At 39.9% G+C, this 72,089-nt stretch overlaps 1 protein-coding gene across 1 annotated transcript; it reads right to left on the reverse strand.

Moving 5' to 3' along the window:
• Nucleotides 1-21,846: 21,846 nt before the first annotated feature.
• LOC114663227 (tyrosine-protein phosphatase non-receptor type substrate 1-like) lies at nt 21,847-54,256 on the reverse strand. The gene is made up of 7 exons (XM_051934639.1): nt 54,114-54,256; nt 44,213-44,554; nt 40,114-40,410; nt 33,956-34,237; nt 29,055-29,153; nt 26,182-26,295; nt 21,847-22,993 (listed from the first exon to the last, which is right to left on the reverse strand). Exons 1-6 carry the CDS (start codon nt 54,166-54,168, stop codon nt 26,219-26,221), a joined length of 1,152 nt encoding a protein of 383 aa, XP_051790599.1. The 5' UTR covers nt 54,169-54,256; the 3' UTR covers nt 21,847-22,993; nt 26,182-26,218.
• Nucleotides 54,257-72,089: the final 17,833 nt, after the last annotated feature.

Genomic DNA, 72,089 nt, shown 5'->3' on the forward strand with positions numbered 1-72,089 from the left:
ATCCCATGAGTCAGCACATCCATAGCCAGATCAAAGAGGTAAGGACTTAAAGAAGCCCCTTGGTGCAGACCTCCTCAGACTGGGACCTTGTCTGTTACCCTGACTTCTAAACCCAAGTCCTCACTCTCTTATGCATATCCTGGACAATCCTCACATACTTCTCTGGTCCTCCTTTCTCTCTCATGCACCTCTAAACCTGTTGACATGGCACTCTGTCATAAACCTTGTCCAAGTCAATAAACACCACATCCAACATTAAGTGTTTTGAATATGGATGGAAACTGGATTACCAAAGTAAATGAGGCAATTTTAGGGACAAAATGTACAAAACCCACCTAAATAGTGATAATGCTAGAATTAACTTGAGGAAAAGCAGCAACATCAACTGCCATTTGATCTCCTCACTTACATAGAAAACATAAGTGATTTGTGGCTGCAGCTGCATCAATCGTGGGAAATTCTACTTTGGAAGGCGGTATGCTGAACGATGAAGTCATTCAAACCACAAAAGGTAAACAGTGAGGCTAACCATCTCTCAAATGCTCTGTGTTAACTCACTTGAGCCTGCCTGTAATAAATAGCTTGTCTCCAACTTAAAATACTGTATGTAGTAAAAAACGTTTGGTGACAGTTTTTTAATTTTCTCAGTCTGAGTATTTTTATTGTCTTTAAATGTAGCACATGTATGGAATTTCCTCGTGGTTAATCAGAAGTGTCATCAAGTAGGATCAGTGAGTCTTTTTCACATAGTCTGACAATATTAAACAGTTTTTGTTAATTTCTTGTTTTTGTCACATCCAAACTGTTTTATATTTCTTGGTTTTGTTATTCACACCACAACTTGTAATGCTATCATGTTATAATATCTAACATTACCTCTAAATGCTCACAAAGTATAACACTTTATTCTTTGTCAAGAAAGTTAATCAGCTCATGTCTTATTAATAGCACAGTCAAACAGTAGTACATAAATTCTACTTTGGGTTAACATTTCATGCCTGAAATGCCATTTGAAGATCTTCTTAATCATGCTCATCCAACCACTTGATGGGCACATACAGTATCTTTTGTGGATAAATCATTAGCATCTTGAAAGACACTCATCCAGGGACCAGGAATGTAAAAAGTGGTAATCACTATCTGTCACGATGACCCCAGGACTGTGTGAGCAACACTGGAGCACCACGAGGAACTGGCCAGTTTGCTTTTCTCTTCCCCCTGTACAACTCAGACTAGAAATATAACAGCAGGTCAGGTCATCTGCAGAAATTCTCTGATGATTCTGCACACATGTGGTGGATTGATAAAGGGGGTAAAACAGATGAGAGGAGTCAGGTGGAGAACTTTGTTTTTTGGTACAATGAGAATTGTCTGAATTTTAACATCAGCAAAACCAAGGAACTGGGAATTGACTTTCACCAAACCAAAGAAACCTCCATGTCTGGTCAATATTCAGGGAGTGGATGTAGAGGTGGTCCATTCCTAAAAGTACTTGGGGGTCCCCATCAATGACAGGTTGGACTGGTCTCAGAACACAGAGGAACTATAGAAGAAAGAGCAGAGCAGGCTCTTTTGTCTTAGGAGACTGCATTCCTTTAATGTGGGTAGTGACATCCTCCACATCTTCTAAAACTCTGTGAGAGCCAGTGTGGTTTGCTGGGCTAACATCAATGCAAGAGAAGCCCACGGACTCAACAGACTAATTGAAAGGGCAGGCTCAGTTATGACATGCACTCTGGAGGTCATAGCAAAGGAGAGAATTAAATCTATCTACTATATAGTGCCTTTCACATCTATCTATCTATCTATCTATCTATCTATCTATCTATCTATCTATCTATCTATCTATCTATCTATCTATCTATCTATCTATCTATCTATCGTCTTTAATGTTGTTTGCATGTCAGCCTGTCATGATTTTGTCCACTTGCTGTGAAGAACATTTAGAATGATTCATATGACTCATCTATGAGTCTGCACCACCACAGAAAACTGGAAAAAGAGTCACATGAATAATCCAAAATGTTCTTCAAAGAATGTAGACAAGATCATGACAGGCTGACAGGTGGTGGTCTGCACCACCACCACCTGATCTGTGCAGTCCCTACATTGATGGATTGAAGGCCAGAGGTTCATATGACCATCATTGTCTAATTCTTCCATGTGAAGGCTGAAAACCTGAGGACGGATTGAGATCATTTATGTGAGGTAGAATGCCTAGAGGGGGCTGGCCAGGTGGCTCGTGGCCTCAGTACCCCTGCAGATTTTTTTTTTTTTCTCCAGCTGTCTGGAGTTTTTTTGTTGTTTTTTCTGTCCTCCCTGGCCATCGGACCATACTTTTATTCTTTGTTAATTAGTATTGCCTAATTTTATTTTTATATTTTTTCTTTTTTTCTTTCTTCATCTTGTAAAGCACTTTGAGCTCCATTATTTGTATGAAAACATGCTGTAGAAATAAATGTTGTTGTGGTTGTTGTTGACCACGTCACATCGCTCTATTAAATCCTAAGATAACATCCAGTGTTCTTTGCACTGGTGTGCTTAGTGTAATTATGAAACATCAAAGAAGTATTTTTTATGTGTTAACATGTTGCTTTTTGGTGTAGGAATGAATAATCATAATTTTTGCAATGCAATTTCTCTGTCCTCTGAATTCTAAAGTCTTTCACAAAGAAAAGCTACTAGAGATAATGGGTATGACCAGAAGAGGAAGCGTGAAATGAGCTATAGAAACAAAACTCTCAGTCAGTCCTGTCATTCATTGAATCAAAATTGAAAACCAAATATCATAGTAAGCAGATTAGAAGCAAAAAGCATGAACTCAGAAGAGTAATAACTAACATACATATGAAGCAAGTTTTCTTAGTTTATCTTCAAAGAGAGGACAATCTTCAAACAGTTGACGGCTGAAAATAAGTGACTTCCAGGCCGGTCTTTGCAGAGACCACTGTTGTGTCTTGATAACAGTGACTCAAAATGTCGGCACCCAGTGATAAAGAAAATGGCGATGGAAATAATTAATAATTTGTCCATCCATCCATTATCCAACCCGCTATATCCTAACTACAGGGTCACGGGGGTCTGCTGGAGCCAATCTCAGCCAACACAGGGCGCAAGGCAGGAAACAAACCCCAGGCAGGGTGCCAGACCACCGCAGTGATAATTTGTAATATCTGAAAATAATTCTAAAATAAAAACATATGCAGAAATCAAGTTCAGCATATCAAAAAATGCTATTGAGAATGAATTATTATGAGGAAGGGCTTAAACATGCATTCAGAAAATGCAAAACACACAGAATATTAACAAGTAATGTACACTGTAGATGCCAAGATGGTGGACTGGCATCCTGACCAGGAAAGAGAGTCTTTCCTTATCTGAACAGGAGGCCATAAAGGAAGGATTTAGATGGACAGGCGTCCCAGCTGAGTTAGTTGCAGGGACCTTTCCTAGCCAGGAAGCTATATTGGAAGGACGGGGAAAGACTATTGGGTCCATGTAATCCCCCAGTATGCCAGTTGGCAGTATTCCTTGGGTAGAGCTCCCATTTGTACACCCACAGGGCACCTTGGGAATTGTAGTCTTGATGGATGGCCCAGTCAGGGTGCATGGGTGCTGCCGGAGGGAGAGCTTTGGAGAAAGGACTCACACATTTTAAGTAGGTTGAACCTGACCCAGAAGTGTTTCCAGGGTGTAATCATGTGGCACCTGAAGTACTCTCGGGTCTGTCATGAAAGATGCCACTCAACCTCATCCAAGTGAGTTGGACACAGAATGTAGATCACAAGGCTTGCCTGGAGGAGAGCACAGGAGAATTAATATGGGTGTTGTGATTATGACTACTTTTATTTTGAAGAAAGGACCTGAAAAAGGTATTTGTGTGTAATAACATTCACTTTATTTGAACCGTTGGCTGTTTATATGTCTGGATTCCAGGTCTCCGAAGTGCCCCCTATTGGTCAAAACTGGCGTAGTCAGCAGGATTTCCTGGCCATGAGTTTGGCAGGGACCTGTACCAAAGAATTGTTATGTCTAGTGTTTGGGGCTTAGTGGTGCCCCCTGGATGTCACAACAGAAACTAGGTGAATGGGATTGGTGGCCTGCTCTTGCCAAAAAATTTCCAATGTTCTGAATGTTCAACAGAGAGGCCCGGTCCCTCTTCTTGAGTCTTCATGTAAGTGATGGCTAGTTTTGACAGTCTCTGAAGACTTATTGTATCCTTACCTATAACATGGGCCACCACCAAATATAATGCACCCTGCGCAGCCACCTCTGTAGCTTATTGATTGCATCAATTTTGGGTCTTAAGTTTCCATATACTGTATTTCATGCACAGATGATAGAATATATTTGATGTAATAATATTTAATTTTTCAGTTCCATGAAGTATACTATTATAAGGTACATTTTCTTATAAGAAATTCTGAGCCCAATGTTTACAAGATGGCACTGGTGAAATCATTATTCGGTTATTTTCCTTAAGCATTTCATTTTCTTAACACCTATTCTATCCATATAAAGTAGTTCCTATCTGTATAAGGTGCTAGGTGTGATGGGTGTTATACAAATGTGTTATGAAAAGGTGTGGCATAGTGGTTAGGGCTTGAGGCGGTGGGTTCCAATCCTGCTACTGCCACTCAGTGACCATGAGCAAGTCACATCATCTACCTGTGCTGTGCTTCAATTGGAAAAACAAAAGAAATGGAGGCAGTTGTATCTCATATGTTGTAAGTCAAACAAAAAAGTGAATTATATTAATAAAGGATGTCCATGGAACCATTGCAGTGGTGATCTCTGTTGTGATTTAAAAGGAAATTCCCTAACAGTAATTGTTATTCAGCAACAACACCATTTACACTCCTGTTTGGTCTTGGTAGACCCTTTTGTATTATTAATGTGTAGCCTTTATCAGAATGCCTCAGATCTCACAGAGTTACCACTGTTTATAAGGTATTGTACCATATAACGTCTCCCCACCTTCCTTCTACATTTATAACCTCAGGCAATTAGGTTTAGTAAAAGACAAGCAGGAGTTAAGTTACAATTTAAACAATGTATTATTGATAATATTCACACATAATAACACTATGCAAAGTACAAGTGAATACTGGCAACCATACAACCTGATAAATGCTGGTATGTAGTTTCAGGTTTGCACACAGACTTGTTAGTTACATAGAATGTGTCTAGTTAAGGCATCATTTGTGGTCAGCTTTCTTCAGAACAGGCCACATCCCTGTCTCAATATGGCTGCCAAACTGTGCTCTTCATTGTGGTCTTGGTGTGTGAGATGCTCCTTCATCAGTTGGAAAGAGAGAGAAAGAAGGGTAAAGCAAGCAAATTTATAGATTTTCTGTCCAAACCCTACAGCCAATAGGGCGTTATGGTACTCAAAGGCTTCTAATACAAGCCTTTCCTGTGGAGAGAGTCCTGCAGAGAATCACTTGCGAAACTGATCTGGGGGATTCCCAACAACCCTGTCATAAAAATTCACTATCCTGACTTGGTCCTAGGGGGTAAACATGAATGCTTCTCACTAAAGTAGTACTAATATTACATTGCTTTGCCTAAATTACAAAAGACATACACAATATTTACCAACTTACAGTATATGCAAAATTTCACACCACAATAACTCCTTAACGTCACCACTAGAGATTATATCTGAGCACATCTTAGAATAAAACAGAAAGTCACAGATTTACAGGTTGCCATATGTAGGCTACAGGTATGGTGAACCCCCCACACACATTGACATCACATCTTATTGTCCTTGTTTTACTGGTGATGTTCTTGTTCCAGTCTCCATGCTGACACTGAAACATCACAAGCTGAGTGCTCATCACCGTTTCTTCCAAACACTTTACCATTCATCTTTTAAAGTTGCTGATGTCTTATTTTTTAGCCATGTTTGCCATGAACATAAACATGCCCGGCCACAGTGTTTTTCTTCTCAAACTGAGATGTGGTTTTCTTAATGAACTCCACCTTCTTTCAAAAAACTTCCAGTTCCTCATTTGCCCTGTGACTTTCAGCCCTGTTAGTTTTATTATTTATTATTATTTTTTTTAATTTAGCTTTTATCCTGCTTACAATTCACATGTGAATTGTTTGAAATAGCAGAAATCCAACAACGTGCAAGCAGTTTCCATAGTTTGGGCTGACGGACAAAATCAAAGTGACTGTTAAATTTTGGATGGTAAAATAGTGGTGAGAAAAAGAGGATCAATGCAATCCTTTACCACTCACTTCTTCCTAAAATTCATATTTTTGTGCCATGCAATATGCATACATTACTGGTCAAAAGTTTGAAATTACTCAGACATTTTTGTGTTTTTGAAAGATTTTGATTCATTTTTTTTAATCGAAGTACCATTAAATTGATTTAAATTGATTTAATTGAATACAGCCAAGGCATTACTAGTGTTTCTAATGGCTATTACTGCCTGAAATGGTTGATTTTTTTAATATATTATTCACATATGACTACAAAGCCCCTTTTTTATGTGTCATTCCTTCAGTGTCCTGATGGTCAACTTCCTTAGCTAATCCTTAGCTAGTTACGGGAGAAGAACGCAAACTGGATCTTACCAGGATAGAACAAGAGTGAGAAAGTCCAGATGAATAACTGCGTAGGAGGAGAAGGGCAACAGAATGTGCTGTAGGGAAAACAAATCCTCCAAGAGGTCCTCAGTTGGATTCTTTCTTAAAAAATATAAATTAACAAAGAACATTCTTGAGCCTGGGATAAGATCCTAGCTATCCTATAACATCTTACTGCACGTGTACAGTTTTGTTTGGTTTCCTTCTTCTGGTTTAAAAAGTGACTTTGTTAAGTCATTTTCAGCTCTTGTTCTTCAATGTCATCCATCATGACTAAGTATCTGTTATGCTTAAACCAGGTTTATATTTAAATGTCTCTTTTATGTCTTTTTTGTATATCAATGATTAATTTACCATAATTGTTTCTGTTATTATTGTTATTTATATGTATTAGCTATCTAATTATGTTTTCCCTGAGAATTTAATTTTAGTTATACAGGGTGGCCCACGAAAAAGTGGCCCGCCTCCACCGAGACAAGTGCATTATGTGGTGAAGAGAGAAACGATCAAATCTGGTACTCACATATACAGAAGACGCTAAAAGTGATCTCCATGTGCGTCAGTAAATCTCTGTGCCCATTTTCGGCGGAAGACTAGACGGGAGTCATCTCTGTGGAGGCGGGGCACTTTTCGTGGGTCACCCTATCATATTCTACTAATGTTCTTTATATTTTTTGTATTTTTTGGTTTTATTGATTTTTGCTTCTGTTTTTGGATTCTTCCCCTTGGAATGTGATTTAGGAATTGCTTGCTGTGGTGATCTGGGGAGTTCCATCAAACAAAATCCCAAAATGAGGCATTCAAAGTAGCTGGGGAGCATGCCTTGAAAATGGGAAACCGGCCAATATACTTTAAAGTCCCAAAAACTGTTGCAAAAAGCCCCACAAGAGAAAGGGTCACTGTCACTCTTCGGTTTGTACCAACAGAGAAGGCAAACAAGGAATCCTAATAAAATTAAAGATTTATTTTACTCACTACAGAGTAGTGGCTTTCATCCTCCCCAGATATGCATCTTATGATCATGGTGTTATCAGCATACTTGATAATGGAGCAGTGCTCATTGTTTTGTCTCACGTCACTTGTGTACAGAGTAAACAGTAATGGTGATAAGACACACACCTGTGGACTTCCTGTGTTTGAATGAATGGCTATTGAAAAAGTGTCCTGAACTTTAACTGTCTGTGAACAGTTTAAAAGAAAGTTCTGAATCCATAGTGTAATAAATGGGTTTACATTCATACTGTTCAATTTCCGAATCAGTATATGAGGCTGTATGGTGTTGAACGCTGAAGAAAAATCCAAAAATAATGCTCTGACATATGAACCAGGCTGATCAAGAAAGGTGTACGATAACAAGCAGAGCATCGTCCACACTTCTGTTTGCTCAATAAGCAAATTGATTATTATCTACATACATACATACGTGGGGGACCCAAAAATAACTGGAATTTTGTTGTTGTTAGGTTGGTACTTGTAGTACGTGGTGCAAGCGTCTTACTTCAGACGAATTTAAAAAATGTTTTGATCAATGGAACAAATGGTTAGATAAGTGTATTTCTGCCAATGGAGAGTACTTTGAAGGAGACTAATTGTAGTTTGTACAGAAAATTAAACATGTTTTAAAAATATTTCTGGTTATTTTTGGGTCCCCCCTCGTACATACATAAATAGACAGTGGGCTGAGCTCACAAGGAGATTACCGTATATACTTGCGTTTAAGATAAGTCGGGGCTTGTTTTTACTGTATAATTTCTGGTATTTTATAATGTTGTCATATAAGTCGAATATGGAAAACTCACACTATTGGTCCAAGAGATTACGATATGCTGACGCCCACCTGAGAGAGTAACCATGCAGCACACAGCCTTGTCATTTCTATGTATTGTGCCTACGTGACCACACGGTAATACCGAAACTATTCCGAAGTGATGTTTGCACTGATTTGTGTTTTTTGTATCACACACCCTCATACACCCTTTATCGTAAGAGCATCCCTTATCTACGATGGAGTGTTCGATCAGAAGAAAATATGAAGCTGGTTTTAAATTAATAGTCGTTGAAGTAACGAAAGAAATTGGTAACTGTGCTGCCACAACAAAATTCGATGAGTCTGAGAAACTGATGTGAGATCGGAGGAAGCAAGAAGATGTAAAAAAATAAATAAATAAAGTGTATTTTTGAACAGGCATATAAGTTGGGGTCTGATTTTATGAACAATTTTTCAGGTTTCAAGACACGACTTATACGTGAGTATATAAAGTAGCTCAAAAACCTAATAGTAAGGGCCTATCTCATATCAGTGTATATTAGGCCCATCATGAAAGGGGAGCTTATTTCCTTTACATGCCTTTACAGCACAATCTAGAAATAATCTGATGGAGGTGAAAACAACCCGCTTGTTGCTTAGGCAGGTGGAAGCATTTAGTATCATGTTAGGAACAAATTAGATGTGTTACAAGTTTTAAAAACTTAAACGCTTATTATCTTTGCTGACAGCTGACAGAACAATAAGTGCAGAGTGCTAACAAGTAAGCAGGGAATGTAAATCTGACAGAAGCCATACACCCTCCTGGTGTAAAGATCAAAAGCACACTACGCTCAAGGCTTTGGTGGCAGACATAATGAATAGTTCCTAAAATTTATTATAGTAATATGTGAGCCAGCCTTCTGCGAGAGATCAAAACTTCTTTGGGATGTCAAGATCAGTAAATAATATTTGGTAACATTTTGATGGGATAAGAAGTGGGGCATTTCGGCCTTCTCGCTTTTATTTGTTTTATCCTCTGTATTTCCCTTTAAAAGAACTACATATTGGCAGTCATGTGATGAATACACGGCCATTTAAACCATTTTCAAAGAGTTCTGATAGTGAAGATGGATACGTATGTTTTTATATTGTATCAACAGATGTACAAGTTGAGAATATGTTCAAGAAAAAAAAAAGTTGTAATTAGGCACTCAAGTAATAACTATAAACCAAGAACCTGAACAAAGAGCCTATTGGCAAAACTAAAGACAGTAGTAAGGCCTGAAATAGATAGTCAAATATAAAATGACTGAGTTTTGGACAAAAGTGAATATAAAAATAAAGAACAATTAGGTCCAATATCTAAGAGGAAAATAGTAAAAAGTCACTTTTAAACACATTAAAGGTTTTATTCATTATAAGTTATGCCTTTTGGACCTTAGGGAACACCAGCAACATTTCTGCAACTGAATGAAGCATTTTGTGATCACTGAAAAAATTATGACTTGAGATTTCGTGATGGATGTGTTAACATTCTTGGTGTTAACCCCAAGCATCAGTTGGGCTTAGAATTCTACACAATTATAGTTAACTACGAGTCACACTCAGGATGGCATGTAATGATTAGCTTTACATTTCTAAGCCTGAATAAGTCTCAGGACAGTATCCTGCTGCAATCTAGTGGATGAAATAACAACATGCTGCAAAACAATCATTAAAATTTCTGTCACTTTACAGTAACTAATCAATATTCATGAGCAGGGCGGAGCCTCCAAGTAGAAACACGATGGTAAACAAAAAGTTTTAGAACCAACAGAAATTGAACTTATGCTCGAATCAATTGATAGTGATGATGATGTGACCTTGATGTAGAAAGTGTAACTGATGCATGATATGACATGTATGTGATCTTCACAATAAATTTAATCACGTGAAACATCAGCATGGCGAACTGCAAAAATCGAGTGACAGGACAAGCAAGATGTTAGCCCCCTAAGCAGTTTTCACAATGCAGCAACCCTCGATGTTTGTGTCCGGGGAAATGTGGAAGTCACTAAGCCTTGTGCTGTGGTAGCCTACAATAACACAAGGGGTACGTTGATTGTGCTGATCTGGCATTGACATTCTACTCTTTCAAGGCTCAAGCAACAGAAAAAATATTAGAAAAGTGCACAAAGAAAGACACTTCTACTGTCCTGTTTGCAACACTGGGCTTTTGCCTTAGTGACTGTCTCAAAACAAATCACACAAAGGAGACTCAGGTAGTAAATCTGCATCAGTACAACAGAGGACACTCGACATACCTTTACTGCTATCTTTATATTAACGTTTTTGTATTTACACTTTTAGGTGGCACAAAGAGTAATGACAGTTTTTTTCTGGTTGAAAAATGAATCAACATTTTTGGCTTGTTTTTGTATGGGTAAACATAATGCTAATCTTTATTTTTTCATATGATTTCCTTATCTTTAAACCGATAAATAAAAGAAATTATGTCACTGAACTAGAAGCAAGCAAAATTGATGTTTCTCTTCATCTTCTAACTTGATAAAATTCACTCCCTCTACATGAAGTGCCAAGTAAACAATACCTTATGTGGTGATAACAGTTTGCTCCTGGTTTATCATTCCCACCCACAACAGACAACAGGCACCATTACAAGGTGCATTAATGGCTTGCCAGGTGTTTAACAAAGAGTATCAAAGTATGTTGGAAGGTGCTATGCATGTACAGATAAGGAAGGGTTTCTCTCACAATGTCCCTCTTTTAATTCTTTTAGAGCAACCAATTATGATTTTGTTCTTGGTAGATTATAAAAGGTTTACAGGGTTAGTGGGTATAGGAAGGAAGGAAGGAAGAATTCAGGAGATATTTTTGTAAATTGTGATACTTTTAGAAAGTATTGTGGTATATTCAGGTTTGCAGGCAGGATGGAAGAGAGAGTGTCCTACTCCCAATCACATGAATGTAGTCTGAAACATAAGCCTAGTAATAATCATATTCTTAACCACAGTTTCCTTACAAGCTGCCAAAATACACTGACATGTTATGAAAAAAAAACCATTTCTTAAAACAAAAAGTCTTATTAAACTGACCTGTAGGTGGAAGAAGATGGTCTGTTTCAGGAATGTAAGTGTAGCATTGAGATCCCACCATAGTACACATTCTTCCATAGTTTGGAAGTTCTGAATAGTATGGCATGCAGTTAGCTTAGCATTGATCTGATTAATAACAATGGATGCTCAATCAACCACAGTTTGGATGGCCTAGTCAAGTCCATTATGTCTGCCATGGGCGAATGAGGTGGCTTGAGAGAAGACAACCCCGATACCTCTAACCCAGTGGTCCCCAACCTTTTTGACAGCAAGGACCACTTTATTAGATGCAAATTTTTTGGGGACCACTTTTTTGGGGGTTTGCAGTTTTCTACACAATTTACATAACATTTCTATTAATATTAAGTTATTAAGCAGTTCGCATACGTTTACAACCCGAGATTTTTCTTCTTTTTTTGCATAATACAAAGACAAATGCTTTGCATTTGCCAATCCAACAGATTACACATCACAAACATTAACACTGCTATCTTTTTCTCACGTCTGCCATTTCTGTAGGAGGGTGACAAAGAGTTAAATTCCAATGGATGTTTTTCATATGTTGACGATAAGCAAAAGATATCACAGAAAACCACAGAAAACAAAAACAGCAAAAAAAAAAAAAAAAAAACTACGTGGAAAGTTCGAAGAAAGATTTTTTTTTTACAGTGTTTCTGTTTGGGGATCTTTTTGCAAACGTGCACATCTGAGCTGTGACCACAGATCTAACTGCTCTGTGGATGATTAGTTCAAGCATTTCAAAGTCACTTCGTCGTAATGAAAGTATCTGCTGAATGTACTTCATAGTAACGCGATTTCTATAGATTTGTGTCATATGGGGAAACTGTCAGGACCATAAAAATACTTTGCTGTAATACTCTCTCACCTCGGACTCTCTCCTCTCTCTGCACCACTGCAAAGCCCGCGCCCGCCAAGCGTTCTGAAAAGTCTAAATGTGAGTCTCCATTGCCGGCAGTTCTCTCGCGGCCCGGCTGTCAGACAGCTGCGGCCCGGTAGTGGGCCGCGGACCGGGGGTTGGGGACCCCTGCTCTAACCCACTGAAATGTTGGTTAGATAATGGGAAAAGTCAAGCTTATTTGCCGTTTTCTTCTATAATGGAGTGGATACAGCAGAGTTTGGAGAGCACTCACATGGGTTTGGAAAAAAAACAGATGCTGTATCACACATCAGGCAACCAGGCATAAGCGTGCAGTCCACAGACACAATAAGTATTATTCAGAGCCACCACAGTCAGGTCACAGGAATATGACTTATGCTCCTTTCAATTCATTTGTCTCATGGAACAGCTGATAAAAGTATTGAAGGTACTGAAGGTTGAGGCTGAAAGACTTGGAGAAAAGGAGAAAAACAGATATGTTTTGGTTCCTGTCTGGGGTTAACTTGGAGAGGAAGGTTGGTTGTGTGGTTGTGAGGAACCAATGTATTGGAGAGAATGTGTGAGAGAACTTGGACAAGCAGGCATGGGCAGAAGGATAAATATTGTGCACAGAAAGTACTAGTAGTGGTGGAGTCTTTTGGGGCCTTAAGAAGCATTGTATGTGTGGACAAAACGCTAAGCGATTGTGGGGGATGTGGAGATTGTACTGGTTCTGTTAAAAGGTGCAGAAAGTGGAGCAAGAAATGACCACTGGTGCAATATGGAACAAAAGAACGAGGGAAGGCCATGCAGACCTAGCAGGAGGAGTTAATCATGTTTGATAACCAAGAGTCAAGTAAGCATTAATCCCATGTAACCCATAATGGTGATCAAGTTAGGAAGGGTAGTCAAAAGTGGAGTGAGGCATCTATAGTAGCTCTGTGCATGCCTGGTATGGTATGACCTTGTTGTTCAAAACACCAAGTAAAAAGGATATAAATTAGCAACATCTGGAGCTCCAGTTACACAGCGGATGGGTACCTTCTATGATTATGGACCCATGTCTGTTGAAGTTGTTGTCTCCAGCAGTGGGAGAGCCTTGTTCGGCTGTCCGTCTAGAACAGGGGTTCTCAAAGTCAGTCCTGGGGACGCACTGTGGCTTCAGGTTTTTCTTCCAACCAAATTCATAATCAGTGACAACACCTGATAACACTGATCACAACTAATTAGCTGGTAGTTTTTTTCCTCTTCTCTTATTCTACATTAAGAAAGCACCACAGCATGATTTTTACATTTATAAGACATTTAGGAATATTTCCATTTTTGCCAGAGATTTAAATGCTTAACCATCTTTTTTTTGATTGTATTATATTTTGCCCCTTCTCTGTGCAGTTTGCTCCCTTCATTGTATCTTAATAATGACAACCAGCAGAGCAGACAGCCAGGCAAACAACACTGAATAATCAAAGGCTGCAACTACTTTAGCGTCAGACCCACTAATTAGAAAATAATTAATGAATTAAACAATTAGAACACCTGGCAAAAAATAGAATGAAAATCAAGATGAAAATATTGTTAAAAGGAAAAAAAAAAGACATTATTCCCATATAACTGCTTGGTAATTTTATATATATATATATATATATATATATATATATATATATATATATATATATATATATATATATATATATATATATATATATATATATATATATACACCAAACTTAGTTTTCTAATTTCTACATTTTTCCCAAAACACAGAATATGGCACATAACATTTCACTTAATTAGCCCAGGAGTCCGAATAAAAATAGAAACTGGTTGGAACAAAAACCTGCAGCCACAGTAGGCCCCCAGGACCGACGTTGAGAACCCCTGTTCTAGAACCTTGCCTTGGACAGGTGGAGCAGGGGGATTTTGAAATTTATTAGGCTTGGCTCATTGGGAGGCTTGGGCCCAATTAGAGGAACTTTGGAGTCTGAGGACAGACACTGCAGAACCTGACATCTTAGGCACTTAAAAACTTTGACTAAATAAAAAAGGGGTGAACTGGAGTTCAGTAAGGGCCTCCAGGAAGTAGGAAGAAATGTGTAGATGCCAAAAAAAAGGAATTGTCTCTCTTAGCAAGAATCTCCCTTCAGTCATGGCATCAGCGTTTTACTGCTGGTTTACCCTCAGCCCACTTCGAGAACATATCCACTACTATGAACAGATAATCCGTGTTGAGGCTTTTTGATCATTTTGCATAATCAATCTTTAAGTGTACAAAGGGACCTAGAGGTCTAAGATCAGAATCTGAATTTGAATCAGAATCACATTTATTGGTCAGGTATGCAGCATACAAGGAATTAGTCTCTAGTTTTGATGACTCTTTAAGTATAAGTTACATAATCGACATACACACAACTGTTAACCACACACCTGAGATACAAAAGAGACAAAGAATGTAAATATGCAGTATATACTTGCACATGAAATGCAACACAGTGCAAGAAATGCTGAAATAAATACTTAAAAAACATGACATATTATCAATATGTAAATAATATTGCCAGAAACTGGGAGACCTGAGGGTGTGGTGCACAGCTTGATAAAGCTAAATTAACCATTTGTTAGCTTGATGGCCTGTGGGAAACAACTGTTCTCATATCTACTTGTTTTGGAGTGAATTAATCTGTGACACCTGGCCAAAGGAAGAAGTTCAAAAAGGTTGTGGCCTAGATGTGAGGGGTCGATGATGATTTTCCCTGCTCGTTTCATGACTCTAGAATAGTACAGGTCCTGTAAGGTGGGCAAACTGGCACCAATGATATTTTCAGCCCACAGTATTAAGTATGTGGTCAGGGTGATATTTGGTGATATCATGGGACCTCATCTCCGCAGTTTTGAAAGTGTTTAGCTCAAGATTGTTCTGACTACACCAAAGGGGCCAGCATTAGGGAACTCCATACAGAACTAAAGTTGATCTAATATTTAACACTGAGTACTTCTCTATATATTGTGGTACATAAAAATAGCACATATTGAGCAATAAATCTGTCTGTGGGTGTAGCTAGAAGACAGCCAAGGGCATTAGTTATATGAGAAAATAACGAGTAAGAAGTCAGGAAGTAATAATACACGTTTCAAAGGGTCAGACAGCTTAAACGCAGAGTCCAAAATACAACCAAAACTAAAAAAAAAACCAATTCAGGTAAACATCTCAAAAATCCATACAGCAGAATCTAAGAGCTATCACATGTAAAGTAATTTTGTATTCTATATATTTTCAGAGTCTGTCCAGTTTACATAATTAAAAAAAAAACAACTGCAAAGAAATTTCAGATATTGTGCACATTTTGAAATCACTCACGCTCTCACAGATTTACACATTCTGTTATCTAAAACCCTTATCATTGGCACGCTTTCCTTATCAGGGCCTCTTGTGTAGCTGTTTTGACATTTTGCCAAGATGACTTAGAAAGTACAGTCTGTATTGACGCAGAGACAGTTGAGGTTTTTTTTAATTGAATAAGAACAGGACATGAGCTGTGGTTGGAAAACAAAGCAAAGGTCACAACTGGAAAGACAGACAATCAAATATTAAGTTTTAAACACAAATCAAAATGAAAATCTTGAGAACTAAAAATACATTTGCTCATAACCAGGAATAGAGAGATCAGAAAAAAGTCATGCACACCACATAGAAATCCTAATATCAGATGTGACACGTAAGAATGTGCCAACCTTTATGTAAGCGCTTTGGAGGAGGTCACGAATCATTGAAGTCAATGACTAAGAGAAGGATCACTGTGGCAACACCAGACACGATTGTTAAAAAGTAGTGACACTCAATTTATAAACAAAATGGTGTCGCCATAAGGCAATAGTAATATTAAACCTCTTAAATATTGCATAAGACAACAAACTGATGTGAAAACAATATTCCTTGTGTTCCAAAACCCATATTCCATGTACAAGATGCACTCAGATCTAATTGGATGCTGTCCTTAACTAATTGTATCAGCGAGTTAAAAGAGTAGATGATTGAGAACTATTGGTCTCTTCTTCTTCTTTTTCTTTACTCGGCTGCTCCAAACAGAAAATACAGAAATGTTAGTTTTTGGACAGAGTGATGCAGACCACCACAACATTCTGTCACTCTTTAACTCAGCTGGAATTGCCATTAGTTTTACTGAATCAGAATGTAATTTAGGTTTTTATTTTGAGACTAGCAATATAAATGTAAAAGAATTATTCTTATCATTATTATCCAACCATCCATACATTATTCAACCCGCTATATCCTAACTACAGGGTCACAGGGGTCAGCTGGAGCCAATCCCAGCCAACACAAGGCGCAAGGCAGGAAACAAACTCCAGGCAAGGTGCCAGCCCACTGCAGATTATTACTATTATTATTATTATGTAGTATTAGGGTGTTGTACCGTGTTAGCCATTATGAATGTAGAGAAAAGCCAAGCAAAATGACACATTTTATTAGCTAACTAAAAAGATTACAATATGCAGGCTTTCGAGGCAACTCAGGCCCCTTCTTCAGGTACCTACATCTTACATCTTGCCTGAAGAAGGGGCCTGAGTTGCCTCGAAAGCTTGCATCTTGTAATCTTTTTAGTTAGCAAATAAAAGGTGTCATTTTGCTTGGCTTTTCTCCTTATTATTATTATGTAATTTAAAACTCACATAACAAAACTACAGAAAAAAAATAGAAGCTTACTGTTTGACAGACCAGTTAACGAGTCTCTGATCTTTGAAGTTCAAATGTCTGCCCCTATTTTGAGGCATTGGATTGGTCTGGAAATGTGACACTCAGTGAGCCACCTATTTGTTCCCACTCAGTTTTAAGCACAATGTTCTCATGGTTGTCTCCAGCCATATATATTATACATGTGGATTCAGTGAGACTAACTGCTATCCAGTGTGATCGTGAGAGACAAAAGAGGCTCTGAGGATGAATGAGGTGCTACAACTGATCTGATTGACTGATACTTGTGAAAGTTGGTGAGGATTTATTTTTATACTGATTATGCCTGATGTCTAATTACCAGTAGAATTGTTTCCCATAATGCACAGTATTTAGTCAAGGGTTTATTTGATATATGCGGCGGGACCATCATTTCCTAAGGGTCTCACTGCATATAACAACAACAATAACAACAACATTTATTTATATAACACATTTTCATACAAATGATGTAGCTCAAAGTGCTATACAAGATGAAGAAAGAAAAAGTTATAAAAAGTAGAAATAAAAATAAGATTAGGCAATAATAAATAACAAAGAATAAAGTAAGGTCCGATGGCCCTTTTAATAATTTTGCTTGTTTGGTCTGCTTAGGCCAAGCTAGTAAGTCTCCTTACTTGAGGTAGCTGTCCTTGTGCTAGTAAGCTGCACACAAGGGGCCACTACAAAGCAGCAACACCAAAGTCTCAATTTGTCTGAAGCAGCTGTCCACGTGCAGGTAAGTCATACAAATGGGGTTCTATAAAGTGTGATGGATGGCCGGCTACATACTCCGGCCCTCACCCCAAAGCCACCAGGATGAGCTCTCCCGACAGCATGGATGTGCCCCAAAATCCAGCAGGGCCTCATGGACTTTGTAATTTATATGCACAGCCCTGATGGATACCCTGGGGGCCACCAGGAGTCGCTGTAGGGAGGCTGCCGGACTCTTACTTGCCCTATAACCCGGGAGTGCGTCATGATCACATGACAAGAAGAAATGACGTGCTTCCGGGTTGAAGAAAGGACTTTTACCCTGACCCGGAAGGAATGGGGACTTGTGGATTGTGTGACAGGAACACCTCCGGGTCAGGGGGTATATAAAGGACTCTGGGAAGCCAGTACACTGAGCTGAGCTGGGAGGAAGGGTGGCAAAGTGTCTGGGAGAGGAGGAGTGATTATTGTATTGGATTATTGAGTATTTGTATTTGTATGTGTAGTGTGGAGTAGAGGCTGCTTAGTGCACATTATTATTATAAAAATAAAAAGTCTCGGACTTTTACCTGGTGTTTGGCGTGGTACCTGAGGGTTCGAGAGGTCGATAATGGCCTCAACTGTTACAAAAGACTATATACCAAGCATTCATACACACACCATATTTAGCCATAACTAATTTTGTGGTGATCCACTCACTCAGAAAAGCCAAAGTCGTACCAGGAATGCAGGCCAGAAACTCCACCTGTCTGCCCACAGAAGGGAGTACATAAAGGCTGGCTTTGTCCTACATCACGGCCAAAATGAATTTCTAAATCAAAGTTTTTAAATGTACCAATTATATCAAAAATGCCCAACTAGAGAAGGGACAACCATAACCACTTAGCTAGGAGGCAAAAAAGGCAGACATAGCATTTTTATAAGCAAATGATTTATTTCAAAAATACTCTGTAACAACAGAAAGCTCAAAAAACAGAAAGATACAAAAGGACTTGCATATGAAAGGGCAATGCAGTCACAAACAGAGCTCCAGTATACAATCTTAAAAAAAAAGAACAAAAAGGTCAAAAAATCCAATAAAAACAAAAAAAGAGAGAGAGAGAGAAAGCAAAAAAAAAAAAACAATAGCAAAACAGAACCTCTCACCAACCACAAAGTGCATACAATGTACAATTGTACAATTCCCAAAAGAGTTAATGGGGGTGGGGGGTGGGGGTCAGTACCTCAACCAAGATGGACAGTTGTCCCGCCTCTTAGGGAACCACCCACAAAACACAAGAGACAAGGCAGAGCAAGCATTCACACTTACAAACAATTAAAATAAGCTGGGAAAAAAATCATAATTATATTAAAAAATAAACATAAAGAATTTTAATTCTTTAATTCTATTTTTTGAATCTTAAGAGAATTAAAAATGAACAAAAAAGCCTTAAGCTATTATTATCATCTTTAGTCCACATTTACAATTTGGATTATCTGAAATATCCTGAGGCCAGAAAATTCAAGTTTAACAGCAAATGGACAGACAGATGTTTTGTGTCATTTTTTCTGCTTTATCATTTGCTTTTTATGACACAGTTAATAAGTTAGATTTAAATTAATTAGTTAAATAATCATTATAAAAGTGTACTTATTGTATAGAGTCAAAAAATTATACATCTGGTTTTAACTGGACAACCTATAAAATACATGAAACAGTTGTAGTTGAAAATAAAGCAGCAAGAAGAAGACCTGAACTCATCTCACCAGCTTTAGCTTTGTTACACTGGCCACCTGAGTCCTTTAGAATTGACTTTAAAATACTGCAAATGGTATATAAAATTCAGAAAACATTTGTTCCTTCTTATAGTTTGATGTTGAGAGCTGAGTTTTGGAGTTTGATCAGGCCAAAAGAAATTAAGGGGTCATATTTATAAAAGTGTAATTTTAGTTTAAGAAATGAGAAAGGGAAAGTGGAGCTTAAGGTGGGAGACATTAGATTACATTGTGTGAGAGACTAAGACTGGGGGATAGAGGAAGAGGTACAACAGAAGTATAGAGGGGTCTAAAGAGGAAAGGCCCAGTTGTAGCGGTGCCACATAGGGAGTTTCATTTGTTCATAGGTATGTCCTGTTTGGTGATTGTTAAATGTTAACAACAACACTGGCCGCGCAGATCCCAGTTTGTATATATGGGGTCTGCATCTTTATACAGGTTTGCATGGTTCTAGAGGGGCTTATGAGATTTGTAATTTTGGGTTTGTGGGCACAGTATAAATAAAACCAGAAGAGAAGGATGTGGCTGGACTTTTTAATGTTTCGACCGATTTCATCTTCAGCAGCACCTAAACCCTTTTATCAACTGGACATTCGCAGTGGAGAAGGATTGTGCATGGCCACCAGATTTAGGGACGGAGGTGGGCTCTTTTTTCCCAAATCTAGTCCACCAAAGCTCTTTGTGAAGAGGTGCACCTCAGAAGACCATTCATCTTCCTGACTCTGGTGGAAGGACTGTGTTCTCTATCCATGTTCTACTAAAAGTAGAACAACTCATTTTACGAAAGGTCAGTGTATTAAAAGGGAGTATTCGGCGACATCTTTCCGTCTGTTAACCATTGTTCACACTGCAGGATCCACCTTCACCACCTACCGTAAACACTATTTCTAGGGCTGTAAATATCGTCCACAGCTGTGTTAAAACTCTATTCAGAAGAGTCCACACCCATTGTAATACAAAGGAAACAAAAATGAATGACACAGTGTGTTAAAACTCTATTCAGAAGAGTCCACACCCATTGTAATACAAAGGAAACAAAAATGAACGAGTGATGCTATCTCTTCCATCTTTTCACTTCAAACGGATACTCAAAAACATTCATTAATCGGAGCTTACACAGAAGACACAAAAAAACAATTGAATTGAATCAGAACCCCCACCCCACCTGGCACTCACTCCCTTATCACCACAAGGTGTCTGAAGGTGCAGCGCGCATCCTGGCCAAGTCAGGCGTCAGAATAGCACACAAACCCACGAACAATCTGCGCACGGTCCTGTTTAATGCTAAAAACAAGAAATCGATAGCAGAAACACGAAACGCAGTCTATAGCATTCCATGCAGTTCTTGCTCAGCGGTATACATAGGACAAACTTCGAAAAGAATTGCAACACCTATACAGGAACATCGCAACGCCGTCAGAAGAAAGGACTCACTTTCATTGATCTACATGCATACTAAATCAACAGGACATACATTTAACTGGGACAATGTACAAGTAAAATTTAAGGCCAATACTAAAAGTGTCAGAGAGCTGGCCGAATCTTGGCTATCAAATGAGAACGCCATCAACAGACACTTGGACATAAATCCAGCATATGCAAACTTAAGAAGAACATGTTCATAATAAATAAACTGTACACCCAATAACCCCCCCCCCCCATCACACTGACTTAGCCACCCCCCCACCCCCTCCACGTAATGTGTTGCTATATATTGCTTTTGATTCTTGTAAGTCTAAGCATTATCCTCTGATGAAGACCCCTGGCAGGGGTTGAAAGCTCAGGAATAAAAACTACTTTATGATACGTGATTCATTTTTTCTCCCTTTGTGGATCTCCAGCTGCATATATATATATTATATATATATATATAATTTGCTGCTGAATATATTTAATCTATTTGGACATTTGTTCTGTTGTGTTGTTAATATTCGGGTGTTAGGGTAGAAATACTGTTGGGCTTAGGTGTTGGCCTGATTCTGTCTGTCCCTCATTTTAAAAGTGTAACAGCTTCATTGCTATGCAAATCTGGTGGCAACCTTCACACTCTCCTAGAAGTCGGAGTTCACTACACAGTGATAAATCTCTACCAGAAAATACGAAAGGGATACCCCTGTATCATACATATCCCAGATAAGTGTTCAATATTTAATAGAAGGTTTTTTTCGGAGTTTCAAAGAAAACGGAAAAGGAACATAGATAGATAGATAGATAGATAGATAGATAGATAGATAGATAGATAGATAGATAGATAGATAGATAGATAGATAGATAGATAGATAGATAGATAGATAGATAGATAGATAGATACTTTACTAATCCCAAGGGGAAATTCACATAGAATTCTCTGTCCAAAATTAAACGGGAGGAAGGGTATTAGAGGAAGCAGGACAACGACAAAATGAAAGGAGGAACAACATGTGTTGGAATGAACAGACAGAGGGACATTAGGTCTGAAATTTGAGAGTGTTCTTCACACCCCTCAGAACTCTCTGGTAAATGGCAATATTTTGAACCAAGGTATTGAAGGAAGTTGCTATCATTATAATGGAGGCAAAGTGGGCTATGGACAGAAGTAGTTAGGAAGAAGAGCAGATCTGGACCAATTTATTTTGTATCTGGCTAATGACTCATAAGAATTAAAGAGATTAAGAACATGTAGAAGATCAGAATGGGCATTGTCTAAGGAAAGCAGAACATCATCTAGATACAGGGGAATCATATGGCTAGTGTTTTGAATATCGATTAGGTAGATCAGGTCACATTTGTGGAAAGCAATAGTAAGAGGCTCCAGAGACAAAGTAAAAGGTAGGGGGGAAACAGGACATCCTTGTCTGGTACCTTTACTGTATCTAAATCGATAGGTTGGGAATATTTGAGTTTGTGAGTGAGGTGGCAGTGAGAGAAGTGTAAAGAGTCCGAGCCAATAAATCGCCCTCCAAACCCCATTTCTTCCGAGACCTGCTAAAGAAATCCACAATTCACTCAAGCAAAGGCCTTCTTTCCATCACGTGAAAGGAGGGCAACATGACAAGGTATTGTCAATACTGCATCTATTCTATAAAGAAGGTAATTGATGTTATCTAAACTTCATATAGTGCAGAAAGCTTAACCTGAGCAAAAAATTATTTAACACTTTACACCCACCTTCACCCCATATAGAGCTACAATTCCTTCATTATAAGAGAAATAGATTTTGGATTTTGTATCCTCAAATATTACCAGCATTTAAATACAAAAGGTAAACTCTGATGAAGACAATCAATAAATATACAGAATATTTCCTTCTGGACAACAAAAGTTGCAGCAGTCTTCATATAACATCTTTTTGGATGTTCACCTTGAATATCACAATACAATTTTTTGAAGAGGAGTAGCAATTACACCAAGCTGTATAAACTGGCCTCAAGTAAAGCAGCTTAAAGGTGGGCACCATCGGATCTTCAGTAGTATTAAAGCTGGGGGTCCAGGAGTCTCTAGAAAATCAACAAAATATATCCTTCACTATTTCATTCTATAAAATGGGTTATGTCCAACTATAGAAAAAACATGAATTCAGTTTGTCAGCAGAAACAGCAAAAGTTACCTGAAGCCAAATTTAGTGAATCAGGTCATCAATAAGATGCCTGATTCTGAAATATTAAAGGATTTTATTGAAGAGGAAGATTGAAATCTAGATATAAAAATGGTTAATACTGATTGCCTAGATAGCAACTTTTTGCAAAACTAATTTAACTAGCTGTAAATGCAGTGTCCAATAACAGATTATAAAATGGTAAAATAAGGTTAACAGCTATCTGTACCAGTAAGAGAAAAATTACTCACTTAGTTAAGATTTACTAACACGGGTACATTTGAAAATACATTGTTGTGTGTTTTCAATCAAAAGTGAAAAGGTGTTATCAGCTACCAAAAATGCATTTTTCTTAAACACTCTTCAAAATATGCTACATATGGCAATAAATATGTGGTCGTCCCTTTAAATGATTGAGTTCAGGTGTTCCATTGTTGACAGATGCATAAAATGAAGTACATAGCTATGGAATCACCAAACATTGGCGTACATTAGGTCCTACTCAGTGAGCTCAGTGAGTTTAAACATGGCACTGTCATAGAGATGTCACTTGAGCCCAAATCATTGTTAAAAATATTTGCTCTACTAGATCTGATCCTGTCAACTGTAAGTTTCATTATAGTGAAATGGACACGTCTTGGAGAAAAAACAGGTCATCAATAAAATGGGAGACCACACAAACTCTCAGTGGAGCTAATGAGTGCTGAAGCAGAAAAAACGGCCTATTCTCTGTGGCATCACTCACAACAGAGTTCCAAACTGCCTCATGGAGCAACTTCAGCACAAGAACTGTGCGTTGGGTGCTTCATGAATTGGGTTACCACGGCCGAGCAGCTGCACACAAGCCTATGGCCAATATGTGCAATGCGAAGTGTCACCTGAAGTGGTGTAAACCATACTGTCATTGGACTCTGGAGCAGCGCAAATTTGTTCTCTGGAGTGATGAATTCCACTTCACTATCTGGTAGCCCGATGGATGAATTTTGGTTTTGGAGATGTCTGGAGAATGCAACATTCTGACACTGCATAGAAGTAATGTCTGTCACCTTAGTTGTAAATGAGATTTTTGATATTATTACAAACTGTAAATGTTTAAAAGGGAGCCAAAAAGGTTAATGCTTGGTAGTGAGGTAGACATGGAATTTGTGGTTACAAGTATCCATTGACTTGCAACAGTTAGTTTTAGTTACAACAGCCACAGCGGGTATTTTGTTGTTACTAAATTATGCCAGCAGCCATACCACTTGTACTTCAGAACAGGTCTTCCACCTAAAGCTAGGCATGTTTTGGCCTGGCCATTATTTGGATGGGAGACCATTTGGAAAAAGCTTGCTGCAGGAAAGAGGTGCAAATGAGGCCATCAGGGGCGCTTACCATCTGATCTGGTGTGTGGACCCCAATGCCGCTGTACAGTGACAGGGACGCTGTGCTGAACAAATGGTGCCATCCTTCAGATGAGATATAAAGTCGAGTTCCTAACTCTCTGTGGTGATAAAAGATCCCTGGTTATCTTTGGAAAGGAATAGATTGTACCCCAATGTCCTGGCAAAACTGACCATCACAGTTTGGTGATTCAAGCCCCCCAATCACCCCCATCTCTTATTCGCTAACTAACTCACACACCTTCACCACCTAATAGCTAATGTGTGGTAAGTATACTTGTGCAAGAATGGCTGCCATCCCACCATCCAGGTAGATGCTACACATTAGTGGTGGTTGAAGTTGCTCCTAACTCTTTATGTAAGGTCCTTTAGTAGTTACAAAAGTGCAATATAAATGTAATTAATTATTATTATTATTATTTTATTATTAAAATGGCATGCAAGTGAAAAAGTGAGTGAAATGCAACACATTTACAAATCTAAGAGAAAATAACAGAGCAGCAAGAAAATGGAAGATCCATGTCTCTTTAAAGTCTAGTTTATCTGATCCATCATCACCTACATTCCATCATCTACTTCAGTTGATTAAATGATTAAATCATTTTATGATTTCCCATCATCACATCTGATATAAATAATGGTTATACTGAACAAAAGCAAAAAATTCATTTTTCAGAAGCACATTTGACATATTAAACAAGTAAGAAAATGTACATATGTTATAACATTCAGGTGCATTTGTAGACTTGGTTAGCTGGTTTGAAGGTTTAAGTATTTAAAATTGTCTAGTCAATTCATCAAAGAGTTTGTTATCACAGTGTTATTTGTGACATACTTTTGTTAATGGTAAGTCACATAATTGAATAACTGAATGTACAGTATTCATATATATCAGTAGTGAGCATAAAATCTGTTTTAATACCATTTTCCAGTATCATGTGACTGAAGTTGCAGTTGCGAGGATTCATATTTTAAGTATTTATTAGATGTTGGCCAAGTGTTGCTAATTGTAGTTCACATTTCTTAAACATAAAACTCTTCAAAGAAGCACCCAATGGATATTCAAATTCTGTGCCGAAACCTCACACGAAAATTGTAGGTCGCATCCCGACATGATACATACAGTGTTGATTGATGACAAATTACAAGGCCAGAGAGATATTAAATCATGGGATCGTTAAATCACTGAGCCATCTTTCATACATTTCTACATAAAGTTAAGTTGTCTTTATTTTTTATTTTATGGACATGAATATCCTGTCGTTTACTCACTTCTGTTTCAAGGAGCAGGAGAAGTGAGCTGCTGTGACTGAGGTTCTTGCAAGATGGCACGCAGTCACAGAGAGGAGCGTGAAATGGGGCAGTGGCAGAAGCAGACTGTTAGTATATAATGAGACCTAATGCTGCATTCTAGTGCAGTAAGGAATGGTTTGTTTCTTGATATTGTTTATTTAGTCAACACAATACATTACTACCATATTAAATAAATGAAGAATATCATTATCAGTGAATTAAATAAATAATATATTAAGGTAAAACTATAGAATTCATGCATCCCAAGCTGTCAGAAGTCAGTACTAGATTGTTATCGAGGACTAGAAAACACAGAAAAGAAATGTAATAATTAACCAAAGAGGAAAGAATAAGGTCAGGAAGAGTTAGCAGCCCAACTCTGGCCTACATGCACAGTATCATCAGGTGACCTTACCTGTTTCATTTATTCTTTCCAGTGTAAATATCCATACTTATGCTTGTTGAAGATTCTGACGTTCAATAGGATCACCATTGTGAATCTCAGATAAGCTGTCTTTGTTTCTTAGACCTTTGTGATAGTTTAAGAGAGAAAAAAGGAATATATTTAAGTGTGAGCAATTTTCTCTAATGTGAAGATAGGAGACCAAAATGAACAAACGTATGAAGGAGTAATTTGCAGAAGTGCACATGGCAATTGGCATAAACAACTGGGTAACTGGTGTGTGGTCCCACTGGACTTGCCAGCATACACCCACCTAGGCCTACTGGCAATTTCTGACCTACGATATCAGCTATTGCAAAAAAAGTTAGCATTAACCAAATGAATCACCCTTTCATGCAAATTGTTTAATTACAGCAAGGGTTTTTTCCCCTACTTGTATACATTTGATGTTTTTGTCATTTCTGAATTATTAATTTTCATGTTTAGATATTATTTCTATTAGATGTGTTTATCTGTTACTTGTATATTGTCCCTTTTAATGTTAAGAGTTCATTCCTTGTGTTCTGTGGGTGGTTCCCCAAGAGGCAGGACCACCCTGATGTCACCACTCCTTAGACCTCCCTCTAGTTACAGGTCAAATGCCGTTATAGCGAATACCGGAGTAATAAAATTTTCAGAATAATGAATACTTTTTGATGGCCATTTTCAGATTAGAAGAACACCAGTGGCTCAGAATCACTGCTGTGGCAGACCAGGGGCCTCATGCATAACGCTGTGCATAGAATTCACACTAAAACATGGCATATGGAGAAAAGAAGAATTGTGCATGCGCACAAAAAAACCCAGATACATAAATCTGTGCGTATGCCAACTTCCATGTTCTTCCTCTACATAAATCCCGGTCAGTGTGAAAAGTAATGCACATGCATTTAATACATCGCGAAGTGAGCATGGAAACGGGAGTACGCAACATTTTTTAATACATGAGGCCCCAGGAGGAGCAGGTCAATGCCCAATGTTAAATGTTCTAAACATCATGTGACAAGCACGCTATGTGATAAAGCCTGATCCTGCATGGGACAACCAATTACCTTGTCCTTGGTTTATTGTTTACCAGACGCAGCAGAGAAGCTACAGAGCTGTACTTGCGCCCCTGCCGTTAGAGATGGCAATCACTGGCGACCCAAGTCACAATAGTATATGTATTTTACCCAAATTCATTATAATGAAAATTCCATTATAATTAAATATTTTTCTGGTTCCATGAATTTCGTTAAAACAGGTTTCCACCTGTATATAGAGAATCAGAGATGAGGACCTCTGCGTTGAATTTGTTAGGAGTTGTTTCTGGAAATACTGAGTTTCCTTTCTGATTTCTGTATTTTCTGACGTTTCCTCCTCTGTCTTTGGATTTTTGATATTGGATTATGTATTGGGACTTGGTCGCTTTGGATTGTTTTTCAGGCAGCTCCATTTTTGCTCTTTTTGACCTTTTTGCCTTATTTTCCTCTTTTTGTTAATAAGGATTAATTTATGAAGAGTTCTCATTTTGACTTGACCCTACAGGCTAGAATTTTACAATTTTCTCTTTTTTATGGAGCATTTTGATATATATTGGGAATTCTTTGTATTTTTGAACTTTTAAAGCCAGCTACCCATTTCGGGGCCTACTTAGGCCAAAGCCAGCAAGTTAGCAGTTGGGGAATTACCTGGATTGGGGTGAGGCTCTTCCAGGCTGGACAGTTAATGCCTGCATTATAAGCATTTTGGAGACCTTATTCCCCATTTTGCAATAGTTTGTGACTCCATCTCACAACAGTTACAATAAACTGATTGAGGTGAATGAAAGGGGAACTGGTGGTGCTGTGGTATCTCCCTGAAAAATCTGTGAGAGAAAACAAGGGAGAGATAAGGGACCAAATTAACAGATGAAGATCAAAAACGATACTATATCTGTGGGCACCTCTTACGCACTACAAAAAGCCTTTTATTCCTCACTTACTATCCCTCTCTCTCACCTTAATGATTTCAGCCTCTCTTTCTCCTGCCAGTGAGCCCTTGATTCGGGTACCCTCCTCAATCTACATTCTTTGGTCCAGTGCTTATGGATAGCTTTTAAAAGAAAAACTGGGAATCCCTTCTTGGTATAAAAATGAGTCTATAATATCTTGGTACCACCAAATCCAAGAAGTCTATGACAACTTGTGAAATCACAAAGCTCCTGATTGTCTTCCAAAACTACAAAATATGGTCTGTGCTTCTTGTCCTCCTAAATGGCAACATGGTCTTCTTTCTTCTCTTTGGTACCTGCGTATTAATTCTGTGTGGCTCCACAGTTCCACGCTCACTTTGGATTTGGTAAAGAAAGACAGAGAGGTAGGATGGGACTGTTAAATTTCAGGGATTTCCTGTGTATGTGGAAAAGACACCTGTAGTCGAGCAGTCAGGCTGGACAGGTACAAGAAGGCCTAGTGTGGTATTGCCTTATTAATTTTGGTCAGTTTGTTCTACCTTTTGTGTTGTATTTACTTGTTCTGTTCACCCTTTTTGTATATTTTACAATAGTTATGAAATACTCTTCCTAATGCAGTAGTCATTTTGATTGACTTTGTGTTATCTGGGGTTGGCGGGTTAGGGTGCTACTCCAGAGCCCCCCCATTATGTATCCAGAGTTGTCAGGTTTGGAACTCTCTCATTGCAAAAGCACATTTCGCAAAGAGATGGTCAGTGTCTGATAGTTATGTTCAGGTTCTGCCCTACTAAGAAAATAAAATGATGTGAACAGTGAAGACAATTGAGTTTCAAATAATACAGAGAGACGGCCCACCATTAGAAATGTGTAATAAATAACATTTACCTTAAAAATTGATTAAACCAGTACTTACAATTTTTGCAAAGTTTCCTTCTCCCAAGCATGAGTGCTGCCACCAGCAGTACAGGCACCACCACCCCTACTACTGGCATCACTTTTTCCACAGTTAATCCTACAGATAAAGCAAATAACATTGAAAATGTTCTTCATTATTTACAAGAATAAAAACCTTTGCATAGTAAGTAATTTGAAAGCAGAATATGGTTGAAACTGGGGGAGGCCCGTGATACCCTAATCTCAGTCCTGGTGAACTGTGATGTGCTCACTCTTACCTCTAACCTGCACCATGGCATCTGTTCAGGTTATACCCAGTTGGCATCACCTACTGCTCATTGTGATGACTGTGCATTCACATTGTATAATTGATAATCCCATTTTTTTTTAAATTATTGATATATTGATTTTGTAATATAAGGTCTCTGTTTAGATTTGGGGATGAGAGGAGTGAAGACAGGTCAGCTAGCTGTCAGAATTTGTTTAAAATGTGCTGATAATTAAAGAAAGTAAAACTGAGAGCGTGACGTGGACCTGGAGAACATCCAGCTAAACTGGAAAAGTAAGCATGTAAGAATCCAAATAGGTTCAGCTTGCAAATGGCACCATAAAGCTGAAATAGACTTGGGGGACACTTGTGCAGTGATCCTTGAAAGAAGACAGAGTGGCAGAATGGCAGGGTGAGATAACTTATGGATGGCAGTGAAAGAGAACAGGTTCCACTAGAATGTGAACGTGCAAGAGCTAGGTTGGTCTGTTTTACCACTCAGAGGCACGGAAAGCTGAAAAGAAGCAAAAATACTTTGTTTTGCTGCTTGGTTTCAGTATACTGAATGCTGATAAGGAAGTATTATCAGGGTGCTGATACTTTCCTTGTCCTGACACTAGGAAGAGGCACAGGGCCCATGAATTTGGATGAGTAGGACCATTTTGCCTTCCCTAAGGGACAAGTAGCTGGAACGATAATTCAAAGATTTAGTGATACCCAAATGCCACTTGATGTGGTGGGATTGGTGTTCTATTCTGGTGTCCTTGTAATCAAAGCAGGCTGTCTCTGTGAGTGACATCAGGAGGAAAGTTTAAAGCAGTGTTAGACCAGAGGCATGTCAAGCCTGGAGAATGGATGAGAATTTCGGGTAAAGGCTCAGTGGTAGGCGGAAGTAATGATATAACACAGAGAAAGAGAGAGAGAGAGAGAGAGAGAGACAGTCTGGAGGTAAAAATAAAGCACACCTGAACATTGAATGAGCTACATTATTGGACAAACAACGGATGAAGCCTGTACAGAAAGGCCCAGTTGGGCAGCAGTTTCTTATCTTTTGCAGTTCTCTGCATACTTTTACATTTCATTATCTGGACTCCTTTGACATTTTTTTCCAGATATGAAAAGGTACTCCAGAGAGCCTTCCTTTTATTTGGCTCAAGGTTAAGAATATAAGAAAATCTCTGGCAAAAGATAATTTGATGGATTGCAAACTGATTTCCTGAGGATCATACAGTACTTCCTCGGAATGGCCTATATTGGGAAGGCAGTGTCTGCTAATTCAAAATTTGTTGTTCTTAACTTGTAATATTGTTCTTATACTAGATGTATATAATTATAGGGGCTGGCAGACAACAACACCTAGGTTTGGCCAGCTACATGCAATGTTCGTAGCAGCTTTCTGAAGAGCTCATCTCCATTGTGGCGATCTAAAATATACTTTCTAGAGGATGGCATGGATAACTCAAACATGAACTCCATGATGACCAGGCAGTGAACAACCTGCCTGAGGACTTCAACTAGGAACAACAACAACAACAGCATTTATTTAAATAGCACTAGCTGTGTAAGGTCATGCTGTAAAAAACCCGGACTCCTAGAAACTGTTGAAAAAAAATTGAAATGCAGAGTTGGCAGTTTCGTTTTGCGGACGTGCTCGCCTCTCTTGTCTATTAGTGGCTAAGCGAGTTTCTCTCTCCTGGGAGGTTTTGTTTTGCCTATGTGCTCGCCTTGCTTGTGTATCAGCGGCAAAGCGAGTTTTCCTCGTCAGTTTCACTTTGGCAACAAAGTCGCTTTCTTTCAGCTTCATGCTGTAGCCTCGTACTTCTTTCTTCTTCCGACTCGTTAACTTGGGGCCGCCTTGTCGGCTCCTTGAGCTTCACGCTGTAGCCTCGCACTTCTGGGCCAGACAGACAGACACACACAGTTCCATGAATAGACGTTTATATACAAGATGTTTTCATACAAATGACGTAGTTCAAAGTGCTTTACAAGATGAAGAAAGAAAAAATATAAAAATTAGGCAATGCCAATTAACAAAGAATAAATTAAGGTCCGATGGCTGGGAGGACAGAAGTAACAAAAAAAAAAAAAACTCCAGAGGACTGGAGAAAAAAAAAGCAAAATTTGCAGGGGTACCAAGGCCACGAGGACCACCCAGCCCTCACTAGGCATTCTACTTAACATAAATGATCTCAATCAGTCCTCATGGTTTTCAGGCTTCACATGAAAGAATTAGACGATGATGGTCATGTGGATAAAGGAAAAAACAAGGAGAAAGGAAAGGCCTGAGGAAGATGAAGCACTGAAGTGCAGATTAAAGAGAAGGTGTGCAGCTCTAAGGAACTGAGAGACAGTGTGCAATGGCGCAATCGAGGAGGCAGGAGCCCTCAAAAGGAGGCAGGTAGTATGCGATGGCCCAGGATCCACAAATGTGACCAGAGAATGTGAAGGAGGAAAAGCAAGAAGAGCCATGACTAGTTAGATTATTAGTTGCTTTGCAGGCTTTTTCTTTTGTCTTCCTTGGCGCCCTGACAGTAAGGAAGTTGTTCAGGCATGCTAAGGTTAACAAGTAATTTTCTTTTTGTATATACTGTATGTACTGTATACAGGCAGCCCCTAGGTTATGAACGTGTTCTGCTCCTGATGATTTTTGATCCTGGTTTTGTGTGTAAGTTGGAACTTGCACTAAAAATACCTCTCAGTTGAAATATTGCCAAAAAAGCATGGGTCATTAATTTTTATATAGAAGAAAAGTTTCAAACTTAATAAAGTGACAGTTAAACAGTCTTACTGTAGTTTAAAACACAAGAGGTTTAATCTAAAATGAACCATGGGTATGTACAGTATGTTGACATTACACTTAAACATCCCACAGTTCTTGATAATGACACAGTACTTTATACCATTGGAAAAGGCATAATGACGATCAATCTCTTGATGGCTTATGGAGTGTCACACCTTCCAGCATCTCCACTGCTCAGCTGCTAATCCTAAACCTAACCCTAATTCAGTGACAAATGCACACAAAGGTGGAGCCAAGCAAATGGTGACAAAGTCTGTAGCATGCACTATAATTCCTCAATATTATTGATGGCTGCTACCTACATATTCATCTGTGTCAAAACAAGTCAGTTTCTTTCAAAACTAAACACTGGAAGTTGCTCTGTGAAAATGTACTCGTTCATATCTGCAAAACTGCCATAAATTGAGACCACCGTAGCCTGAGACCCGCCTGCATATATACTGTAACAACAAATTTATTTCTTGTATAGTCCAAAATTACACAAGAAATTGCCTCAATGGACTTCAACGAGCCCTGTTTTTTGACAGCCCTCCTGCCTTGTCTCTCTAAGAAGACAAGAAAACAACTCATTGTAGGGAAAAAAAATGGAGGAAATCTTTGGAAAGGCAATTCAGAGAGAGAGACCTCCTCCCAGGTAGGTTGGGCGTGGGTGTCAAAAAATTGGGTAAATGCAACACACAAAACACAACATAGAGCTTGAAGGCCAATCTATCATGGCCACCTCAGAACTACAACACCACAGTACGAACTACTTTGCTCTCACCCCGTTCTGGCAAAGAGCACTGCAATGACTCTCAAGGCAGAGTGCAAGAATAAATGATACTACTCACTAAATACAGAACTGTCACATGTAAGGATATACATTTCTTCAAATATGTCAAAAACCAAGTAGAAACTAAAGAATATAAATGAAAACCAACAAGATCTGCCTATCAGCTAATTGCAGAACCACGGCCAGATTGTAGAAATGAAGTCAGACAAGCCAGGCACAGTCAGAGTTCTGGAGTTCTCTGCCTACTAGCCGCCTCCCCCTATTAGCAATTCTACAGCTGATTCAGTGCTGGGCCGGCCAATCAGGTGAAAGGATCCTTCTACCCAATGATATATACACAAAACTGCTCGTATATATATATATACAATGTTTATGAAGCAAAATGTTTCGGTTGATTTCCATTGTACTCAAAGTTCATTATTCCAATTCCATGGACAGAAAGCATATATGTTATTATTATTTTTTTTCTCATTATGTTGTGACATGCACTGTAAACAGCAAGCCCTGCCTATCTGATTGTGCCGCATCCCTAACTTACACTCTGAGATAGGACTGCATTGATCCCCAAGGTGCTACAGCAGCAACGCAGAACATAAAGCTTGAAATAAGTAGATTGGTCCATCGCTATTGTATGTCATTTTCATAAATATATCCAAAGACATGAAACACATTTATACATTTGCTATATTATGAGGCTGTAGACTCTGTGAGAAATGTACAGAGTACAGTAAAATTCTTAACTGAAATATGTGCCTGATTACTAACCTATATTGTGGGGTGCAGGTGGAGTGGTGGCTCTGAGGCTAGGGATCTCCACTGGCAATCGGTTCAAATCCCGTAAATGCCAATACGGACTCTGCTCTGTTGGGCCCTTGAGCAAGGCCCTTAACCTGCAATTGCTGAGCGCTTTGAGTAGTGAGAAAAGCACTATATAAATGCAAAGATTTATTTTTTTGGTGGCTTCCATGCAAACCGATTTTAATTTAGAGAACCCGAAAGTTAACTGAGTATGCAGAATTTGTTACACTTCATGTATTTAGACATTTTCTGGACAATAGATACAGTAGACGAGAGTCTTACCTTCAGGTTTAATCAAGATATGTTCAGTGATCACCTTGTCATCTCCTTCAAACTTTGCCTTACAGAAAAACTCCTTCAACTCCTCCTCCTTTGTGATATTCATCACAAAGGTTAAGTTTGTAGAACATTCTGACTCTTTTCTGCATGATTTTTCCTTTATTATTCCTTCATTGTTCTCCAGACTGATAGTGAAATTGCTGAAGGGGCAGCCCTCCAGTTTGCAGGTGACCTTCTGTTTCCCATAACTTGTGACAGTTTTGGGTGAAACAGTGAAGTGTGGCTCTGTGAGAAGAAAAAAAAACATTCAGAGACATGAGATCACGTAATGCATCCTCACTCGTGTGATCAGACTTCACCCATTCTCTTTTCATCTGTTACTTAAATCTATAATATTTCAGTTTTATGACATCAGCCTTAGTGAGGACAGCCCCAAGGCCAAAGCACTGAAATCCTAAACAAGGTCAAAATCCATCCATCCACCCATCCATTTTCCAACCCGCTGAATCCAAACACAGGGTCACGGGGGTCTTCTGGAGCCAATCCCAGCCAACACAGGGCACAAGGCAGGAAACAATCCTGGGCAGGGTGCCAACCCACCGCAGGACACACATAAACACACCCACACACCAAGCACACACTAGGGCCAATTTAGAATCGCCAATCCACCTAACCTGCATGTCTTTGGACTGTGGGAGGAAACCGGAGCGCCCGGAGGAAACCCACGCAGACACGGGGAGAACATGCAAACTCCACGCAGGGAGGACCTGGGAAGCGAACCCGGGTCCCCAGGTCTCCCAACTGCGAGGCAGCAGCGCTACCCACTGCGCCACCGTGCCGCCCACAAGGTCAAAATATTATCCATAATTGTTCCATTTTTCCAAATGTTTTGGAACATCCCGATTTCCTTAAAAAATCAGCTCATATGTGTACATGCGGATGTCTGTATCCTCGATAACTTTCAGGCCATGTAGATTACCTCAGATCTGTTTTGGCCTGGCTGCTTCTTAGGATCAGGCACAGAGTTAATAAGATTTTGGATGGTAGCTACCATAAAAGCTGCTTTTTTCAGTTGAAATGGACAGAGTACATAATGGTTGTATACCTCAGCCTGGTCCGTGGAAACTGTTCTGTTAGCGAACTGGCTGATAAGCTTTTGAGCAAAAAATAGGAGATGCATGTAAAAAACAAAACAAAAAATATATAAAGTGAAATGAAGCCAAAGCCCAACATGAGGGACATTAATTATAAATCGAGAGAACAAGAGGATCAAAACTGAAAGTACATGCGAGTACGAAGATAAACTTGGAATACTGCAGAGATTTGGTATCCGCAGATTGGTTAAGAATTTGACTTCATAGTCGTCCATTTATCCCGTGGTGTTAATTGCATATGGGTCATGACCTCAGGGGCCACGCCCGTAGCAACGCTAGAAGCAAACCTAACAACAGAAAAAACACTGGTGCCCTTTGAGGACTCAAAATTATACTAAATCATGGCAGAAAAAGTATTGTCATTATATAACCCCAATTCCATATAAGTTGCAAAGTTCTAATAAAAACAAAAGGAGTGATTTGTAAATTCACTTTGCATTCAAACAAAGATATTTCATGTTTTATCTTAGTGGTGTCCAAATCTGATCCAGGAGGGCTATCATGACTGCAGGCTTTCATTCAAACCATCTGCTGCACTTCTGATCCCAATCTGGGTGGTTCATCAAGTTCTCGGTGTGGCAACGTGCTGCGCATGATCCCAACCTCCTCCTAGTGACCAGTTTTCGCTGCTAATTGACTTCTTTTCCCTTCATGTTAATCGACTCAATTTTAGGACTCAGACCACTTAATTATTTCCTTTTTTTTCCCTTAAACAACAGGAAAAAGAAATGAGTTGTGAAGTGAGCCACCAGATAACCAGCTAGATGACATAGATGCCTCACATGATGCAGCAGGTAACTTTACGGTGGCATCTTTATAAATTCAGTCTTGGCATTTACACTTTGCGATAAACTAAGTAAATGCTCAATGGGTAGAGAAAGATATTTTTTTCTAGTATGTTCTTTTTAGACTTTATTTTTGACGTATTTAGTGCCTTTTTAGGGACCACAAGTTTTGTTTGGCTCTCTTATTTCGGTTGCCAGTTTTTGCTCTTCAGAGTGTCATCCTGCTATGCCTTTCTACAATAAAGCCCCCTGTCTGTCACCTTTCTCAGTAATTAACCTTTGCCATTAATGGAAAGTTCTGGACAGTTCCTGACAGGTAGTACATTCCATCTGTCCATTTTTACTTTAAAAAGCAGATATTGTTACCAATTGTGTCAACTTAACCCAATAAATCATAAATTCTTCTAATTCTAGTGTAGTGGTGCTACACTACAATGAAACTTCCAGTCCCTGCAGTGGCTCTGATTGCTTGTCTGCTGAGGGTGCAGGGGCTGCTGGGGACAAGGAGGCCGGCGTGAGATTTAAAAGGAGGCCAGTTCTATAGGGAAAAAAAGGAAGTCTTTTGTTGTTTCGTGTCTTGAGTTGCCTGTCTGTTGCCTTCCTGTTTGCTACCTGTGGATTCTTGTTTTGTCTTGGATTATCTCCTATGCTGTGTATGGACTGTCTGGTGTCTGCCTGCTGCGTGAGGACTGATTTGAATTCTGTGTCAATCATCGAAGAAAGGAGCGCTCCTGATCCTATCATTCATCACCTTCAGGAAATACTGGTAGGACTGTCTTTACATTCACATACAGCATGCTGATCTCTGGACTATGTAACTCCATCATTTCATTCCATCAGTTGCCATTTTTCATGGACTTTGTAGCGCTGCCACATAAAGATAATGTTTTCTGCTGCTAGTCTTCCGACAGAGATTGACAGCGGTACCCCAGAGGTGGAACTTCCGGTTGGTTCGGGGATTCATTTGCATAAAGCGTGCCGTCTTAGAGGGAAGAAGGAAGAGGAGAAGGAAAAAGAAGAGCATTGGATAACAGAAAAGGCAGATCAGCTTCTGCTCTGGCCATGGGAAAAGCCTAGGAGCTCCTATCAGTCCTGTCAGAAGGTGGATGGTCTTCTCTTTAGTACCTGGGAATCGATCGTTCCGCTATTACCTACGGACTCGGGTGAGCTATCAAAACGGACTTACTATACTTTAATCTTGGTGCAAGTCTGACTGTATGTCTTTTATGACGAAGAGGAGATTGGATATATAGTCTACTATTTTCAGGACTCCTCATCAGCTCGCCGGCCGTTGCGGGAGTTTTACAGTGGACTATCTGCAGATCTATTTATTATCTCTGGAACGGGAATTGGGGGAATGAATACTGTTGATGTGTAGATACATGTATATGTGTGTGGCGCTGCAAATTAAGGGTTACTTAGGTTCGGGCAGGGCGATCCATGTGTAAGGGATTGTTTTTCTATTTGTTGTTTATTTGATGGACTGCAAGGATAAATATGGACTATGGTGTGCAGTGACCTATAAATGCATTGATATTAAGGCATTGTTTTTTATTAGAATAAAGGCTATATGGGAAATTTATTAAGGTGTGATATTGGCCTATCCTTTTATCATCTGCCTTTAGCTAGGTCAGAATAGTGGTAACAATAATCTCAGACTAGTGCTCGAGACGAAGTGTTACAACTTCATCGTGTGTGGTTTTTGTTAGTGGTTTAATACTGTTGAATTCATGTTTATTGTATATTGCCATAAAGGGAACCAGTGTGGGATCTTTGTAGTTTGTATGGTTTTATTTCATCTAATATTGTTTAATACAGTCTTCTATTTCTGTTTTATTACTGGTTGCTTTTTTGTCTCTGTGAGGGAGTGTGTGTGAGTCGGGCCAAGGCTGGGTGCATTCCTGGGATCCCCATTGAAAAAATAAATAAATCACCGTCCTATCGACAGTGTGAATCTTAGCTGGGTTTTAGTTCGCTACAGTAGTACAAGTAGGCAGACAGAAATGTGTAAAAACAAGGGATTAGCTCCACATCATTTCAAAATGTGTTGTAGGCCGCCTAGAAGTTCAATCAATATTTTACATCACAGAAGTTTTAGCATGTCAGGAGTGAAGGTAAAGAGTGTAATCAATCAAACTTTAACACAAGTTTAATGTAAGCCCATTTGAGAGATGCTTATACTTTTAGTTAAATCGGCCTAAAGCAGTGCATTTAAAACCTAGAATCGTAGTCCTGGAATTGCAGCCCTGTTAGCATATTAATCATTTAGTTTAATTTTGCTGCTTTTCCTATGCTACTTCAGTTTGAAGATTATTATTAGAACTAGTTGTGCTACCTATTTAAGACAGGCTGAAATCTAAATAATCAATGTAGACCTCAGCGTATTCAGCATGGACGTCTGCAGTGCACTGCCTATCAGAATGTATTTTGAAATGCATGTAGTAATAAAATGCATTGCATTTTCATTCCAACAGACAGCGCCTCACAAATATTAGCCCCGCTTTTATGAATCCCATACTAAATGGCAAATAACAAAGACATAGAAAATGGATGGACACACAGATACATAGATGCACACACAAAGACACTTGTCCTTTTATCAAGTTGAATTATTGATGAATTATTATCTATAATCATTTATAATCTTTGCCCCCATCCCATAAATATGCTTATAGATATTTGATTTTTTACATTCCATTCAAAGTCATCTACCACCGTAATACAACTGGACACTATATCCTGTTGAGAAAATGTATTGTACTAGAGCAACAATTAATTTCTTGCTGAGTCCCTATTGATGCCAGGATAGATTGCAGGGGCCTCATGCATAACGCCGTGCATAGAATTCACACTAAAACATGGCATACGGACAAACCTGGAAATATGCACACGTACAAAAAAATCCAGATGCATAAAACTGTGTGTACGCCAAGTTCCACACAGTTCCCCTTTATAAATCCTAATGAATGTGAAATTTAACACACGTGCACACGCATGCAGCCCCACCCCGAATTTTGAATATTTAAATATGCAAATCAATATAAATAGTACCTTTCTGTTCAACGTTTCATAAAAGACAATGGCAAAAGCACATGGAAAAAGGAAGAATTTCAAAAAAGGAAAAATTTGTTGGCTTAAGGAGTGGTATAAGCAAAAAAAAAAAGGAAGCTGATGGGGTAATACATCGTGGCAGAGACACTCGAAAGTTCAATTTCTAGTTTCAGTGCCCAAAATGAATAAGAAGTGGTCAGATATCAAAGTTGATCTGAAAAGCAAGTCTGTTTCTGTTTCAGACAATATTACAAAACCTGACCCCCATGCCGACACCAGGCAGTGATGGTGCTGCTGTGCTCAGCACACCTTTGGGCGCTGCCTACACACACACTTCTGCCTCAGAAACCTCTGGGTGACCATCTGACTGTGTGCTGACAGATGTTTATCTGGAATCACAAAAAGTGGATATATAGTGGATGCTGTAAGAGTTGTGGCCAATGAAATAAGAAATGTAAGAGCTATACTATGGGATATTAACCACAAATTAAATTAATTGGTTAAAAAATAAATGCAGCATCTGATTATCTGTTTTTACATTCTGCTAATTAATTGCAAAACTGAGCAGAAACAAGCGTATGCATGGTGCAAGGCTGCCATCAAAATGCTTGTGATGCCAAGTTTAGTTTTTATACATCTCAAAGTGCGTGTGGAAACAGGCATACGGAACATTTTTGTGCATATGTACTGTTTATACATGAGGCCCCAGCTCTTTTTGGCCATATACTATAAAAAGTATACAGGGAAATGGTTGGAGAGATTGAAGTTTACTTATACATTAAGTATCCATTCATTTACCGAGCCTGTTTAAACCCACTTTAAGGCTGAGGAGAGCCAGATCCTAAATTAGAAGCAGTTCTGGACGGGATACTAGTCTATTACTTGGCACACCAACAATCACTTATGCCATGGCACTTTCCAGTTACCTACCATTCAGATTAACATGTGTGCCTTTGGCGTGTGTGTTGAAAACTGCAATACCTGTAAGGAGAAGAAACTCTATGCAAACAGTGACCACAGAAGGACCTGAACTAAGACTTCTGGAAGGTATCAATGTTGACTAATGTACCACTCCTATGGTAAACAGTATAAGCCTTAATAAAACACATAATATTATCCAATATTCCCTAAAAATAAATTAATAAATCCCATTTAGTCAGCTACCACTTACGGCAGAATTCGATTGGAACGTCTTTCACCCATCCATCCTGAGCCTCATGCTTCACCAGGCATGATATGTTGGCATTAAAATCTTCAAAGGTAGAAGAGTTGGGGTAACAGCGAACTGTGTCGAAAGTGCGGTCTCCATTTTTTTTCAGCTGTAGAGGCCCTTGACCAGGAAGTGGGTTGGAGTTTTTCATCCACACTGCAGAGATAGTTCCAGGATAGAAGCGTTTTATGTGACACTCTGGGTTATTTAAGTAACCTGCCATAATTGGACTTGGTTTTACGGATACCACAGGATGAGCTGCAAAAGGAAAGTGTAGTGAGATCTTAGAACTCGATGAAGTTTTATTTAGTGTTCTTCTCAGTGAATAGGCCCACAGCACAACAGAGATATAAAAATATCAGGCAATAATAGCAAAATATTAAGTATCCAATAATTTTATCTAGTGTAGCCTGCTTAATCACATAGTGAAATGTTCACCTCAGCATAGCATTTATTTTACTTTACTGTACATATAAAACACTTAAGAAGCACAAATAGAAAAAATAATCTTAAACATAACATGCAGAACTGTACATAAGAATAGAGTAATAATAAAATAATAAGTAATAATAAAAGTAACTATGTTCATACAGTACTGCACTGTACAAAACATTACAGAAACAGTTCTTAAAACAGTTTAGATAGAGATGAAAGGAAAATGGATAATGATTAAAGGTTAACACTCATTTATGAGTTAACATTATAACTTTATTAATTAGATGATGCAGAAAATTATGGACTTGTTGTTGGAGAGAATGGACCTGGTGCTACAGAGTTAGGGTTTGATTCTGCTGCTAGAGAGAAGGGGTTTACTATGTGAGTCAAATTCTTGAAGTTGGCAACAAGGGAGGTTTGTACAGAACTTTTCATTTACTATTCATAAATGGCCTTATAGCAGCTGCGGCCCTTAGTAACCATACAGTAAACTTGGGTGAACCTCTCTGTATTCGGATCTTGCTCCTCTAACATCGTTTAAGGGTACTGTAATAGAAAAACGAGACTGTGATCAGATTTAATGACTCGCGATGTCACCAGAGCATTCAAAGTGGATCATTCTAGACTGCTTGAATAACTCTGCGATAGTTCATGCTAGAAACAAAAGAGCGGAAAACGAGCTTTCAAATGATGTGTCAGTGACTCCTGTAATCTGAAATGAAGGCTAAAAATAAATAAACTTAACATAGATGTTGATGGAGAAGTTTAGAGAAGGTCAGAAGGAGTTGCATTGCGTCTTTGTGGACCTGGAGAAAGCATATGACAGGGTGACTGAGAGGAGCTGTGGTATTGTATGAGGAAGTCGGGAGTGGCAGAGAAGTATGTAAGAGTTGTACAGGATATGTACGAGGGAAGTGTGACTGTGGTGAGGCCTGCGGTAGGAGTGACAGATGCATTCAAGTTGGAAGTGGGATTATATCAGGGATTGGCTCTGAGCCCTTTCTTATTTGTAATGGTGATGGACAGGTTGACAGACAAGATTAGACAGGAGTCCCCGTGGACTATGATGTTTGCTGATGACATTGTGATCTGTAGCAATAGTAGGGAGCAGGTTGAGGAGACCCTGGAGAGCTGGAGATATGCTCTAGAGAGGAGAGGAATGAAGGTCAGTAGGAACAAGACAGAATACATGTGTGTGAATGAGAGGGAGGTCAGTGGAATGGTAAGGATTCAGGGAGTAGAGTTGGTGAAGGTGGATGAGTTTAAATACTTGAGTAATGAGGGATTGTGGAAGAGAAGTGAAGAAGAGAGTGCAGGCAGGGTGGAATGGGTGGAGAAGAGTGTCAGGAGTGATTTGTGACAGACGAATATCAGCAAGAGTGAAAGGGAAGGTCTACAGGATGGTAGTGAAACCAGCTGTGTTATATGGGCTGGAGACGGTGGCACTGACCAGAAAGCAGGAGACAGAGCTGGAGGTGGCAGAGTTAAAGATGCTAAGACTTGCACTGGGTGTGATGAGGATGGATAGGATTAGAAATGAGGACATTAGAGAGTCAGCTCAAGTTGGACAGTTGGGAGACAAAGTCAGAGAGGTGAGATTGTGTTGGTTTGGACATGTGCAGAGGAGAGATGCTGAGTATATTGGGAGAAGGATGCTAAGGATAGAGCTGACAGACAAGAGGAGAAGAGGAAGGCCTAAGAGAAGATTTATGGATGTGGTGAGAGAGGACATGCAGGTGATGGGTGTAACAGAACAAGATGCCGAGGACAGAAAGATATGGAAGAAGATGATCCGTGGTAGCAACCCCTAACGGAAGCAGCCGAAAGAAGAAGAAGAACATATCATCATTTTCATAGAAAATGTCGACTGCAATTTTCTTCACTACTTAGTCATTATTTGTCATAAAAACAAACAAAAAGCAATGAAAATGCTGCTGTGAATCAGCTGAACTCAAGCTTTAATTACCTTTTCTTATAAGACAGCTACCTTGACCAATCAGACCACGCAATCTACTCGATCAAAGAGGAAGTAGCTGCTATCAAAGACGCGGAAAAGGAGAACATTTGTTTGTGAGGCAGGACTTATCACAGTTTGTCAAGTTAGAATTTATTATAAGATGATTTATGGAATTGAGGCAGTCCATTTGTAACCACGGGTTGTCCACGTGTTGGACGTCCTCAACCCTGGGACCACCTATACATAGTAATTACATTTCAATCCTTATTACTGTACAGTTGTAGCAATTGCATGATAAGCAAGTAATCAGAATCATCCCTAAATGTCAGTTAACATTGTAGTGTGCAGTGGTCAATTATAAATGATCATTTGAGCCGGCAAAGACTTGAGTGGATCGAGAAAATAAATGTTTACAATCTTGCAAACAAAGTGAAGACGTGTCACAAATTTCTCACACAACAAAGCAGTGAAAGGGTGAGGCCTCCAAAAAGCCAACAGAACAGATTTCACCAAGGGAAGACCTTACCCAGGAAAATGGGAGGCTTAAGGACCAGGCTAGGCCTCAAAATGGAGATAAGCATTAACATTAAAAAACATAATAAATAGTCTCAACCTCTTTAAAATGTCTCACCAGGGGGAGAATCGTGGCACTCTGGCTGGAGCAGAAACAAATCCCACAAGGAATCTGTTTTTATTTAATTAAGATTTTATTCACAAAGGAGTAATACAAAAAAAAGACTTTAAAGGGCAAAAAGGAGTCAAAGGCAATCCAGATCAAACATGACCATAAGAAGCAATCCTTAAAATATTTCCAGGTCCACAACAAAAATTAAAAACCCAGAAAAACCAGGGAGCATAAATAGCACAATACTGTTGAAAAACAAAAAGTTCAACAGACCAGATTCGAATGAAACACAAAGACTTGTAATTCCTACCTGCATATAAATACTGGAGGGCAGTATCTGTTTGGGATCCATCCACATAATACAAGGAATACGGAAGAACCAAAATATACACATAGAAAATACATAATTTCTATAGAATAAAACTAACCAAAAATGCATAAGAAATACGGTACATAAGAAAAATATTAACTTACCAGAATAATATTATAACAAAAGATGGAAAACAGTGAAAAGCAAACAAAACAAACAAATTATAAATAAACCTTGGCTTGATTATAACAAGTAGCAGACACATGAAATGAAAAAGGTACTTCTATGCGCACTGTGAGTTTCCATTTGAAATAAAGGATAAAATGAAAAGGTCTGAACTCAAGGCCGGATTAAGAACTCCACAAACCCCTGGGTGGCTTAATGAATCGAGCTCCTCAGTAGAGATTTGAGCTAAATATTAATAATTCAGTTCAGCGCATGGACACCTAAATCGTTTGATTGTGCAAGATCCCCCTTAGTGATTTTGGCACTCGGAGATCCCATCGTTTCATTGAGTGAAAGAGGATTGGTGTTCTCCTTGGTGATTTTTATGAATGTCAACATAATCTAATTTGCTTTCAGACATGTGACTAAATGCACTTTTTGCCTTATTTAACAATATTTAAATTTGATGCATTAACCATATTTAAATTGCGGATGAAAATAAATGAGCAAAGAAGATCATTATTTTTCAGCTTCCAAGGTGGGATAATAAGTAGGAAAGTTTGCTTACCTATAACTTTAACCCGGACAATGACAGTTAAGGGGTCTTCACCTGCTTCATGTACCAGACATTTGTATTCTCCCTCATCTTCAATGGTGACATTCCTGAGACTTAGGGAGGCATTCTCTCTTCGTAGCTCACTTTTAGACATCATTGCATGGCTGGTTCCTCTTAATTCCCCAAAAATGAACTCTGCCACTTTTGATTCACCTTTTGTCCAGGATATAGTGACATATGTCAGGCCATACCCTGGGCTCTTCAATTTAAAAGGACACTGTAGTATCATGTCAGAGTTGAGAGGGGCTGTCTTTTCAGAATGTGAAGATGAAGTATTTATTTCCTGAAAACTGTCTGAAAAATAAAAAAAATAAAAAAATAAATAATAATGAAATTTCATAATGAACCTCCCAAGAGCTCACATTTTGGTATTTAAGCATTCATTAGATGTATACTCTTAAAAGTCATCCTTCGCTTCAGATATCAAAGACACTGTACTTGAATTTGGGCTCTTCATAAGTCATATAATGATTTACTTCTTGAGGTTGTAATAAACAAGAATATTTGTGTCAGATGTTTGAAAAATTAAAATATGTACTTCAATTTAATGTTTAAAGTCTAAATATTCTAGATTATAATAGAAATTTGTAATTTTTCGCCCTCCGATGGAGGTCTATAGAGGGCCAGATCCCTATTAAAGGATCAAAACACAAAAATAACATCATATTTGTAATAACTGACCCTGGAATGGTCTAGGACAATACCCCACTTGCTTATGTTTGACATTTGACATTTTTAACCTTCTGGGAGTGGCTCTTAGGGTGGTAGGACCACCGGAAAAGAATCAAATATAAAAACTATAAACTCATTTAACCTCAAAATAGAATCAAACGACATTCTACAATCCACATTTTTTCCAACCAAGTTTTGTGGAAAGTAGTACCTTTGACTCCTTATATCCTATTTGTGAACTACTGGGGTCAGCTGATGAGGCCTGCACAACCTCAAGTCCCATCCATCCATCCATTATCCAATCCGCTATGTCCTAACTACAGGGTCACAGGGATCTGCTGGGGCCAATCCCAGGCAACACAGGGTGCAAGGCAGGAAACAAACCCTGGGCAGGGCGTCAGCCCACTGCAGGGCACACACACACAATAAGCACACACTAGGGACAATTTAGGATCGTCAATGCACCTAAGCTGCATGTCTTTGGACTGTGAGAGAAAACCAGAGTACCCGGAGGAAACCCATGCAGATACGGGGAGAACATGCAAACTCCACGCCGGGAGGACCCAGGAAGCGAACCCAGGTCTCCTAACTGTGAGGCAGCAACGCTACCAACTGCACCACCGTGCCACCCCAACCTCAAGTCTTTCTGATCAATTTAGGTAAAAACAGCTATTGCTTTACGCTTTACCATAAAGGTCTAATTTTCTGCACAAAATGATGGTCCTAAAAATTAGGGTTTTCTGAGTCTGGAGGGCTAAATATAGAGAGGAACCTCAAAAAGCTCCATGTCTTGCATAACTAGAATTCAAGTCAAGTCAAAAAGGTAGATCATTTTTGGGGATTTTCTCATATTGGAGAGCCAGGAGGTGTCTAACAGAAGAAAAAAAGGTGAAGTGATTTTAAAGCGTTTCAAAGATCTAATCCAGCAGGCAGCAACTCTAACTGGTGCATGCAGTTTCAAAAACTTTTACTTTTGCTTCCATCCATCCATCCATCCATTTTATAGCCCACTTATCCAGTTTAGACGTGCACTGCTTGGCAAGAATGTTGGGTAGAATATAAACTCTTACACTGGACAGGGTCCTCCAGTCCATTACAAACCTACTGACTTGGAATCAATTTAGAGTTGCCAATCACCTGGGATGTTGGAGGAAACAGAGTTGCTTGAAGGTAAACCCATGGCGACTTGTACTAAACATGCAAACTGCAATTACGCAGCAACCTGGGCGGTGAGGCAAAACCCAAACAGTAAATCTGGGAGGCAACTCTGATGCACCCATGAACCTTCTCTACCTCTTAAACAGACAAGTATATTAGTCAGTCTCTGGGCTTTCCCACAGCTGGCACTCGGGGAATATGTGAGCTGCAATCTGGTGGATTTTAGAGAAATTATCTCCATAAAAAGGGCAAACTCGGCCCACTTCTAACCTGGGACCATGTGGCGATCGTGTTTGGTAACCGAATATTACTTGGGGTTTTACCTCATCTGCATAAGTGGGTGAGATATCCCTAGTGTTATGCTATTGAAAATATCTTGGAGAATTTTTAGAATATTAGAACACTCTAGACGAGAACAGGCCATTCAGCCCAACAAAGCTCACCAGTACTATCCACTTATTTCTTCCAAGAAAACATCAAGTCGAGTTTTGAAAGACCCTAACGTCCTACTGTCTACCACACTACTTGGTAGCTTATTCCAAGTTTCTATCATTCTTGGAATTTTTGATGCAGATTAGGAGAACACACTAAATCAAAACAAAATGAAGGTCTACGCCGAGAGTTTGAATTAACCTGGTGATAAAGACAAACCGTAAATCAAAACTCATTCTGGAAAAAGATCAAGCAAAGGGTCAAAGCCAAAAGGTCCTTAAGTTAAAAATAGATCTGAGTAATATAGAATGTAAAGGTGGGAGTGTATCTGCAAACTTGAAGGAGGAACTGCATTCAAGGCTGATCTCTTAACCCATGTCCTCGAGTGAAAAAACTGTCATTTGTTTGAAATTACAGATTCCTTATATGCGGTTTTAAAATTTTGCTCAAACAAATCAGGATGAATTATAAAAGAGCTGATTTACAAATGAATTTACAGAACCCTTAAGACAATTTAACTGGAGGAGGAATTTACATGAAAGCATCCTCTCTTATACTTTCTTCCTGTATCGTACCAATAATTTAAAACTTTAATGCACCTGTTTCAGTCAGTTTACAACTTAATAGTAAAAAGGAAGAGAAAATTGTGCCGATGCCACAGGATCAAAGCTGTTGAGCAGAGCCATCAATCACCAGGATAGCTGGCCAATCACTTGTGTGTAGTGTCACATGCCCTGGGATTCCCCATGTGATTTCCACATAATGACCCATCTGAAGGACTGAGAGATCAACAACATTGAAAATGACATCAAAGATGAAGACACGTCAGAATGATAGAGAGAGCGATCATTTCAGTTGCGCGTTGCCATACATAACTTATGCTAATTTTCAGCAAGCTATTTTCTAAGACTGTATATATTTAGCAGTAAATATTATTACCCTTCAAGATAGGGTGAGAAGCTCAGTCATCCAGGAGGAGCTCAGAGTAGAGCCACTGCTCCTCCGCATCGAGAGGAGTCAAATGAGGTGGCTCGGGCAGCTGATCAGGATGCCTCCTTGATGCCTCCCTGGTGAGGTGTTCTGGGCATATCTAACCAGGAGGAGGCCCAGGACACATTGGAGGGACTATGTCTCATGGCTGGCCTGGGAACATCTCGGGACTCCTCCGAAAGAGCTAGTAGAAGACTACGAGGAAAGGGAAGTCTGGGCATCTCTGCTCAAGCTGCTTCCCCCAACCTCAGATAAGCAGAAGAGGATGGATGGATGGATGGATATTTTGTAATTATTAATATTTAACAGAGTCTCATGTGTTTTCTGACTCTATGAGGGGGAGGGGGGCTTCCTTAAGGTTTATTTTGACTCACCATTGTGGCAGGTGCCGAACTGCACATGCATTCGGCCATTCCCTCATATGGACATGGTGTGCAGTTGGCGAGTTCGCTGGGGCTGCAGTAGCCAGGATTCAAGATTGGTTTACGCTACTCCATACTGGCACATCCCTGTTTGATCTCCAAATTACCAGCTAATGTATGCACTCCAATGTGTACTGGAGCACCCACAGAGTCTGTTATATACTCAGGGTGGCTGTCGCTATTACTACCCGATCTGTGCTACATAGTGAGGACATGCTTAAATACAGTGAAAATACAACATAAAATCAATCTATGCAGAACAACACAGCATTTTTATATACAGTAATTCTCATTATGGTTAGGTAAAGTACCCCTCAAATGAAAATACTGCAAGTTTTTCTTTCTTTTTATTTATGTATTTATTTTTATAAATGCATGAAAGTGCAAGTCCAACTTAGTAGTGACATCCCACAAATGTGTATATGAAGTAAACTGTTTGCACATGTTCAAAGCATATTGGGACTATCGTAAAGTGAAATATGAAGTACACTCACAGTATGCATGCATGCAAGTTCTGCACATGCCCAACCCACCAGTTAATCTCCATCCAACATAGCTGTTACAACTCTATGATGTCACACCAGCCTCACAAAGCATCATGGGGAGCTGGGAAAAAATTTTCTCTAAGCTCTGTACAGTGAATTTCCAGTTCCAGCGAACGAGGTCACAGCATATTCGCTACAAAAAATGGTTTGGCGATTTGTCAAAGATCAACACTCAGTGTAGGAGACCACATGCTTTGCAACAAGTGACACAGATGTGAAACATGGGACAAGCAATGACACAACCCATAAAGTAATAATTAATTAAATTAATTACTACATAGCCCAAACATACAAACAACTGCAAAACAATACAGACCTTAGGGGTGTAAATTAACTTAACATGTGGGTGTGGGAGAGAAAAAATCTATGAGACATTAAAAATAATAATTTCCATAATGACTCCTGATGCATAATATGGAGTAATACTGATGTTTGATGACTGGAGAAGCGAAAAATGGTTTACTAATACACATTAGAGCAGGGGTCTCCAACACATTGCTTGCAAGCTACCGCTAGCTCGAGACCCATTTCCAAGTAGCTTGCCAAAGGGTTAATGAATCCTACATTAATCTGAAAACTTGATTAGTCAAATTAGGGGTGGGCGATATTTCCAAAAAATCATATCACAATCCACAATCTGAATTGTAATCTCTCTTTTCAATGTGGCATACACTTAAGAGAATATCCAGACTCAAACACTTTATTGAAAATATCAAACAAAGTTGAATTCAATTGTTCTCTCTTTCGCTAGCTAAGTTAAGGAACACACCCTGAAGCTGGCAAGTGAGTGAGGATTGTTCAGGCAAAACGAGTTTATTCAGTTTGTTTGGGTTGAAATAAGCTATGAGAAGAAACTGGGACTATGAGGCAGTAAAGCTAAGCACTCCTTTCTCCATTGCAAGAATGCATACAATTTGGCAAACTACAAGTGGAAATGGCACCATAAGAAGAATGGAGTATGAACACATGACTTTCATTTGTGATTTTCGCACACCTAAAATACAAACTTCTCAGTTTCTTTAGCTGCATCATTTGTACTGTGATAGTATGAGCATGCATATAAGTGACATTTCATTAAAAATGTGGAAAAATATTCAAAATGTTGTAACTAGAGTTTTGTCACAAGTTCAGATTTTTACTTGAAAGTCACACAAACATGCAGGACGTCACCAGTCTAAGGGACCATGAGACAGAGTACTGTGTTAGAATACACAGCTTCAGTTCGTTTATTAGAAAACTCAAACCAGCTTACCTGATGTACCTCTGTTTTAGAGGGGGGCCCACCTTAATAGAAACTGAAATCAAAAACATGGAGTAGTGCTAATGCAAATATCTAAGGAAGAGGGGTGACAACAGGTGCTGTCCTGCATGTGAATTGGAGAAGGAAGGAAGAAAGGAAGTGACTTCTGGGGGGCAGTAAGCCCCATATGTGTACCCAGTAGAGGAAAAGCAAGGGGTAACCAGTCCACAAAAACAACCAGTGTGACCAGTGAACCAAGAGGTTTCAAAATTTTCCATCCACCAAACTCGTAAAAATGTTGGGTTCTTTATTGGGTTGTGTGGTTCCTCGTAGAACCATATCATTCTAGGAAGAGCTCTTTAAATATGAAGTTGGTTCTTTGTGATTTGAAAAACTTCCTAATATGTAGAAAAAAATGGAAATCTTTAATGTATGGTAGACTACCTAGCAGGACACCAACAGATTAAGAAAACCCGAACTTAGCCTGTGTTACCGCATGCAGTGAGAGTCCTTTTAAAATCAGGACTCACTGGTATTTCGCAAATCTGTTACCATCTCTTTCTGGTTATTAACTGTATGGAGCCTACTACAGATCTAAATAAATAAAACTTCTTTCTGGAACCTTGCTGTGGATGGGTCTTTGAGAACCAAAAATGGTCCCCCAATGACATCGCCCTGAAAAGCCACTCTGGCACTTTGATTTGAGTGCAGTTGTAGCCAGTTGTGCGGTAGAAGAAATCGTTCAGATGTTGCAAAATCATTCTCTAATAAATGCAGTATTTATGATATATACTGTAAAAATAATGACAACATGGCAATATAACTGTCCTCATGTTTTCAGACAATAAAGTATAAATGCCATTGTATGAGTAGCGACAACATTTTCCAGCCCACGGGCAAGGCGTTACTCGTAGGGCTGTAAGCACTAATCCCAGTGAAGATACGGCGCAAGGTGATCAGAGAGCGAATTAGAGAGATTACCCTCCTCACTGACAAAAGGATTATTTTTAAAAACAAGCCTTAATCAAAGTCAACGTCGTTCTTCTTTTATCTTTTTCTAAATGACTCCCCTCTAATACGACTCACAGCATCCACATCTGAACACCTTAACATCAAACTGCATAATCGAGCGATTAGTACAGCATCTGAATTCTTTGTAGCGAATCTCCCAAAAGATTAGAAACCGCTACCCGCTGACACAGATGACTTTTAAATAATCTTTCTTTCTTTTCTTGGAATAGCCCACAATTGTTTAATGTTCACCTCCATCAAAGCAGCCCGAAAAGGCTTGCATCTCACCTCGCATCGCAATCTGTACAACCTGGTAACTATGCAGCTGCTGAAAGCACTAAGTACGAATCTTGCAAATTCTTATTCGATTTTGAATACATGAAACAAAATCCTTACCGAAGAGGATGACCAGTAAGAAAAGTGCCATGCCGCCGTTATTCTGGATCATTTCGTTAACTGATAAGGCACTCGCCCATAGACCAGATTTAAAGCTGCTAAGCCAGCAATAGTGTAAGGGACTGAAGCGACACTACCTGGAGAGACTCCTTGTACAGTATTGTAGTCTCACGCACGCAAAGACACGCCTTTCACTGACGTAGCACCGCAAAGCCACCCCGACCGCCAGCACTGACAACTGAGAAATTCCGCTCCCAGGCAAATGAAAGCTTCTTTTATGGGATGGGTTCACTTAGTTCATATCATGATGTAGAAATGTAACATGACCAGGTTGTTGCAAAGTACAGGTAGATACGGTTAAGAACATATACTGGCTGCCAAGAATGATGTGCTATCAAAGAAGAAAAAGTTATTTTTACATAATATACAAGCTGTAATAACCCCTGATGCTAATTTTGGAACAGAAAAAAATAATCCGTAATTGAAGTCATAAGAATGTTGCTCTGTTTATTTTAAGGACGCGCGATGTAAAAATTTATGCTGATTATGCCGGTTGAATTTATTTAAAATTTTCATTGATAAATAACACATTTTCATTAGCTGTGTCCTAATGAGGAAACAAAATGCCCTTTATGAGATTTATTTTAATAACAAGTGTGGTGGACCACCAGGGCCCATACCCGGCCGGAACGCCTTGATTATGGAAGGACCCGGGGAGATAGTGTCAGGAATAAAAGATCTCAACCAGAATACTAGAAGGCCTGGACCTTTTACAAGCCCTATTTAGCGGAAGTGCTGCAGAATGAAGCTCGTCGGATACCTGAAGTCCTGTAGAAGGAGCCAGCCACCACTAGTCGGGGAGCCAGAGTCGGGTGGTGGATGAAGCTTGTGAGGCAAAGGAGTGGAGGGAGAGAAAAGAGAGAGAAAGAGAAGAAAGGAAAAGGACTGTGTGTCGTGCTTTGCCAATTTGCATTGTGCCGCCGTGGGGAGCGAGAAAAAGCGAAGTGTGTGCTGCACTTGTGCCTCTGCCTGTCTGTGTCAGGGTTGGCCCCTGCAGGTTTTCACACAAGGTACATCCTTTGGTGGCCATGCCCTACCACGGGACAATGCAGTGGCAGCATATGGTGACTCTCACATGTGCATCTTTGGACGTTTTTCTTCCAGTCAGATTTAGAACGTTAGAAACATTTGAACGGGAGCAGGCCAATCATCCCGAAGCACACCAGTTTATCCACTTAATTCTTCCAAAATAACATCAAGTTGAGTTTTGAGGGTCCCTAGAGTCCAACTGCCTGCCACACTTCTTGGTCACTTATTCAATGTGTCTGTAGTTCTCTGTGTAAATAAAAACTTCCTTATGAAGTTGTGAAGTTTATCCGTACCAATTTCCCACTGTGCCTCATGGCTGAACTCAGTTAAAGTCGCACCTGCATGATGTTGGACTGTGGGAGGAAACCAGAGCATCTGGAGTAAACCAAGATGGACACAATGGGAAAACATTCACAGTCCATTTAGGGAGGACCCACCAGTCTCCTTACCGTGGGACAGCAGCGATAACACTATGCCTCCCCTTGGCTTGTCCTTTCCTTGAAATTTTCTTTTTAGTACGGTAGTTGCTATTTTAGCAAATAAATCATGTATAATGATGAAAATGTACAATTTATTAATTAATTAGAAAAGGAATGAAAACGCAATACTGATGTGCCTGTAAACTATGTATTCTTACAAAATGCAAACTGTCTTTGTATTTATTAGTACTAGTCGAGCTTTTTTTTTAAACATTACCAATAGTATATAATATATAATAGTATATAATATATAATAGTATATAGTATATATATATATATATATATATATATATATATATATATATATATATATATATGTGTGTGTGTGTGTGTGAATTTCCCCTTGGGATTAATAAAGTATCTATCTATCTATCTATCTATCTATCTATCTATCTATCTATCTATCTATCTATCTATCTATCTATCTATCTATCTATCTATCTAGTCCTGCCTACTATACCAAATGCTATCTATCTATCTATCTATCTATCTATCTATCTATCTATCTATCTATCTATCTATCTATCTATCTAGTCCTGCCTACTATACCAAATGCTATCTATCTATCTATCTATCTATCTATCTATCTATCTATCTATCTATCTATCTATCTAAAGAAACATGAGATTTTTCATCAGATTGTTATTTCTGAATCAAAATCTAAACCCCATCAAAAATATGAAATCTGCTGACACCATCAGGCCTCTGCTTCCCGTGTTTTAGTTAATTCTGCCCCCATCTACACACCACGACCTGAACCCCCTACACTTCTTTTGGTGTGATGCCGACCCACTCGTGTGTAATATCGTACGCACCACTCTGATGTTATCCTTCAGTGAACTGATAGAAAACGCTGAAAATCAGCGACGACCAACTGCCGTCCAGGTGACGTTTACACATTTTTTTTCTCGAATTAAATTCCCGTTTTCCCTTCTACATCCCAAAGAGGTGCAACGATATGTTCATACATGACTCATGAGAAGAAACCTTCGGGAAACGGAGGGAGTTCATCCCGGGACAGAGTCGGAAGATACATGCTGAGCGCATTAGTGAAGCTGGGAGACGTGCAGACTTAGCAGCACACACAGAGCCGTTTATTTAGTCCGAGAGGAAATTTCACAGTCAGTCCCACGCACGTTTTAAACTTCTCTCAATAAAAGAATATCATATAAATGATCGCGATTGCATATATTTGCCGTCGCGAATCTGGAATACCTTTTTTTTTTAATGCAACTAAACCGGACCCGTTATCTCAAAAGCCTGCGCTGTCTGCCCGTCACAGGTGATTAAAAGCGAAGGCTCATTCGCCTGCCGGCTCCAGCGACAAAGTGAAGCTCATCTGGGTACCCGCGGGTTCTACGATGTTTCAAATTACCCGTCTGGACTTTTTAAACACCAACATTATGAATCGAGACTCACCCAATAACATGAAATAACACACGGCGATCTTCAATTGCAGTACCGTCTGGCGCATCCTGCAGTTCCCTGGTACTGGTAACAGAATAAAAAAAAGAATCTGTGTAGTTTATTGAACTGGAGCAGGAGAGACAAACAAAGCCGAGCAGAAAAACTTGACAAATATGAGTGAAACAGCATGAGCTTTCTGTTTATATACGCTTGGTGGGGGGAGGGGGGATTTCATTGGGCGGTAATTTGCATGTTCACTGCGGTCGGAGGCTCTGTAGTATTGAAATAGGAAATCTTTCACTAATACTGTACAGTTTTGGAAAAAAAAATACAAGACTTTCCTATTAAGGCCAGAACATGAAATGGTATTAATCAATTCCAGCAGAGGGCAGCAATGGATTACTATTCACGATCCCATAACTTTTCTTTAAAGCAGGGGTCTCCAACTCCAGTCCTGGACGGCCACAGTGGCTGCAGGCTTTCATTCTAACCCTTTTCTTAATGAGTGAGCAGTTTTTGCTGCTAATTAACTATTTTCCATTATTTTAATTGACGTTTTTTGAGATTCTGACCACTGAATTGATTTTTTTTCCTTAAACGTTACCTAAACATGAATTTGATCTGGGGGGTATTTTTCGTACGTGGATTACTCGCTTAGCCGGATGTAATTGTTGACGATTTGGCCTGATCCTGGATCTGTCGGTTTTTTGAAACTCTTGCTGGAAGTGTTGTCATAGCAACACATCCTAATCCTCAGACCTGCTCGGAGCAGGTTTGTTCTGCGTAAACAAGGATTAGTTTACACACGTGATCAGTGACGGTGTGGAAGTCATCCAGTCACGGCTTCGCCGTTCATGAATGAGCGACCAATTGATATTGATGTGCAAATTATAGGAAGAGAATTTCATATAAAAAGGGTTTTGCGCGATCGGTAAGATCCTTTATTGCCCCCGGAGGAAATTCTGTACGAAAGATACCGCTTTAGCCGAGGGGGAATATTGTACCTCAAAGATTTATTAGCTCCGTATATTCGAACTCAAACTCGGCGAAGTCGGGCTCTCACAACCACACAGACAGTAGGCATTGCTTTGAGGTTTCTTGCAAGCGGCACTTTTTTATATACTGTAGGCGATGCGGAACAGCTATCGAAAAGTGCAGTTTGCCAGGCAATTCGTAAAGTCTGTTTGGCTCTGAAACATTTCCTTCAGGTTTTCATTGTGTTTCCTGGACACCTGCGTGTGCAGACAATAAAAGAGGCGTTTCATGCCATTGCAGGTAGGTAATACACAGGCTAAAACACCCACAGTTCCACGAAGAATCCCACAATCAGCCTAACATTCTCATGACCAGGATTTCCAAATGTGACTGGGGCACATGGAACTGATCAGAGTGGAGTTTGATCAAACATTATTTGGAAAGTGTACCTCTCCTCCTGATGAATAATCAGACACAGTGTCTTCATCAAATATTTGACCTTCGTTAATATCTCGTTGGTCAGACACAGGTTCAAAGGATATGACATTCCCTGCAACTGACCCAACGAAAAAGAGGGCTATATGGAACATACCTATAGCACACATGGAGGACAAATATGCAATGACCATCCTTTACCTGAAATTAAGTGACCACTACTTCCTGCCACTGGTTCTGAGGTGGAGCTTCCCCATGGAATGCCCTCAGAAACAGGGCGATGGCCATTTTGCTGGAGAGCCAACTGTTCTGCAGGGGTTAGGTCTGGACCGCGTGGACCTCCACCTGTTTTTTGCTTGTCTGCCTCCTTATTAGCTTTAAAATTAATGTTTTTTATATTATATATGATTCTTTATGTCAACAATTCTTTAAATAGTTATATACCAATATTTACCAGTTTGAAGTATATTCTTGTACTTCACTTTAACCTGTTCCCATGTTCTCCTTGTGCTCACGTTTGATCTGGAATTATGACATATTAAATAATAATTAATCTGACACATAGGAAATGAAACGCTGCATTCAGTAAGTACAATGCACACTACTTAGCGTTTAATTTGTCGGCCACTTTTTGCCAGCTGTCTTTTCTGGTCTGGGCTGCTTTTGCAGTGTTACCCCTTATGTATATTAAATCTTGAAATTCTTCGTGTTCTTCGAATAAAAGGTCTTGCGCCGTGTGTGTGAAAAAAAAATGCGCCCATTCTTTCGTCATTTTGTTACAGCCTATCAAAGACTTGCTGATCATGTTTTCTAGACTCAATATATATGGGCTTTTCACTCAGCGCGGGCGCGCGCATTCATCTCGTATGATTAGATCCAGCTACACTAATCTAATACACAGCTGCGTTTGAAAAACCGACTTATCTGGATGAGTTTCACTGGCATTAACTCATCCAAGATGAGGCACCTGATCTCGGATGGTTTAAGCGACGTACGAAAAATACCCCCCTGAAGTGAGCCAGCAGATGATCAACTAAGCCAGGACCTCAAACTCCAACCAAGTTCACGCCATTCAGTTTCTTAATTTGAAGCCAATTACTATTTAAACCCGTTGTTTAATTCCATGGCTCTCATTCTGCCAGGGCAGACATTTCCAAAACTGTTGATTTTGTTTTTTTAAGAGCGCTGGCTGTCAAAATGTTTTGTGGCCCTGAGCTGATCAACATTGCTGAGGCCATCACCTTTCTTTATTTTCAGATATTGTGTGATGGACGCAGGTTGTTGATCACGTGTCGGATCATTTTGTGTCTCATTATTGTTTGGCTGCTAATTAAGGAAAAAATAAATATTTAATGGGCCTGAGTAGTGCATCAATTAAAATCAAGGCAAAGAGTTAATTATCTGTCACTAATTAAGAAAAGGGTTAGAATGAAAACCTGCAGCCACAGTAGCTCTGCAGGACTGGAGTTGGAGACCCCAGCTTTAAAGGTATGATGGTTTAGTTCCTCGTTGAACCCTTGTTTGACAGAGAGCCATTTCATTCTGTGAAGGGTCCTTTGTTTATGTGACTGGTTCTTTGGGCTTCAGAAAAGTTCATAATATGTGGACAAAACAGCCATCTTAAATGAATAGTTGATGACCTAGGGGGTATTTTTCGTACGTCGCTTAAACCATCCGAGATCAGGTGCCTCATCTTGGATGAGTTAATGCCAGTGAAACTCATCCAGATAAGTCGGTTTTTCAAACACAGCTGTGTATTAGATTAGTGTAGCTGGATCTAATCATACGAGATGAATGTGCGCGCCCGCGCTGAGTGAAAAGCCCATATATATTGAGTCTAGAAAACATGATCAGCAAGTCTTTGATAGGCTGTAACAAAATGCCGAAAGAACGGGCGCATTTTTTTTCACACACGCGGCGCAAGACCTTTTATTCGAAGGACACGAAGAATTTCAAGATTTAATATACACAAGCGGTAACACTGCAAAAGCAGCCCAGACCAGAAAAGACGGCTGGCAAAAAGTGGCCGACAAATTAAACGCTAAGTAGTGTGCATTGTACTTAATGAATGCAGCGTTTCATTTCCTATGTGTCAGATTAATTATTATTTAATATGTCATAATTCCAGATCAAACGTGAGCACAAGGAGAACATGGGAACAGGTTAAAGTGAAGTACAAGAATATACTTCAAACTGGTAAATATTGGTATATAACTATTTAAAGAATTGTTGACATAAAGAATCATATATAATATAAAAAACATTAATTTTAAAGCTAATAAGGAGGCAGACAAGCAAAAAACAGGTGGAGGTCCACGCGGTCCAGACCTAACCCCTGCAGAAGAGTTGGCTCTCCAGCAAAATGCCCATCGCCCTGTTTCTGAGGGCATTCCAGGGGGAAGCTCCTCCTCAGAACCAGTGGCAGGAAGTAGTGGTCACTTCATTTCAGGTAAAGGATGGTCATTGCATATTTGTCCTCCATGTGTGCTATAGGTATGTTCCATATAGCCCTCTTTTTCGTTGGGTCAGTGGCAGGGAATGTCATATCCCTAGAACCTGTGTCTGACCAACGAGATATTAACGAAGGTCAAATATTTGATGAAGACACTGTGTCTGATTATTCATCAGGAGGAGAGGTACATTTTCCAAATAATGTTTGATCAAACTCCACTCTGATCAGTTCCATGTGCCCCAATCACATTTGGAAATCCTGGTAATGAGAATGTTAGGCTGATTGTGAGATTCTTCGTGGAACTGTGGGTGTTTTAGCCTGTGTATTACCTACCTGCAATGGCATGAAACGCCTCTTTTATTGTCTGCACACGCAGGTGTCCAGGAAACACAATGAAAACCTGAAGGAAATGTTTCAGAGCCAAACAGACTTTACGAATCGCCTGGCAAACTGCACTTTTCGATAGATGTTCCGCATCGCCTACAGTATATAAAAAAAGTGCCGCTTGCAAGAAACCTCAAAGCAATGCCTACTGTCTGTGTGGTTGTGAGAGCCCGACTTCGCCGAGTTTGACTTCGAATATACGGAGCTAATAAATCTTTGAGGTACAATATTCCCCCTCGGCTAAAGCGGTATCTTTCGTACAGAATTTCCTCCGGGGGCAATAAAGGATCTTACCGATCGCGCAAAACCCTCTTTATATGAAATTCTCTTCCTATAATTTGCACATCAATATCAATTGGTCGCTCATTCATGAACGGCGAAGCCGTGACTGGATGACTTCCACACTGTCACTGATCACGTGTGTAAACTAATCCTTGTTTACGCAGAACAAACCTGCTCCGAGCAGGTTTGCGGATTTGGATGTGTTGCTATGACAACACTTCCAGCAAGAGTTTCAAAAAACCGACAGATCCAGGATCAGGCCAAGTCGTCAACAATTACATCCGGCTAAGCGAGTAATCCACGTACGAAAAATACCCCCTAGCAGGATACTAACAGGTCCAAAAAAACAAATAAACAAACAAACAAAGCCCATGTTATTGCATGCACACCCTGAAAAATCACAGTGCCAGAGTGGCTCTTCAGAGCGATGCAATGGGGAACCATTTTAGGTTCCCAAAAGACCTATTCAAGTGAAGGTTCCAGAAAGAACTTTTTTTTTTTAAATTTAGATCTATCTACAAGGGGGCTCCGACCCCTGCTCACTTCGCTCGCCTACCCCCGGCGTTGGGTATCTTGAAATACATTGTTTGTATATCCGTCAGTCGAGCTCGTTCGTTTTGAACCCATGCCTGCTTTGCTTCCGCAGTTTCAGACGCGCGTTTACTTCACTCCGCAGTAGTGCCACTCACAATATGGCGGTGAAGCCTGCGCCTTCCGTACTTTATGGACCCGTGGGGCCTCCGTAGCCTCTTCCGTTTGAATCTGGGCTGCAGCACAGAGTCCTCTTATTTGTGTGGCTGTGTCGGTAGTTGTTAGCCATGGGTGCATTGTTGCTTCATTACTCATTCACGTCAGTTGAGCTCTTTCGTTTTTGGGCCGTGACTCCTTCATGCGCGGTGGATAAGACTTCGTGTGCGGTTTATGAGACGCGCACTGTACGCGCCTGTGCAGTACGTCTCATGGTCCCATCGCCGTGTCCCTGCGTCCATGCCATCCGGTTTACCATTCTTGGTTAGTAATATGGATAACAGAATCCATGCAGTTAAAACAAACATGAACAGATATCAACAGATTTGTGAAATCCCAGTGGATCATGGTTTTAAAAGGGGCTCCCGCTGCTTAGAACAACTCGGACTAACTCCAAGTTTTCTTAAATTGTTAGTGCCCTGCTAGGCAGCCTAGCATACATTAAAGATTTCTGCCTTTTTTAACATATTAGGAAGTTTTTGAAAGTACAAAGAGCCAACTTCATTGGCAGAGAACCCTTCCCAAAATGAAAAAGTGCTTTGTCAAGCAATGTTTAAAGGGAATTAGTCCAGTGGATTGAGACTGTTATTTTAAAATGAGTTCATCAAGAACACGGGGACACAGTTGGAAACTTATTAAGGGTAAATTTTGCACAAACATTAGGAAGTGTTTCTTTACACAAAGAACGATAGACACTTGGAATAAGTGTGTAAGTAGCAGTAAGTAATAAGTAAGCAGTGTGGTAGACAATAAGACGTTGGGGACTTTCAAAACTCGACTTGATGTTTTTTTTAGAAGAAATAAATGGACAGGACTGGCGAGCTTTGTTGGGCTGAATGGCCTGTTCTCGTCTAGAGTGTTCTAATGTAATTTCTAATGTAATGGAGCTATGAAGAACCACACAACCCAGTAAAGAAGCATAAAATCCCATTAGGGAACCAGCAAGAGTGCAACAAAAGTTCTTTTTAAACCAGGAACCCGTTTCACAAATCTGCTACAGTCTATTTGTGGCTATTTATGGAACCTTTTATGCTTCTAACAACTTCATACCTCTGTGACTCTGCCTTTTCTAATATGAATGTCAGGAAGTCTAAGATCAGCACAAAGACTGACAGATGGACATTTACACAACTCCACCTAAGTGGCTACTCTGAGCCATGAACCTGCCTGTCTTGCTGAGTGATCTGACTATCTAAAAAAACAACTCAAACATACAAATGTGAATAACGTGAAACAGTGACATTGAACAAAATGACAAATGAATAAATCATTCTGTGGATTTCAAATTGCATTATAGATAGATAGATAGATAGATAGATAGATAGATAGATAGATAGATAGATAGATAGATAGATAGATAGATAGATAGATAGATAGATAGATAGATAGATAGATACTTTATTAATCCCAATGGGAAATTCACATTTTCCAGCAGCAGCATACTGATACAATAAATAATATTAAATTAAAGAATGATAATAATGCAGATGAAAAAAAGACAATAACTTTGTATAATGTTAAATGTTAACGTTTACCCCCCCGGGTGGAATTGAAGAGTCACATAGTTTGGGGGAGGAACGATCTCCTCAGTCTGTCCGTGGAGCAGGACAGTGACAGCAGTCTGTCGCTAAAGCTGCTCCTCTGTCTGGAGATGATACTATTTAGTGGATGCAGTGGATTCTCCATAATTGATAGGAGCCTGCTGAGCGCCCTTCGCTCTGCCACAGATGTTAAACTGTCCAGCTCCATGCCAACAATAGAGCCTGCCTTCCTCACCAGTTTGTCCAGGCGTGAGGCGTCTTTCCTCTTAATGCTGCCTCCCCAGCACACCACCACGTAGAAGAGGGCACTCGCCACAACTGTCTGATAGAAATTTTTATTATATTATTATTATTTTGTTTTGACAGCATTCATGTTTTAACTCAATAGTGTGAGATACACTAGAAAATGCTTACAGACATACAAAATGCACTTGCAGGTGAATTAAATATTTTTTGTAATGTTTTAATGCAAAATGTGAGTTGTGGACACCAACATTTTCTACAGTCATATGAAAAAGTTTGGGAACTCCTTTCAATTCTTTGGATTTCTGTTTCTCATTGTCTGAGCTTTCAAAGTATCAACTTCCTTTTAATATATGACATGCCTTATGGACACAGTAGTATTTCAGCAGTGACATTGAGTTTATTGGATTAACAGAAAATATGCAATATACATAATAACAAAATTAGACAGGTGCAGAAATGTGGGCACCCCAACAGAGATATGACATCAATACTTAGATGAGCCTCCTTTTGCAAATCTAACAGCCTCTAGACGCTGTCCTCCTATAGCCTTTGAGGAGTGTCTGCATTCTGAATGGAGGTATTGTTAACCATTCTTCATACGAAATCTCTCCACTTCAGTTAAATTGGATGGCTGCCAAGCATGGACAGCCTGCTTCAAATCATCCCATAGATTTTTGCTGATATTCAAGTCAGGGGACTGTGACGGCCATTCCAGAACATTGTACTTCTCCCTCTGCATGAATGCCTTTGTAGATTTCCAACTGTGCTTTGGGTCATTGTCCTGTTGGAATATCCAACCCCTGTGTAACTTCAACTTTGTGACTGATGCTTGAACATTATCCTGAAGAATTTGTTGATATTGGGTTGAATTCATCCGACCCTCGACTTTAACAAGGGCCCCAGTCCCTGAACTAGCCACACAGCCCCACAGCATGATGGACCCTCCACCAAATGTGGCAGTAGGTAGCCAGTGTTTTTCTTGGAATGCGGTATTCTTCTTCCGCTATGCAAAGCACTTTTTGTTATGACCTAATAACTCAACGTTAGTCTCATCAGTCCAAAGCACTTTGTTCCAAAATGAATCTGGCTTGTCTAAATGAGCATTGGCATACAACAAGCGACTCTGGTTGTGGCGTGAGTGCAGAAAGGGCTTCTTTCTCATCACCCTGCCATACAGATGTTCTTTGTGCAAATTGCGCTGAATTGTAGAACGATGTACAGATACACCATCTGCACCAAGATGTTCTTGCAGGTCTTTGGAGGTGATTTGTGGGTTGTCTGTAACCATTCTCAAAATCCTGCTCATATGCCGCTCCTGTATTTTTTTTGGCCTGCCAGACCTGCTGGGTTTAACAGCAACTGTGCCTGTGGCCTTCCATTTCCTGATTCCATTCCTTACAGTTACAGAAACTGACAGTTTAAACCTCTGAGATGGCTTTTTGTAGCCTTCCCCTAAACCATGAGACTCAACAATCTTTGTTTTCAGATCTTTTGAGAGTTGCTTTGAGGATCACATGTCTGTCACTCTTCAGAGGAGACTCAAAGGGAAGCACAACTTGCAAATGACCACCTTAAACACCTTTATATCTCATGATTGGACACACCTGTCTATGAAGTTCAAGGCTTAACCAGCTAATCCAACCAATTTGGTGATGCAGGTAATCAGCACTGAGCAGTGACAGGCATTCAAATCAGCACAATGACAAGGGGACCCACATTTTTGCACAGCCAGTTTTTCACATTCGATTTCATTTCATACAACTAAATACTACTTCACTAAAAATCTTTGTTAGGAAAACACCGCAGTACTCAGATGTTCCTAGGAAATTAAAGACACACCACTGTTATCTTTTATGTTGAAAGGAGAGTCAATTATTACGCAGGCTGAGAGGGGTTCCCAAACTTTTTCATATGACTGTAATTGTTCAGGCAAGACAAGCTTATTCAGTTTGTTTGGGTTGAAATAAGCTATGAGAATAAACATTAGAAAACACGAGTAGCTCTCAGCCATTTTCATTTTGTAAAAGTAGCTCTCAGGGGAGAAAAGGTTGGAGGGCCCTGCTCTACAGTAATAGGCAGACAGCCATTTCATCTCTGCTGCTCATCTGGAAAGTTGCAACGGTGAAATTAGATCATTAGAACAATCCAAATGAGAACAGGCCATTCAGCCCAACAAATTTTGCCAGTCTAATCCGCTTAAATCTAATAAAAAAAAATCAAGTCTAGTTTTAAAAGTTCCTAAAGTCCTACTGTCTACCACATTACTCGGTAGCTTATTCCTTGTGCCTATGGTTCTCTGTGTGAAGATAAACACCCTCATGTTTGTGTGAAATTCAACCTTAACCAGTTACCAAATGCGTCCCCCTGTTCTTGATGAACTCATTTTAAAGTCACCGTCTCGATCCACTGCACTAATTCCCTTCATAACAGTTATGTCACCTCTTAATCATTTGTGTTTCTTAACCTGAAAAGGCTCAGCTCTTTAATCTTTCTTCCTGACTTCCTCAAAATATTTTCAAGGGTTTATATATACTTGTCGCCTGCCCAGGGTTTGTTTTCTGCCTTGTGCTCTGTGTTAGCTGGGATTGGTTCCAGCAGACCCCCGTGACCCTGTAGTTAGGATGTAGCGGGTTGGATAATGGATGGATGTACAGTATATGTAAAAGCTGATTCTACAATCTCCTCATTTATAAAAAATTCCAAGACAAAATGGTGTTTGTTGGTTTTTTTGAGTCTGTGCCTGTAAAAGAAAACTGATGTATATTGTGTGGCGTGGTTTACATTTGAGATTCCTGGCCTGAAGAAGCTTCCCAGTCTGGCCCTGACTCCATCCGACACTTGGCATTGCACTTGGTGATATGAGGCTTGCATGTAGCTGCTCAGCTGTGGTAACCCATTCCATGAAGCTCCCGCCACACACTTTTTGTGCTTACATTAATGCAAGTGGAAGTTTGGAACCTCAGCTATAGAATCAGTAGTACGCTGGCAACTTTTACACACCATGCACCTTAGCAGCCGTTGACCCCGCTCTGTGATTTTACGTGGTCTTCTACTTCGTGGCTGAGTTGCTGTTGTAGAATATCCAGGCAGGGATGAAATTTCACGATCCATCTTATTGCTAAGGTGGCATCCTACCACAATACACAGTACCACGCTTGAAGTCACTGAGCTCTTCAGAGAGACCCATGTTGTTTCACAAATGTTTGTAAATGGAGACTGCATGGCTAGGTGCTTGATTTGATACACCTGTGGCAATGGGTCTGATTGAAACACCTGAACTCAATAATATAGAGGTGTGTCCCAATACTTTTGTCCATATAGTGTACCTTCTGTACAAATGACTGTATGCAAATACAGATATGTAGGGACTACACTGCAGGAAAGAGTAGGGATAAATGAACTTTCATAAGATGTATGACATGAGGCTGTCATGGGATGCCACTTTTGCCACAAGTCAGTATGTGAAATGTCTGATTTCCTATCTCTGTTCAACTGAGAAGTGGTCTTATTGTGAAGGGGAAGTATCCAGGAGCAGCGGCAGCTCACAGGTGGTGGACCGCACAAACTAAAAGAGCAGAGCTACTGAGTGTGGAAGCACCTACTGTAGCACATACAAATGGCCTGCTCTCTTGTTGCATCATTCGCAAAAGAGTTCTAAACTGTCTCTGCAAGAATTATCAGCACAAGAAATGTGCATCAGGAGCTTCATGAAGTGGGTCTCAATGACTGAGCAACTGCATACAGGCCTACGATCACTATGTGCAACGCCTAGCATCAGCTGGAGTGGTGCAAAGCATGGTGTCATTGGACTCTGGAGAAGTGGAAACGTGTTCTCTGGAGTGATGACTCCTACTTCACAATCCGGCAGTCTGATGAACGAATTTGGGTGAGGTGGTTCCAGGAGAACGCTACTATCCAGAATGCACAGTACTGTAAAGTTTGGTGGAGGAGGGATAATGGCAGGATTTGGGCTAGGCCCACTGGTCCCAGTAAAGGGTACTATGAATGCTACAGCATATGAAGACATCTGAGACAATTGTGCACTTCCAACTTTCTGGCCAAAGTTTGTTGAAAGCCACTTTCTGTTCCACCTTGATTGTGCCCCTGTGCACAAAGCCAGATCCATAAAGACATGGAATAACTTCAGTGGCCTACACAAGCCCTGTGATCAGTGGAAAGATGAATAAAAGCTGTAATACCTATGAAAGGGGTGGTGGAGGGGGACACACACCATATTAATGCTTATGGTTCTGGAATGGGATGTCCAACAATCTCGTACAGGTGTGATGTCAAGTGTCACGTTGACCAAACAACATAATCACCTACAAATTTAAGTTTAATAAGACAATTTGCCAGTTGTTGTGATTTGTGGCAAAGATGTCAAGAATTTCCTGGATGTCTATTTGGTATTTTGGTATTTGGTACACTGTGCTAATCCCTGAGGGGTAATTCTTTTTTCGCATGACCTGTGGGGGTCACAGCACAGGTTGAGCAATTGTAGAGCATCCCTGGAGTAATTTTCAGGTTAAGGGTCTTGCTCTGGGCTGCAACAGAGTAGGATCCCTTCTGTCAATAACAGGACTTGAACCAGCAACCTTCCAGGTACCAGAGTAATTTCTTAGCTCTTTGGTTGCAAATGACCAGCAGTTGCAGTTCCTCCAATATTTTTTTAGGCAATGAAGCAGTGATCCCTGATACTGTGAGACAGCAAAGCTAATCAAAGTTCCATGTAGTAGTTAATTCGTAAAGTAAGTTATCTGTAAATATATAAAATCCAAAATCTGTCTGTATGTCTGTCTGCTTTTCACGAGAGAACTACTTAACGGATTTAGATCCGGTTTTTTTTTTCTATACTTCCCTTGAACATTCCAGTTGATTTTGCGACTTTTCTCATTGCACTAAGTATTATAGTCCGCCTGCAGGAGCGATTTATTCACGCTAATCCGAAATAGAGGCTGCAGGCCAAGGGGAGAGGGAAGCGTGATGTCAGGAGTGGAGAGCCAGGCAGGGCCCTCATCACTCACGTGCCAGCCTCCATTCAAGTCGCTATACCTCTGGCGACGTTTTGGAGTGTTCCTTGCCTCCGCTTAGCTAGCTACAGTATACCTGTTTTTTTATTGATTTTTAAAGTTTGTCTTGTTTCACTACTACACCGGCAGAGCCGGTAGCTAATATAGTATAAAAACAGTGCTAATAAGATAATGTTCTCATATCTGCTTTTTCCGTATCAGAGCCATGGCAGCTCAGAGAGCAAGACACAAAACCACCATGGTCACGTGGTCACAGGCTTTTGTCCAGTATGCAGTGTGAATTGTGAGACCTTCTCCAGAGCTACACAAGTGACATTTTCTAAACAACATCTACTCAATTCAGTTTGCCGCAGGTGGACTCCAGTCAAGTTCTCGACACGTCTAGAGGAGAATTAAAGCAAACAGGAGGCACCCGAGCACAATTTGGAGAGGTCTGAATAAGTTTAGGAACAAATTATGGATTTTTAGTAAATGTGCAAATTTTTCAGAAAACAGGTTTTCACTTTGTCATTATGGGTTATTGAGTGTAGATTGATGGGCAAAAATGTCAAATTTATTCATTTAAAATTAAATCTACAACACAGTCAAGTGAAGGGGTCTGACGACTTTTTTGATTCCACTGCAAATTGTGACTGGTGAGGTGCTGGCTTTGCTTTCACAGGATGTCTCTGATACAAGAAAGCCCACTTCCTCATAAGATTAAATTATTCTGACACTGCCTCAGCTGTTGCAAATCCTTTATGTTACCAAAAAAACTTCACGGCAGTGGGTTTTTGTGCCCATACCAAGAATCTGAAAGACAGGAAGCCCAACTGCATCTCTATAAATAACACTTTTGAGTTTTCAGTGAAAATAGTGACTCAAGAGTGGTGTTGTGTTCTGTTATAATTATCAGGTTTATCATTTTTAGTCATTTTTTTAAACTTTCCAATTCATCTTCCTTAAAAGAAAAACTGTGGCTTGCAAAGAGCTGTGTTGCTTGTGCAACGTGAAGCATTGAGCCGGAAATGATCGCATTGTGCTTAGAGCCTAGCGCTAGACTGAACAGGTCACTTGACTTTAAACTGGAAGAAGAAAAACAAGCTGAAACAAGCACCCACACAAAGACAGACAAGAAAAGGCTGTCCAATCATGTAATTAATAATAAAAATAGCACAAGTCACCGGCGCAGAAACTCTGAAATGTATTGTCAAATAATTACTGCACTAATGATACTTAGAAAATACGAGCAGCATTCTTTTAACCACAGTAGATGAAATTTAAACATTTTCAGCAGAATTACAACGCATTTGATCAAAACAGATCAATCATCCATCCATCCATCCATCCATCCATCCATCCATCCATCCATCCATCCATCCATCCATCCATCCATCCATCCATCCATTGTCTCCCGCTTATCCGAGGTCGGGTCGCGGGGGCAGCAGCTTGAGCAGAGATGCCCAGACTTCCCTCTCCCCGGCCACTTCTTCTAGCTCTTCCGCGAGAATCCCAAGGCGTTCCCAGGCCAGTCGAGAGACATAGTCCCTCCAGCGTGTCCTGGGTCTTCCCCGGGGCCTCCTCCCGGTTAGACGTGCCCAGAACACCTCACCAGGGAGGCGTCCAGGAGGCATCCTGATCAGATGCCCGAGCCACCTCATCTGACTCCTCTCGATGCGGAGGAGCAGCGGCTCTACTCTGAGCCCCTCCCGGATAACTGAGCTTCTCACCCTATCTTTAAGGGAAAGCCCAGACACCCTGCGGAGGAAACTCATTTCAGCCGCTTGTATTCGCGATCTCATTCTTTCGGTCACTGCCCATAGTTCATGACCATAGGTGAGGGTAGGAACATAGATCGACTGGTAAATTGAGAGCTTCGCCTTGCGGCTCAGCTCCTTTTTCACCACGACAGACCGATGCAGAGCCCGCATTACTGCGGATGCCGCACCAATCCGCCTGTCGATCTCACGCTCCATTCTTCCCTCACTCGTGAACAAGACCCCGAGATACTTGAACTCCTCCACTTGGGGCAGGATCTCGCTACCAACCCTGAGAGGGCACTCCACCCTTTTCCGGCTGAGGACCATGGTCTCGGATTTGGAGGTGCTGATTCCCATCCCAGCCGCTTCACACTCTGCTGCGAACCGATCCAGAGAGAGCTGAAGATCACGGCTTGATGAAGCAAACAGAACAACATCATCTGCAAAAAGCAGTGACCCAATCCTGAGCCCACCAAACCGGACCCCCTCAACGCCCTGGCTGCGCCTAGAAATTCTGTCCATAAAAGTTATGAACAGAATCTGTGACAAAGGGCAGCCCTGGCGGAGTCCAACTCTCACTGGAAACGGGTTCGACTTACTGCCGGCAATGCGGACCAAGCTCTGGCACCGATCGTACAGGGACCGAACAGCCCTTATCAGGGGGGCCGGTACCCCATACTCTCGGAGTACCCCCCACAGGATTCCCCGAGGGACACGGTCGAATGCCTTTTCCAAGTCCAGATCAATCACTCTGAGATAAAAAGTTTAGATTACACTCCAAACAATATTAATAACAATAGTCTTGTAAAGTTATATTGGGTAAATATTTACAGCAAACAATTAAATGTAAAATATCACAGCTACACATTTCAGCTTGTACTCAGTGTCTTGACTGCTCCACAACACATACAACACAATTCAAAAATATATATTCTTTAAAGTATGCAATGGTAACTTGTGATATAGTGGGTTCGCGACTCTAAGTGGATAAATAAATAACGGCTTAAGGAGGGGGTGTGGTAGTGTGGCCGGAGCGGTTCCCGGGCCCGATGCGGGCATGGGCATTTCTGCACTGAAGTGCACAGGTGCGGGATCACCCATGTTTGTAATTGATGCCGTAAGCTGCTAATCGCCACGCCTGTGTCACGTCCCCATTATATAAAGGAGAAGCGTGCATGCAGTGGGGAAAAAGAAAGAAAGAAAAAAAGAGAAAGACAGAAACAAGGAGGGAGGTTAGAGAGAGAAGGCAGGAGGCGTTAAGCGGTGCTGCAGGAAGAAGTTTTACACAGTTCTATAAAGCAAAAATTTTTTTTTTATTTTATTTGAACTAAAATATCATTTGCCGATTGAGCTATGAAAGGTACATTAGGATTCTTTCAATTAGTCGATATGCTATAAATGCATTGTAGGAAATAACGGTTAGTTTACCCACTAGATAGTCTAAGCTCATCTGAAATAATGCCAAACACTGCTGTATCAGGATTTGTGATGATCATAAACCCTACGCTGTCTGACAGATTAAAAAATAATTCTTTCCCAAATTGGCTTTAATTATCGACAATCCCAAAACAGATGACCTACAGAGGCTGGAACTACCTAGCATTGTTCACAGTGATGGTCAAATCTCTCATGTATTTTAAATAGTTTTAATTTGCTTTGATGTGTACAGTCCACAGTCTTACAGTGTGTTTTGCAAATATTGAATGAAAATGTATGAATGTGTTTCATATTCCACGCCTTTCCTGAGATAATGGTAGGAAGGTCCCAACATTGCCGAAGGTGGTCTATCAGTGAGCACTCAGACAATATTTGATAAATTCAGGAGATACTGCTAATATTCTTCAATACTTAAAGGTATTTTATGAACAAAACAGTAACAAGCAATGGCAAAGGAGATCTGGCCAGGCCTGGCCTGCAAAGCCGTTTGTGAAAGTTTTCAAGGCCTCACGCTATTTTTCTTTGGAGGAAACTTCCTTTTATGACATTCCCCATTTTCTTTTGGGGTTATGCAGGCTGAAGGTCTGCTTCCAGATTTTGGAGTAAGGCTCCCCATGACAGTAGGCCTCTGTGGAGCTTTGAGGCCTACCTCTGGAGAGTAAGCCTTGCTTTGAGTTTCATAAGCTGGCAAAAGCCAGACACCAATCATCTATACCAAGGGTGGGCAAACTATGGCCCTGGCAGCCACATGAGGTCCACGACATCAATTTGTGCAGCCTGCACACAAATTTAAAACCTTTGTGATTTTGTTAACAAAAATGACAGTGGCGTCAGTTTGAGGGGCTCACACACAAGTTCAAAACTTTCATAATTTTATTAACAGAAACGACAAATACAATACATAATCAGTGCGTGTTTTGGAACATGTGAACAAATGAGCAAGCTTGTTTATAATGTTACACATGTAGAAGCAGAAGCTTGTGTTTACAGAAGTGTGTGTAACTGTACACGTTCACTGACGTTTCAACTGTACATAGTCAGAAGGGGCACTTTGAGCTGCATTATTTGTATGAAAATGTGTTATATAAATAAATGTTGTTGTTGTTGCTATGTAAGCACATGCATTCGCACACACGTGTTTAGATCGCTCAGATAAATTCAGCCATCATCATCCAAGCGCTGTATTATTTTTAATTTTTTTTATCCCTAACAATGAGTACTACTGTAAAACAACATAAAACTGAAGATGAATGTCATGTTTATAGATGAAGATAAGCTTTAAAGTACAAAAAAATGCAAATAATCCCAACAGCTCAAAGTAAATAATAAACAATAATAATTAAAGAATTAAAAATGAATGAAATAGACATAAAAAAGGAATTTAAAAATATGCTGGGTGGGGGGAACCTCTGGCATAATAAAATTGATAAATTATAATAAATAGATTATTTACATTTGGCTGAGGACAAAAGGTATTCAAACACAAGTCAACATGTTAATTTTCCCCTCTTCTAGAAAACTTCGATCACATTTCACATTCAACTCCTATAACTGAGAGCCTCAAACTATTCAATCCAGCAGCCATACCCACCTGCACTTCAGAACAAGTCGTCCACCTAAAGCTAAGGATGTTTGGGCCCGGCCAGTACTTGGATGCCATGACTATTTCAGAAATGGTTGGGTTGCCGAGAGGTGTTTGTGAGGTCAGCAGGGGGATTCTTACCCTGTGGTCTCTGTGTGGATCCCAATGCCTCAGTGCACTGATGGGGACTCTGTGCTGTAAAAATTGGTGCCATCCTCCAGAAGAGACCTAAAACAAAGGTTCTGACTCTCCTTAGTCCTTCATAAAGAGTTGGATGTTTCCCTTCTCCTGCCTAAATTGCCCCTCAACTTCGTCCATTCTGGCCCCCCTAACTGTCACCATCTATAATCGGCCAATTATCTCTCTTGCCTCTTCATCGCCTAATTGTGAATTTCCCATTGGGATTAATAAAGTATCTATCTATCTATCTATCTATCTATCTATCTATCTATCTATCTATCTATCTATCTATCTATCTATCTATCTATCTATCTATCTATGTAAAGCACTTTTGAATGTCTTGAAAATCGCTATATAAACGCAATGTCTTCTCCTACTTTAATCTACAGTACCTCACTTTCTTAATACTGTCTGTCCTGAGATTGCACTTTGTACTGACAGGCAAAACTGACCAGGCTGTGCCCGAAGTGATATGAAAAATGTTATGTTAGCTTCAAAATGTCATTACTGTTTTTGCTAAAATGTATTAACACTTTAAAACTAAAAAAGACTAAAAAATCTAGTATGACACAGATTATCAATTACATAAAATCCTGTACTTGTGTTCGAAACGAGGAAAAAATGAATTCAACAGCCACATTGCAACTTACAAAAATATTCAATTTAAAATAACAGCACCAGCTGTTTGTGATTTCCATGTTATACATTCAATTTATGAATCTGTCTATTTTCTATCTGTGCTTATCCAGAGCAGGGGCATGGGGGACCCTGTCCTAGCAAGTATCAGGCAAAAGGCAGGAACAACACCAGGACAGAACAGCAGTTCATCGCAGGGTGAAATCACAGACACCCCCCCCACACTCACTAGTGCTGATTTAACAACCGCAAATGTCATCATCTACATGTCTTTGGATGTTTGGAAGAAATGGGGTCAACATGCAAACTCCATGCATGAAGC

This window comes from Erpetoichthys calabaricus, chromosome 12, assembly GCF_900747795.2.
Source record: "Erpetoichthys calabaricus chromosome 12, fErpCal1.3, whole genome shotgun sequence".
NCBI lineage: Eukaryota > Metazoa > Chordata > Cladistia > Polypteriformes > Polypteridae > Erpetoichthys > Erpetoichthys calabaricus.

What these genes read in the sequence shown, in the direction of transcription:
- LOC114663227 (XM_051934639.1), bottom strand. Translation starts at nt 54,168, where the DNA reads ATGCGCCAGACGGTACTGCAATTGAAGATCGCCGTGTGTTATTTCATG. An exon ending in CGTTCCAATCGAATTCTGCC is followed by an intron (nt 34,238 to 40,113) that starts GTAAGTGGTAGC and finishes TTCTTCTCACAG; the next exon opens with AGCCACACTTCACTGTTTCA. An exon ending in TATCTTGATTAAACCTGAAG is followed by an intron (nt 29,154 to 33,955) that starts GTAAGACTCTCG and finishes CTTTATCTGTAG; the next exon opens with GATTAACTGTGGAAAAAGTG.